The 72,089-nt window shown below is 42.7% G+C and overlaps 1 protein-coding gene across 1 annotated transcript; it reads right to left on the reverse strand.

The window, feature by feature from the left end:
- Positions 1-5,635: 5,635 nt before the first annotated feature.
- Positions 5,636-37,238, reverse strand: ENTPD3 (ectonucleoside triphosphate diphosphohydrolase 3). Its single transcript, XM_052647450.1, has 10 exons — positions 37,199-37,238; positions 33,418-33,545; positions 25,391-25,508; positions 17,415-17,565; positions 14,911-15,070; positions 13,501-13,734; positions 8,888-9,160; positions 8,615-8,725; positions 7,629-7,766; positions 5,636-5,872 (listed from the first exon to the last, which is right to left on the reverse strand). The coding sequence occupies exons 1-10, from the start codon at positions 37,236-37,238 to the stop codon at positions 5,636-5,638; spliced, it is 1,590 nt and encodes a 529-aa protein (XP_052503410.1).
- Positions 37,239-72,089: the final 34,851 nt, after the last annotated feature.

Below are 72,089 nucleotides of genomic sequence, written 5' to 3' on the forward strand. Positions count from 1 at the left end.
AGAAAGCAAAGAAGAACTAAAGAGCCTCTTGATGAAAGTGAAAGAGGAGAGTGAAAAAGTTGGCTTAAAACTCAACATTCAGAAAACTAACATCATGGCATCTGGTCCCATCACTTCATGACAAATAGATGGGGGAGCAATGGAAACAGTGAGAGACTTTATTTTTGGGGGCTCAAAAATCACTGTAGATGGTGACTGCAGCCATGAAATTAAAAAACACTTGCACCTTGGAAGAAAAGCTATGACCAACCTAGATAGCATATTAAAAGCAGAAACATTACTTTGCCAACAAAGGCCCGTCTAGTCAAACATATGGTTTTTCCAGTAGTCATATATGGATGTGAGAGTTGAACTATAAAGAAAGCACCGAAGAATTGATGCTTTTGAACTGTGGTGTTGGAGAAGACTCTTGAGAGTCCCTTGAACTGCAAGGAGATCCAACCAGTCCATTCTAAAGGAGATCAGTCTTGAATATTCATTGGAAGGACTGATGTTGAAGCTGAAACTCCAATACTTTGGCCACGGGATGCGAAGAACTGACTCATTTGAAAAGACCCTCATGCCGAGCAAGATAGAAGGTGGAGATGGTTGGGTGGCATCACTGACTAGATGGACATGAGTTTGAGCAGATGCTGGGAGTCACTGATGGACAGGGAAGCCTGGGATGCTGCAGTCCATGGCGTCGTAAAGAGTCAAACACGACTGAGTGACTGAACTGAACTGAACTGTCACTCCATAAGTCCTGTTTTTATGGACTGTCTGCTTGTATGCCCCCAATAGTCATATGTTGAAACCATAACCCCCAATGTGGTAGTGTTTGGGTATGGAACCTTTGGGAGGTAATTAGGGTTGGATGAGATTATGAGGGGGGTTCACTAATCATGATGAGATGATTATAAAAACAGACAGCTCACTCTCCCTTTCTGCATAAGCACAGAGGAAAGGTCAGTGAGAGGGTAGCCATATACAAAGCAGAGAGCTCTCACGAGGCACTGAACTGACCAGCACCTTAATCTCAGACTTCTTAGCTTCCAGAAGAGTGAGAAAATAAACTTCTGTTGTTTAAGCCACCCAGTCTGTGGTAGTTTATTATGGCAGCCCTGCTGCTGCTGCTGCTAAGTCGTTTCAGTCGTGTGACTCTGCTACCCCATAGAGGGCAGCCCACCAGGCTCCGCCGTCCCTGGGATTCTCCAGGCAAGAACACTGGAGTGAGTTGCCATTTCCTTCTCCAATGCATGGAAGTGAAAAGTGAAAGTGAAGTCGCTCAGTCGTGTCCAACTCTTTGCGACCCCATAGACTGCAGCCTACCAGGCTCCTCTGTCCATGGGATTTTCCAGGCAACAGTACTAGAGTGGGGTGCCGTTGCCTTCTCCAGTGGCAGCCCTAGCAGACTGAAATACCTGTTTATCTCTTTCCATACAAAAAGTACCAATTTTACCTTCTTTGTTTAGTTTTACCTGTTTTTGAGCTTTATATTAATGGAATTATTCTACCTACCTACCTAATGACTTGTTTTTTAACCTCAACATTAGGTTTGTAAGTTTGTAAGATCCATCCATATTGAGTATATATTTGTAGTTCTTTTGTTTTAATGCTGTAAGGTATTTTCTAGTACCAACATGTTACTATTTATTCTTCCGTTTTATGAGATGGGAGTCTTGGTTGCTGGTAAGAACATTCCTAAGCATGTACCCTGATATACATTAGAACACATATCTCAAAGATACATACCTTGGCCTGGAATTTTCTGGCCATCTGATATGCATGACTTCAGCATTATTAGATAATAGCACAGGTTCCCAGAGTGGTTGCACTAACTTTCATTCCCACCAGCAGTGAATGAGAATTCCATTTTTCTATACTTTCATTAACACTTGGTATTGTCAGACTTTTAAATTTGCCAGAATAATGGGTATATTGTGCTATCTTGTAGTTTTAATTTGTATTGCCCTGACCTGTTTAATGAAATTGAGCACCTTTTTATATTTATTGGACATTTAGATTTCTTCTTTTGTAAAACTTCTTTTCAAACCTTTTGCCCACTGAGAAAAACTGGGTCATCTGCCTGCTCACTGATTTGTGGTTCTTCATACAATTAATCAGCTATACACTTTGCAGATACCTCTTCCCATGCTAAGCCTTGTTTTTTCATTCTTAATGCTTTTGACAAGTAGATTAATTAATCACAGTAATCTAATGTGATCCATCATATCCAGTATTCCTTTATGGTTAATGCTTTTTGTGTAGTGTTTAAGAAACCCTTTCCTTATTCAAGATCTTACATTTTGCACCCTACATTCTATTCTAAAACCTTTGTAGGTTTATCTTTCACACTTACTACCTGGGGATGATATTTTTTAAATCCTTATTTGTTTCTTTGGCTGCATCAGATCTCAGTTTTGGCACACAGGATCTTCGTTGTATGATGCAGGATCTTTTGTTGAGGCTCACAGGCCCACTAGTTGTGGTGCGTCGGCTGACTTGCTCTGCAGCGTGTGGCATCTCAGTTCCCCACCCAGGGATTGAACCCATGTTCCCTGCTTTGCAAGGCAGAGTCTTACCCCCTGGACCACGAGGAAAGTCCCTGGGAATGATTTTTGAAAATGTTAGAGGAAGGGTTGAATTTCCCTTATTTCTCCATGTGGAAATCCAATTGTCCCACATTTTTCACTACTGCTCTGATGAGATACCTCTGTCATAAATCACACAACTATATATGAATGGGTATGTTGGACTACAAAATTCTACAGTCAGATGCCTAACTGTCATGATATTGACTTTGTGAAGGGAAATATGATGGACATAATATAGTTTCCTTATAGTCAAAGTGTGGAGTCCTAACCACTGGGCATCCAGGGACTGCCCCATTTTTTTTTTTAATTTGTTTTTTCCAAATGTATTTTAGACTTAACCAGACTCTCAACTCACAATCTCCATCTCCAAAACTGCTTACTAGCTGGTAATGCTGCTGCTGCTGCTGCTAAGTCGCTTCAGTCGTGTCTGACTCTGTGCGACCCCAGAGACGGCAGCCCACTAGGCTCCCCCGTCCCTGGGATTCTCCAGGCAAGAACACTTGCTGGTGTGGTATTTTACCTTTGAGCCCATGTTTTTCTTGCATGGTTATTAAAAGGAGTAGGCATAATTTGTGACACCTAATCATAGTTAGTGACTTATCATCAGTACATATTTCACATGTAAGCACTTGCCCTGTTCGGAGCTTACGGGCTTGGAGTTCTGTAGTCATGTTAATTTTTTATGGCTGTGTAACAGGTGGCCACAAATTCAGTGCCCTATAACAACACCCATTTCTGACCTCACAATTCTGGAGGTCAGAAGTCTGGGTGGGTTCTCTGCTTAGAGACTCACAAGGCTGAAATGATTGGAGGCTCTGAGGAGATCTGCCTGCAAGGTCACTTAGGTTGGTGGCTGAATTCAACTCCTTGCAGTTGTAGGACTGAGGTCCTTCTTCCATGCTGACTGTCAGCCAGGGGCCACTCTTAGTTCCTAGGGGCTGCCCTAGGGCCCTTTCTGCCCTAAGGAGGATTTCTACCCAAATCTTCCTAATGCTTTGAATATGACTTTCTTTCCTGGAGAAAATGAAAATGAAAGTGAAAGTTGCTCACTTGTGTCCAACTCTCTGTGACCTCATGGACTATGCAGTCCATGGAATTCTCCAGGCTAGAATACTGGAGTGGGTAGCCTTTCCCTTCTCTAGGGGATCTTCCCAATCCAAGGATTGAACCCAGATCTCCTGCATTGCAGGAGGATTCTTTACCATTAGAGTCACCAGGAAAGCCCAGGAATAGTGGAGTGGGTAGCCTATCCCTTCTCCAGTGGGTCTTCCCAACCCAGGAACTGAAGTGGGGTCTCCTGCATTGCAGGTGGATTCTTTGCTAACTAAACTATCAGGGAAGCCTGGAGAGAACACTCTACCTTTAAAGAAGTCATGGAAATTGTGAGTTGAGATTAGATTAGAATTTTGTAGTCCAGTTGCATGATTAGCAACAATATGAGAATTTATGTAGTTTTTAAAAAGTAATCCAAGAGAGAGATCATGATGTGTGTGTGCACACGTGCATGAGTGTGTGCAAGGAATGCTCTGTGAAAGAAGTAGAGCTGGGATTGCACCTTGAGAAATACGGTGGTTTGGATGAGTGGGAGGATAACCCACAGTCTAGGCAGGGAAAACTGTGAACAGTGGTGCACTTTGGGATGGGAGCAGCCTTTCTGGTTGGGAATCAAGATATGAGTGGCAGGTTGTAGCCTCACAGAAGCTTTGCAGTGTCAGATAAGGTAAGGAAATGTTGGACTCAGTTATCTCAAGGAACTGAAGGTTTATTAAAGTAAAACACTTTGAGCTCTCCAGAATAAAAGTGATATTGATGTATGACTTTCTTAATACACTAGGAGAGTTTGCTCAATAAACTTTTTTTAGTTGTTTAGCTTCTTTTCATAGATGCCACCTTGGGTCCTTAAGAGAAAGAGTACCATATGCACAGTAACACACACACACTGCAAGTCACAATAAAATAAGTCTCCTTTATTCTGTACTCAGTGAACAAGCTATAATCTGAGAGAATGTTGATTTTTACTTTGTAGCCATTGGACTTGCTATAGTCCCCTCCCACTTTGGAGTTAAATATCCCTGCAGCTTCCTTTCCCCCCTCAAAGTCAGGAACTTTGGCTACTGCACAAAGGCCTACCATCTAGGAAAGTGATTGGTAAGCAAATCAGAGAAGAGGATGTCCTGTGACAGCATCAGGTGGACCTGTGGGAATGGTGGGTGAAATATACACAGGGTGCTAATGATGGAAAGACAACCCTAAGCAAAAGCCTAGCAAAGGCAAAATGATCTGGAGCATGATAGCCTTGCTAGGAATAAACATTTGACAAGGGCACACAGCAATGGGAAGGGGAGGCGACGAGGATGATACACACACGGGGCGATCTAATGACCAGAGCCCTGAGAGGGAATCCTACTTCAGGAATGGCCTGTAGTGTTCTGGTAGATGTTCTGTGTGGCTGTGCCCTTCAGGTTCTGCCTGCATGACAGAAGCTTTGCTGTGGCCACTGTCTTTGGGGGTGAAGGAGGATTTTCCCCCAGATACAATATTCTACCAAGCTAAGGGAGCTCAATGTTACTAATGGTTGTTAAGGAAATTCTTAGTTAAGGACCAATGAGAGGAAGCCATAAAATGAGATATTTAATTGGACCAGATGCTTACTAGACACCTGCCAATTTCCAACCCTACTGGGAGGACTATGGCATTTTTGAAGGAGGAAAAATGCAAACTGAGCCCTGAGGTCAACTCTTCCACATTCATCTGTCATCTTCTCAACTTACTCTTCCTGTGGGACACTTGGAATAAGGAGGCTGACCTTGATGGCCTGTCTCTCCTCTGTTCCCCAATAGGTCAGCTAGTGGGTGGCGGGGCCTCTGGCAGAGGAATGTGCACTGAACAGTTGAGGGACTTCGCAAGAGGTGCTTTGACATAAATCAGTATCTGAGAGGCACAGGACCTAGGCATTGGACTTCAACTGTGTTTCCCGAAGATGGACATTTTGCTTGCATTGTCTGGTGCCCCCCAAGCTGGTTACGGGCAGCTCTCAGGCTCTAGGAACCACTCTGTGAGGCTCACTCAGAGTCCACCATGTTGTCCAAGGCATGCTGGGAGCGCCTCTGATTCCTGGACAACACGCACAAGTATATGAGATATGTCAGACACAGCAAGGCCACTGCTGCAAAGAAGGCGAGGGTGCCCATGAAGGCAGATGGCTTGATGGGCAGGCGGATGAGCGGGCTTTCGGCTGGGATCTGGTTGGTCAGGCTGAGCATGTAGCCGAGAGACCAGGCTATGCTGCTGTTCCCCACCTGTGGAGTAGAGGAGATGGCTCAGTTCTCAGGGCTGGGCTTGAGGCACAGATTATATCCCCAGGACACACCATGGTCACCCCCCTGAGATACCCCCAGGAACTGTGGCCTAAGGAGGTCAATGGACTTGCCTATGTTCAAAAACTGCAGAGGCTGGGCTAGAACCCTGGTCATCATGACCACAAAGGCTTGAGTGCCCAACCTCCCACACTGCAGAGAATGAATCCTCACAGCCTCATCACAGCCAGCGTGAAGAGGGCACAGTTAACAGCAGTGGAAGTTTTTCGATCACTGGATACAGAAGAGTCTATAGCTAAAGAAACAGGTGATGCATGTTTTACCAAACCCAGGACCAGTTTCTAGGAAATGAAGGTCAGTCTAAGTGGGAAGCAGACTGTGTCAGTTCCATCTGGTAGTTCCATCAATTTTTGTTTGCATGGTTTTAGGTCATTTTGGAAATATGTAAATGTTTCACATTTGTAATCTTCCATCCTCTCTCTCTCACTGCGGTGTCTTCTCTTGTTGCGGAGCACAGACTCGAAGGTGCACAGGCTTAGTAGTTGTGGTGCATGGACTTAGTGGTCCCTGGCATGTGGAATCTTCCCAGACCAGGGATTGAACCCATGTCCCCTGCAGTGGCAGGTGGATTCTCATCTACTGAGCCACCAAGGAAATCCCGCACATATTTTGGATATAAATCTTTGGCAGATTTCCTGAAGTCTTTTTACATCCTCACATTTGAATACTGATTTGACTGATACTAAATTCTTTATAAATAAAATAAAGGAACTTGAAACCTAGAATTAATGTATCCCCCCCAAATTGGTATTTAATGGAAAATCATAATGTGCTTTCCTGGTAATTAGATTAATTAGAAACAAAGCTTGGAGAGTACATGCCACCAGCAGTCCTTATCTGTCTCCAGACATCCTTATTTTTTTACAGCTGACTCAATTTTATCTATGTAAAACAGTCACAAGCCTAATACTGGATATTGCTTGCTTTAATCTAATTACTGCTGAAGCTCATATTGAACAGACTGACTCCAGACATACTTCAGGCTTTACATCTGCTATTCCTGAAATGAGAAAACCCTCCAAGAACCTGGGGAACAGAGTGCTGGATCAACACAACAGCAAGGCTGAGTCCTGAAAACAAAGTACAGAGGCGCCTCACCAGTCAGCTGTCATTCCAGCGTCAGACCATTCTGGACACTTGAAAGTGAATACAGTGACCTCAGACTCATTCCAAGATCAAATTCTTACTTAATGCTGCTGACTTAATCCCTGTGCTCTAAAGAATAGATCTCCCTCTGACATCTGTGTAAAATGGAGATCAGTTAGTTACTATCCTCTTAACAAAATTATTATATTTGAAGCTTCTTGTCAGGATAAAAAGCCTCAGTTCTTTAACATATTTATGGATGTACGCAACAATATTTACCAAGAGCCTTCTATGTTCTCAGCCTTGTGTGAGTGCTAGGAGTGTGAAGATGATCAAGCAAGTCCTGCCCCCACAGAGCTTAGAGTCCACAGTTCTTGGCTTCCTCAGCTCACATAGAAGGTTTCTGATGACCACTTCCTCTAAATTCTCCATTATCTCTTATAAGCTCACCAGGGATCAAGCCGCACTGGCTCCCATTCAGCAAGTTTAAATCCCCAGTTCCCACTTATCTCCTACATTTCTTTCACACACATACAAACAAACATCTATTTTTGAGAGGAAGAAGAGGAAAACAATTTGTGCTTTGACTTACTTCCTTTTTAAAATGTATTTGGGGCCAGCTCTCCTCGGTGAATTTGTATCCACTTACAAGCAAATGGTAGATATAGTGGGCTGAGAAGCAGTAGGAGCGTGCATACTGCTCATCAAACTGGGGCAGCAGCAGTGGGAGCTGAAGGCAAGTTCAAAACAGGGAGGAGGCAGGTTTTAAAATGCGCATTTCAGAACAGCTTAGGTCAGCAGTCATATTTTAAAGAATCTTAGCACCCAGAGAATTTAATCATTAAAATTACTATAAAATAATACAATGACAAAAAATCTATGTTTTATGTTCATTTGTTTCATTTTTTAGACTCCACATATATGTGATAAAATACAGTATCTGTCTTCCTCCATCTGACTTATTTCACTAAGCATAATAGGTCCACTCATGTTGCCGCAGATGGCACAATTTCATTCTTCTTAATGGCTGAGTGATATTCCATTGTATGTACACACCACATCTCCTATATTTAAAAAAAATCCCTTTACAACATAACCGAGTGGTAAAGAACCCGCCTGCCAATGCAGGAGACATAACAGATGCAGGTTCGATCCCTGGGTTGGGAAGATCCCCTGGAGAAGGAAATGGCATCCCACTCCAGTATTCTTGCCTGGAGAATCTCATGGACAGAGGAGCCTGGTAGGCTACAGTTCATAGGGTCGCAAAGAGTTGGACTGATGCGACTTAGCACACATGCAATATCATGGAAGAGCAATCTTAAGTTTATAGAGTGCTTGTTACATGCCAGACACCGTTATAAACATTGTGCCCATGAATAGAACATTTAATCCACAACACAGCTGTGAGGTAGGGTTCCTTATTACTCCCATCTTACAGATGTGGTGAAGGAGAACAGCATAAAAGTCAAATTCAGAACATACATACACACACGTACACACACACACACAGGCGCAAATGAAATCTACTCTGCTCTACTGTTTTGTACCAATATGGATCCTTCTTCTTTAAATACTGACCTGATTCCAATTCTTTGAGCAGAAATTCCAGGTGCTCAAGTTGAAGGTGTGCAGAGAAAAGCTACCTGAAAGGTTGAAAGCATTGGCTGTGTAGTAGAATCCTGCAAAAGCCTGTAAGGAAGTCGTACAGAAGGAAATCATTTCTCAGAATGCGATATAATGGAGGTTTCAGGGCAGGGAATAACAAAGTGGGAAACACCTCAGCAGAGGAAAAACAGGAAGGTGAGAAATAATCAGTAGGGGGAAAAGGAATCTCTGTTGTTTTGCTCTTACCACGAATGACCCTTTAACTCTTGGCTGATACACCCCATCAAAGGAACAAGCTTCGTGATCATGGCAAGCACTGAAGTTAAATAGGGAAGCCACCTTTTCTCTACACAGTGATGGGTCCCCAGTTCCTTCAAAAGTGATGATGTTGTTGGGATTATATCTTTCAGGTCTCAGGTCCTCTGTACACAGGCTGCCAAACACCTGTGCCTCAGTGAAGGTAGTGATGTAATTCTGAGGGTAACAAGGGTTGGTGAACGTGGTTTCAGTGGTATAATCCTATAGGTACAAGAGTAAGGTGTTAGCAATCACTCTTGTGGAGGTCCAAGTACTTTCCTTTTGCAAGTCCTCACTGTTGTTCCCCTCCAATGCCAAGAGAGAAATGGAAAAAATGCGTCCGGTGGAAGGGAAGTCCCAGGTTGTCTAGATAACTCTACTTGGGGAGGGGGGATTGTCACCCTGCACCAGGCACAATACCAGGCTCTGCTCCAGCACTTAGCACAGCTCCATGAAGCAGGGTTTATGAACTCCGTTTTGATGAGAAAGCAAGATATGTTTAGGTTAATTGACCATTTTGAAGAGCATGTTATCTATCCATCTAAAAATAACAATTAAAAAGGCACAAATAAACGTATTGTGAAAATCAAGGCTCATTCCCACCCACTTTATCCACCCAGGTTCCCTCCCTGGAAGTAACCACTATTGCCAGTTACAGTGTATTCTGACAGATTCTGTGTATACTTCTTCTATGCATGCGCAATTACATTTTCTTTTCCCCTCTTTTTCTTTCTTTAAATTTTAAATCATAAATGGTAGTGCTCTATACACACTGTTCTGTCCCTTGCATTTCTTACTTGAGAATTTATCTTTGAGAAATTCCTTTCATTGTCCATGTAAGAGTGACCTCTTCTTTTTACACTAGCTTCTTTCATGCTAGCTACATAGAACTCCACTGTACAAATAAACTGTACTTTATTTAGGGAATCCCATCTAGAGGAAAATTTAGCTGGTTTCCAATCATGTGCCATTACAAAACAATGATGTAATAAATACCCTGTTACATAGAAATCTTCGATCTGTTTGTAATTTATTTGGTATTAAGATTGTGGTAGGGATTTGATTTTTACTTTCTCCAGATGATTATCCAGTCTTCTATCTATGGTGAAAAATGTTCCCTTTATTTAATGCTAAATTCCAAAATGTGTTTGGTTCAATTTATGGACTCTCTTTTCCAAGGAACTGGATTTGAACTCTGTGTAATTTTGAAGCTACTAAAGTGTATTTTATCCTCTACAGTAAAATCTTGGCCCAGAAAACACTTAGCTCAGCTCTCTTATTTTACTGCTGAGGAACCTGAGGTACACATCCAAATAATGTAATCTTTTAATGAAAGGATTCTATGCAGAATCCTACAGAAGTCCAACACTCAGCTGATATGAGTGTCCTACAGAAAGATCTTACTATGACTGTGGAGGCAGCAAATGGGCCCCTTCTGCTTCAGTGGCATGAAAAAGTCTATGGTGTTCAAAAGTTGTTATGTCTAATTTGTAACATATTACGTCATGGTCACCCTATGGCTGAAATAATCACTGAAAGAAAAAAAAAAATCAACAACTAATCATTTAGTTTTCCCCTCCAAATCTGACTTAGACTTTTTTAAATAATTAAAATAAGTCATTTCTGGCCTGGCTTGGAGAAGAAGCAAAATAATATAAATTATTTTTGGCCAGAAGAAGCTTGGTAAAGATTAATTCAGTTCTCTTTTTGGATCATGAATTATTTGTTACAGCATTCCTGAAATAAAACTTGCCAATGTGCCAAGTTACTTAGTCCCTCAACATTTAATAAATCTTCCCTGAAGTTAGTCTTTGCAGGGCATTAGCATGAAAGGGTCATGTACTTTCCTTTGTAACTACATGACCAACATAGTTTTTCTTGTTAAATAATGTATTTGGAATACTGCCCGTGCTTGTGCTCAGTCGCTCGGTTGTGTTCGCCCCTTTGGAACCCCCATGGACTGTAGCTGGCCTGGCTCCTCCACTCATGGGATTTTCCAGGCAAGAATACTGGAATGGGTTGTCATTTCCTCCTCCAGGGGATCTTCCCAACCCAGAGATCAAACCTGTGTCTCTTAAGTCTCTTGCATTGGCAGGCAGGTTCTTTACCACTAGCACCGCTTGGCAAGCCCATATATATACCATATGAAGCCAAATTTGTAAATACACATATTCTTGCATTAAAAAAACTGCAATAAAATGCAATAATATGTTGATGATGGTAATTCCAAGTTTTTTTATTATTTATATTCTTTATGTCTGTATTTTCTTTTTTTTTCCCCCTCCACTGAATATGTGTTACTTTAAAACCAGAAGAAAAAAATCTTACTTAACAAGGGAGAGAAAGTGAATGCATGTCCCTAATGTCTAACATGCTATCAGAGTGAGACTTGAGTCTTGGGGTCACTGGAGACCCCTTAATTAAGAAAATAATTTGCAAAGTATATATTGGTAGCTCAGATGGTAAAGAATCTGCCTGCAATGCATGAGACCTGAGTTCGATCCCTGGATCAGAAAGACCCCCTGGAGTAGGAAATGGCAACCTACTCCAATATACTTGCCTGGAGAATTCCATGGATGGAGGAGTCTGGCAGGCTACAGTCCATGGGGTTGCAAAGAGTTGGACACAACTGACTAACACTTTGACTTTTTCATATATCTAGGTGTCACTCTCACCACACTCTGTAGCCATTTATATTTCAGTCCAGGAACTGAGACCTGGACTGGAAGCAATTACTCAGGCAGCATTCATAATGCAATAAGCTTTGGGAAGCTTTAAGTTGGGGCTTGGCAACACATCTTTGGAACATGAAAGTATTGGCTAGGCAGGTCAGGACATGCATTTGTGGGTGATCCTCATCACCAGGATCCTTCCCCACATATGAGTCAGAAGGCTCAGAGGGCAAAGCCACTCTCTCAGGCATCCACATGTTATCAGGCAAGTTGAAGATGCCCTCTGTCCCTGTGAGTTGACTATATACAGTGAGAGGCAGGGGTGTCCCACCTCTGCCCCCAGACCTGGGCTTACACCTTGAGACCTGCATTCTCAAGTTCAAATGAAACCTCACCCAGGTGGAATATTCACTTCTCTACTGTAGACTGTTGGATACATAGACAGTCATTCTTTAATAAATCCTGTAGGAGTGTGTGCACAAATATACATACACACGCCCTCATGGCCAGCCAAATTTAAGAGGTTAGCTTCTCAAACTTGGATTCACCCTGGGAAAAGGGTGATTTCCTCTGCCTCCCTTCTCCCATCTGAAGTTAAGAGGAGCCCTGCCCTCCCTGCCCTACCCTGCACCCCTTCTAGGGCCAGAGCTGGAGGAAGGGGCCTTAACTATTGCTAGAAATAAAAGGAGAGAGAAAAGAGGAGCCCAGTTAGAGAGGGTTGACTAAGCTCCCTGCAGGGTTTGGTTTGGCCTGGGCACTGAGTCTCCTGAGCCATGGAGAAGTAGCTCAGGGCTGCCTGCAGGGCCCCTGCTCTGTCTTTCCCAGGAGTGCCCAGCCCCTCCCCAAAATACGTGTGGCATACATGTGTGCTGGGGCTCCAGCCTTTCCTGTGAGGCTGAAAGAGGGCCAGACCTGGAGGGTGAATTCTCACAATCCACCCTGCATCAATACTCAGTAAATGCAGGGATCTGAAGATGTGAGTTCTACTGATGACTCTTAGTAAACCAACCCAATTTTTCTACAGCTAGTAGCTGAGAAATACTGCCTCCTTCCTTAAGACCAGAGTAAGCTGCTACTGATGCTGTGTCCACTACATTCAGAGGCTGACTCAGCCCCTGTGCCCTGCCCTGGGTCCCCTCGGATCTGTGGCCTCCGGTTGGCCTCATGCCCCTACAGGAGGTCAAGATTCCTTCCCTTCATTCTCCTTTCATCTTCATCTTCCCTTTTCAGCCATGGACGAGATGGATGTCCCCTGACCACTGGAGTTTGGGGCCCAGGGGCACATCCATGGTGCTAGTGCTCTCGCTGCCACAAACAGTACTCATGTCAACTTTATATTAGTGACAGCCTAACTGATGTCTGAAGTAGCCATCATATTCAGTTACCGTAAAAATTACTGATCAATGTGATGGAATTCGGTTGCTCTAAGATCCCACCATATAAAGTGCATTAAATCTGCCTAATACAGGCTCATCTAAAAGAAGCCTGAGCCTGGGGAGGTCCTCTACCCTCTCTGTTGTCAGCAAGTATTTCTCCTGTGACCAGGTTTATTATTTTGTCTGCACTCAGGGGAGTCTCTGCAATCTCTGGCTTCTTTAGCTACTAGTTTAAAGCAGTTTGTGTCCATAAAGGGATTCTAAGTCCTGAATCATTTATAAAACCTCTGGGGCTCTGGAATTACCCTGGACTTCTGACTCAAATACACTGGAAATGGTCAACGTATCAGAGAGAGAGAGAGAGAGTGCTTGGACCCCTACAAGTTAACAGGAAAATGCTGCTGTTTCCATCCACCTTCTAACTGGAATGGAAAGGACAGACCCCAGAAGGCAAGGCATCTTCCCCTCAGCCGAGACCCCCAAGGGAACACCTGTTGCCCCCTGGCTCAGGTACCTGAAGGAGGGTTGCCAGAAACCTCTTCTCAGCCTCGTTCCGCCCATAGCACTGGAAGCTGTGTGTGTAGAGCGTGTATTCATAGCCATACAGGGTCACCTTCATGATGTCACTGGTGTTCAGCCCCACCTTCTCTTCTGCTGCGAAGGATATTTGGGTGGAGGCACCACCCAAATCCAGGGCACCTGTGGTCTCCTTTCCACTCGGATGCACCCACATATGCCATAGGCTCTTCTGTACAGTTGGAAAAAGAAGCAAGAAAAAAGACCAAAGGTGCCATCTCTGATTGGCCAGGGTTCATCACCCAGGATCCATCTCTTATTGCTAAGAAGTATGACATGGGGTGCATTCAGGGCCAGATCTCTCCTTTGTTTCACGGGTGGTGAACTCAGATGCTTTCAGGGACTGGACAGGCAACATAAATGAGTGAGTAGATTAGGTGTGCACAACAGGGAATGGTGAGGACTGTGGCCATCTGGGGAATGCATGAGAGATAGACTCTGTTCCAGTTGGTTGTTGGCATGCAGGAATGTGAGTCTGCTGTGACTGGCTCTTCCAACTTTTAGGGACTGAGCGAGTCCAGAAGAAGCTAGAATCATGGATTTCTATGTGAATTTTCCAAAATATTAACTAAATTAATTAACTTCTAAAAATATATTCAAGGGAGAAGAAAACAGGTCTTGGGCTGGACAGGGTAGGCATCTTCAGTTTACACCCTCTGTGACACGGTGATTATTTTTCCGCGTCAGCTTTCCTCTGCCCCAAAGGAACAGGGAGTGTGGAGAGCGGAGTGTGAGGAGACCTGAGGACACAGAGTGAGTGGGAAGAAGGCTGCCTGAGGGCTCTATAAATTCCTGACAGCTACAGGACTTCTTGGAAGGGTCATTCTCTAGTTGTATTTCAAAAGACTCATGGCCGAATGGCATTCTATCATGTATACTATCATGTAAGAATTGAATCGCCAGTCTATGTCTGACGCAGGATACAGCATGCTTGGGGCTGGTGCATGGGGATGACCCACAGAGATGTTATGGGGAGGGAGGTGGGAGGGGGGTTCATGTTTGGGAACACATGTAAGAATTAAAGATTTTAAAATTAAAAAAATAAAAAACTAAAAAACTAAAAAAAAAAAAAAAGACTCATGGCCTACTGCAAGATTTAGATCCTCCCTCCCCCCTCACATTTCTTGTTGCTTGGTAAAATGATATTCCCCCTCCCCCATGCATTTGTCTTATTTAGGGTCCAAGGCTTTGTCGCAGCTATACATGTCTTTTCTTGTATCACTGCTGTTTCCCTAAAGAAATGATGCAGGACAGATGGCCCTGTCAGCATGCACCTCTGCTTAAGCTATCAACCCCAGGGGATAGAATAAACAGCGAGATTAAAAACCATGCATTTGTTTTCACACACCTGCAGGAAATTTCCCATTAAATAGTTGGCTGTAATCCATCCATATATCCCTTCCTCTTGCCCAGAAATGATTTGAGCATCCCTAAAATCAAAGGGCTGAGACTCGAAGTAGTTTTCAATGCTCTCAAGGATTTCATTAGCTGCTGTTTCGTTTTGCAACCTATGCAAGGCACAGAACACAAAAGGCTGAGTGCCCAGACAACAGTCTTAAAATAACCTCCCCACTCCCTCAGGCAGGGACCGTTTTCCAGATGTAGGTACAACACAGGAACCCCCCTCTGCAAACTGAAGCTTCCCAGGCAACCATGAAGTCAGGCTGCACTTGTTACCTGTCAAACTGCCAAGCAGGGAAATAGCTACCAGTAAAAATATCACTTGTTCTCTCCTCCCTTACCTGTTCCTATTCTGCTGTCTAGCAACCAGCTGAAGAGCCTCCTACTCAATCACTGTTGCACTGTCTCAGATCAGCAGAGGAAAGGAGATTAGTGAAGGCATAGGAGTAGCATAAGTATTCGCTTGGGGCACTATACAAAGAAACCCTCATCAGGCCAGAAGGATGGGGAGCTTAGGAGGGAGGTGGAAAGGAAGAGGGGTTTTTCGCTGTCCCTGCTTTGCTCTTTGGGAGGGCTTTGGCATGAGGGGATATGATAGCCATCATGGCTGCCCCTGAATTGAAATCCTTTAGTGTGCTGACCCACAGAGGAGTGGTGACATAGCATTCATGTCACTCATGACATAGTGTATTTGTATCATTCATCTGTGCCATTTTATGGAAGAAGGCTCACTTGGGACACTCTTTTCCCTTTCATCAGTGGGTTAAAGAAAGTCAGGGTACACTGGCTCACTCTTGGCTGAAAAAGAAAGAGCAGTGCCACAAGCTGAAGTTCATTCCAGTTCAGTAGCAATTTATCACTGCTTGGAAAATAATGAATAATTTTCCTAGTTTTATTAGTTCTCATCCCAGAGACTCAAATTATTGTTTTTTCTATATTTGACTTTTCTAGCAAGTAAAATATCAACTAGTTCCTCAGAAGAAATGGATCACCATCAGGAAGTTGTGAAAGAGTTCACAAAGAAGCGTCAGTATTTAATTTATTCAAGCGTAACATTCACCTTCTCGCTAAGTGGCAAACTTTCTATTCCATGTTTTTTTTTTCATGGCTATAAATTACAGAGCCTTTGAATGATTTCTCACTGAGAGGACTGGGAGAAAAAAGCAACCAAGACAAAGTTGACAAAGTTGAGTTCTTTGCTTCCATTAGAAAGAAAAGACAGAAGGAAGGGATTTTTATATCATTTCAATTTCAGGTAAACACAGTAATCTTGAAAACATACTGCAGAATCCAAGAGTAAGGAAAGAAACCTGACTTCTTTCCACATTCTACTTGGTCAACCAGGACATAGGAATAGAAAAAAAAAATGAGAGGAAAAAACTACAAGAAAAAGGCTCAATCCAACTGAAAGTGCTTCATGATCTTTTTGATTGTCATCTGAAAGTGACTCTGTTTGTTCCTTTGAAGTTTCTGCATGTGGTGAAGAAAATACATGTAATTTTACATTCCTAGGATCATAGACAAAGTGACTTTGCAACCAAATGAGTGTCATCTTTTGGGGAGAAAGCCTTATTTTCAAAGTTTAGGGCAGCATCTGCCCTTTAATTTTCAGTAGTTTTAAGTTTGATGGGTTTTTTAAAAACTGTTTTTCTTTTATTTCAAGGTCAAGGAAATATTCTCATGGAGAAAAAAAATGAGAAAGAACATTCAAAAACAATACAATGGGGCTAAAAGTCATGGCTGAAAATTTAGAAGGAACTGCTTAATTGAATGAAATGAGATGTTTACTTTTTATAGTAACTCCAAAGGCTCTGGGGCAAGGAGCAGAATTCCCATTATTTGAAAGCAGATATTTTGGTGACATTGTGTATGTGGATAGAAACTAAATAGCTTAGTAGTATAGTGGCTTACATTTAGTGGAACTAAATGTACGGGTATTAAAATTGTTATTTAGTCACTCAGTTGTGTTCAACTCCTTTATGACCCAATGGACTGTAGCCTGCCATGCTTCTCTGTCCATGGAATTTCCCAGGCAGGAATACTGGAGGGGGTTGCTATGTCCTTCTCCAGGGGACCTCCCCAGATCAGGGATCAAACCTGGGTCTCCTGCACTGGCAGGCCGATTCTTTACCACTGAGCCACCAGGGAAATCCCTGGTGGTCAGAAACAGTTTCTACTTTTCAAGAAAACTAGAGGTACATCCCATGACTAGATTTCATGTTACTTTCCTTTTTTTTCAGAGTTCTGAATAAAATCACCATGGGGAAGGGAATCAAATATAGAACTGTTTCTTTCTGAGTATTAAAACTAAAAGTTTCCCAACTTTTAAAGCCTAAATTTATGCAGAATATGGGATTCTTTCCCAGAAATACAGTTATATTCTTGGAAAGACTCAACACATTCCTGGCTGTGTTGGTCCAATGGGCTCCTCTGTGCCATTCCAGCTCTTACCTCAGTAATCGCATCCCAGCTGTGGCCCCCAGGTAAACGCAGGTGGATCCATGGAGACGGACTGGAATGTGCCCCTTGACTTTTTGCATGCAATCCTCAAAGGCTTTGGGGGTATCTTGGGGGTTTTCCGCATAGTTGGAGATCCCAGAGCCTGAAGAGCAAGCATTCATCACTTCTTAGCATTCCCAGGAACCAACAAGAGCCATACAACTTTTAAATAAAGCAAATCAGCTCTGGAAATTAATGGGTTTTTGTAGGGGATTGAAAACAGTGTATGTGCTAAGTTCCATGTGGCCACACAGATGAGTCAATTCCCAAAATGTAGAAGGAAAGAATTGCAAAAGTGAAAAAAAATGAGCTGAGACCTGCTTTGAAAAAAGGTTGTCCTTACAGAAATTTCAAATATAAATAAAAGTAGAGAGAAGAGTACAACAAACCCATGCACCCATCTTGCAGTTTTAACAGTGATCAATCTTGCCCCATCTGCATGCTCCCAGTCTCTCCTCAGGAAGCAAACTGCAGACATGGTATTATTTCATTCTATAAATATTTCAGATCTTTTAAAGAAACATAACCATAGTCTCATTAGTCTATCTAAAAGTTTAAAAAATAATCACTTAATATAATTAAATATCTAATTAAGATGAACATTTCCTCCATATTCATATTTTTTCTCTCCCTCTACCTCTAATTTGTTTGAACTAGGGCCCAAATAAATCCCATCGATTATAATTGGTTGCCATGTCTTTTAAGTCTCCTTTAATATATAGATTCTGCCCTCTCTTTCAAATTTTTCTTTGTAATTAAACACTTTTTCCCTTGCAATTTCATTTGTCCTATAGTTTCCTAAAGTCTAGAATTTGCTGACTGCATCTCCATGGTTCATTTAATATGTTATTTGGTTTCAGTGTTTTCTATAAATTGGTAACTGAACACAGAGGCTTAATCAGATTCAGGTCTGAACTTTTCAGAAAGAGTAATTTGTAGGGATGTGCATTTCTAGTAAGAGGCACAAGCATCTTTTTGCTTTCTCTCTTTGTGCTGTTAATAGGCATCAATGATCATTGCTTAGATCCATTAGCCTATTAGGGTTTGTGAAATGGTGATATTTTATTTCCGTCATTCTTGTTTCACTTTTCATCTAAAATGCTTTTAAAAGAAGAAAACTTCCCCATCATTAACTACTTGGTTATCCTATAATACAGTTTGTACAGGGAAGGCTGGATAGATATGTGCTTGATTCTTTCCCTTTATTTACCAGCTTAAAAAATATTGATTGTAGACTCCCCTGGCAGTCCGGTGGTTGACTCCACGCTTCCAATGTAGGGGGCGGAAGTTCAATCCCTGGTTGGGGAACTAATATCCCACATGCCATGTGACCAAATAAATTTTTAAAATTTATATATGTGCTATATATATATATATATATATATATATATATATATATATATATAATAGCATCTCCAGTATATTCTTAACTTAACCAATGAGGGATTTTATTTGTTTGTTTAATATCTTTAAGGGCTTATGAATCTACAGATATGTTTGATATGTAATATTGCAGTTATTATTCTTATTGATGGTCCGTTTTTATCCAGTGGTGCTTTCTTCAGTTTGGCAGCTGAGTCCTTTTGACATGATCCCAGAAACCTTTAAGAACTTTTCTGCTTTCTGATATGATGAGATGTATCAGTGAACTATATACTTCCTGCCCCAGATCTGGAATCTGCCATTTCTCCAAGAAATCCTGATTTCTTTTATTGAGTAATAGTATCTAGTATCCAAAATTTAGAAGTCAAGTTGCTCATTGCAAGCCTTTCCAGAAGACAGACCTAGAGAAAACTTTATTTCAGGAGAAAACGTCATGAATTCTTAGTGGTATTTCTAATTCAGAACTTCAATTTTTCCCTTGAATTCACTGATCTTGTATCTTTATCTTCCTTTTCCTATGCTAAAAATCCTGTTCCCCAGCCCCTCCAACTTAATAACTCATTTGCTTTATTTCACAATCCACATGCAACAGTCTCCGTATGACAGTGACAATACCAGCACTACCACCAGTTGTAGGATTATTAAAAACAATTTAAATTTTTTGAAGTTCTCTTTGTCCTTAGGGTATATCCTGTTAGGCATATACAAGTGTCCATACATCAAGTCTTCCTGAAACACATACATGCTAATTTGTCTCCAGATGGTCTATGGCTGCTAAAGTAGGAGAGTTAAATGGTTACAACAGAGATCACGTGGCCAACAAATGAAAAATATTTATCCTCTAGCTCTTTACAGAAAAAGTTTGCTGTCCCCTGACTTCGATGATTTATTGGCACCTCCAGCTTAATATATTCAAAACCAGATTCCTTAATCCATGCCACAGCCCCAACCCCCAGTGTTGCCCTCTCTCAGGAGGCAGTACCTTCATGAACACAGTCACTCAGGTCAGAACTGACGCTCAGGTGCCATCAGCCAGGATGCCATACATTAAAACGATTGTAAAATGTTGTTGGCTCTACTTCCAAAATACCACTCAAATCTCAGCACTTCTCACTCCTTCCCCAGAACCATTCTCAATCAGTGTTTCTTAGCTTCCGCACTGCTGACCTTTTGGACTGGATCGTTCTTTGTTGTGGGGACTGTTCTGCAAGTCGTGTGATGGTTAGCAGCATCCTTGTTCTCTACCACTAGATGCCAGCAGCACCACAAACTCCAGTTGTGGAAACCAAAAATGTCCCCAGAGGGACTTCCCTGGTGGTCCAGTTGCTAAGACTCCATGCTCCCAATGCAGGGGGCCTGGGTTCGATCCCTAGTCAGGGAACTAAGATTTCCATGTGCCACAACTAAGACCTGGTGCAGCCAAATAAATTCATTAAATAAATAAAAATAATTAAAAAAATAATGTCCCCAGATAGCAACAAATGTTCCCTGGGGGGCAAAACTGCCCTGCATTGAGAAGCACGCGTCTAGGCTAGACCACCCAAACATCATCTCCCACCTGCACTGCTCTAGTAACCCTGGTTTCCCTGCCTCTAATCTTGATCTCTTGACTACATGTTCTACATTGACAGAGTGATCTGTTAAAATGATGTCATCTCATGTTAGCTCCCTGGTCAGAATCTCCTAATGGCTTCCCAATATACTTTGAACAAAATTCATTTGAGTAGAAGTCAAACCCCTTACTGCATCTCAAGGTCCTCCCTGAGCTGGTCTCTGCGACAGCTCTGGCCTCATTTCTCACTTGAACCTCTTACTCGTTCTGCTCCAGTCACACTGGCCCCTTTGCTTTTCCTAGAAAATGCTGAGCCGCTGCCACCCGTGGTCTTTTCTCTTGCCATGCCCTCTGCTAGCACATTCTTCCCTCAAACATATGCATGGCTCACCTCCTCATCTCACTTTGCTCTCTGCTTAGCTGTCACCTTCTTTGCTCTCCCATGAAATCGTGTGATTACTCTCTATCCACCTAGCTGGCTTACTTTCTCTTCACAGCATTTCTGACTGACATCATATACCCACTTATTTGCTGTCTCTCCTTCATTAGACTGTAAGTTCTGTAACAGTAGAGACTTTGTACATTTTGGTTATTTTAGAATTCCCAGTGTCACGAACAGTTATTGGCAAATAGCAAGTATCCAAATAAATATTTGTTAAATATATGAATTAATCAATCAAGCCCACCACACTATAGGAAGGGGATTGTGTAGTTCAGTCTAGAGCAAACAAAATATATTTCTGCAAGAGCTGATCTCTGGACAGGAACTGGTTAGGAGCCTTGCTAGCATGTTGAAATGTGGGGTATTTGAGCATGTCCCTCAGGGACCTATTTTCATAAGGTTCCCTTAAGCCTCCCAGAGGGAAAAGGAGATTGGGTTCACAGGCTCATGGAATACTGGGGCGCTCCAACAAAAGAGCTAAAACTGCGATTCCAATCTGAGAGGAGAGGGCTAGACAGCTGGCATAAGACTTACTTGAGGTGGGACAGGAGCAAAAGACATGTTCTGAACAAAAGATGGTTCTCAACACTGTAGCGACCTGGTCCCTAGAGCAACTTTTTTTTTGTTGTTTTTTTTAATTTTTTTTTAAAATTTTTATTTTTACTTTATTTTACTTTACAGTACTGTATTGGTTTTGCCATACATTGACATGAATACACCACAGGTGTACATGTGATCCCCAAAAGTTCCTAGAGCAACTTTTTAAGGTATTTCAATGGAGATGGTTAAGTCTAGTCTCAGTGGAGTTGAAAAACATTTTTAACTGCTGGCGTAAAGGGAAAACATGACTGTCACCTCTGAGAGAAGGCAGCAGGAAGCCTGAGCAGTGCATCCTGCACAGAGATGAGGGACAGGCAAGGAGCCAGTGACCCTCAGAGGATGGCTTAAAAGTAAGCAGCCAGAGTAACAGACACTGGCATGGCGCGCAGGAGCTAAGGCAGCACCCACTGAGCTCACAGAAAACAGCAGCACCTGAGGACGGACGCCCACCATGAATGCCCTGAGAACGGTATTTCTAAGGCCCTGGGTGTTCAGGAAACACTGTTAGGCAAGCACACATTCACCACTCCCTCACACTGGCCAAGGCAGGGGGTCCTGGGGAAATCTGCAGCCGAGAAACTGGAAACCCAGAGCATGCTTGGCGAAGCTACTTGTCTTCCAGTGGATGACACTTGCCAAACTTCAGCTCTGTTATTTGAGCTGTAGTTTGTGGTCTTCTGGTCATTACAAGTATATATATGGATCCCTGAGGCTACTGTGATCAAAGAGAGAAGATCCATTTATGGATGTGGTGTGGGCTCCATGACCCTGCCCCTCCCCTAAATCACATCCAGGGTGGGCCAAGGGCCCCTGCCCCTGAGAGACTGCCTGGGTCTCTCCCCACAAAAGTGCCACCTCTTCCTACAGTTTGAGGCCGTCACGACTGACTTCGCTGAACTGTCCTCCCAGGGCTAGAGGCAGATCTGACAGCTATGTTAGAACAGCCTTTTAGCAAGAATATCCACCGAGAATTCTCAAGTGTGGTGCCACATAGTTAATAGCTAACAATTATTGAGTGCCTGCTGTATGCCAGGGCTTTGCTACCTGCTTTATATGTGCTGGTGCTCAGTTGCTAAGTTGTGTCTGACTCTTTGTGACCTCATCGACTGTAGCCCGCCAGGCTCTCGGGAAGATCCACTGAAGGAAGAAATGGCAACCCACTCCAGTATTCTTGCCTGAAAAATCCCATGGACCTGCTTTATACATATTATGTCATTTAATCCAAATCATTCCTGTGGGGTGGGTATTACTGTTATGCTTTTTATTTTAGAGATAAGGGAGTCAAGATGCAGAGAGCTCAGATAAGTTTCCAGAGCTTTCGTAGTAGTGATGAGGGTGATGTTTTAATCACTATCCTACATTATCATCTCTGCTTGGAGTGGCTGGTCTGTCTTTCCTAAAAAAGCATCCTGTTTCATGCTTCAGAGTAAAGAAGTAGCTCAGAAGTTAGGAGAACAGAGATGGGATCTCTGGCTGAATTTCAGAAAGGCTGCTGCTGCTGGTGAACTGCAGGTAACAATGCAAGCAGTGCTCAGACGACATGGAAGTTCCCTGTTGTGAGGAGCCGAGAGAAGTGCTGCACAGATGCCCCTTCAAATAAGGCTTAGTGTCTAGAGGTTAGTTCCCTCGGGGTTTTCTTTAGCTGCAGAAAACTGTCTCGGTCAATACTTTCTTCCCAAGCTGGCAACATCCAATAACTGACAGTGACAGGATGTCACCATCCAGTCATTTCTGACCATTTATAGCCAGTGCAGGACACCTCTAATTGGCCGGAGTTCTGCTATGCCTGAGTTGCAATCTGACTTCTCTTTCTATGCAGTCCTCCTCTTTCTGCCTCCTTTCCATGGGTGTGGATCACTCATCACTTGCTTGCACCCCAGCCTCTGTCTGCGCATCTGCTTCTTAAGACCCTAACTGTGACACCTATGTCCCAGGGTCAGCAAGCTCCTGGCTGCCCTACGTGGAAGGGCAGATGATCAGAATGCACCCTGGTTATCCAGTGACAACTCCTGTTCTCTCTACGGGAAAGGCTAATTCTGCTTCCCAACATTTTCTATACCACAATCTGCAAGAGAGTATTCTATTTGAGCAGCTTATTGAGGGAAATGAAGGAAGTTGCTTGGGATGACTGGCCCAGAGTCTAACTCATCCTCTGGGCTGAAGGTATCCCTGTAACCTATCCTGTACACTCATTGGGAAGATCCAGACCAAGTCCAAAGTCATAGTGCTCTAAAGAGGGTGGTACATACATATACACTCACTAACTGGGCTTGATTCTGTGGCCTAAAGACTTAATTGTAAAAGGCAAATTTATTATGACACCTTTTTGTTTTGATTGTGCCACAGGGCCTGAACCTGTGACCCCTGCAGTGGAAGCGTGGAGACTTGACCACTGGACTGCCAGGGAAGTCCAAAACTTTCGACAGAAAAATATCTTTATGACTTCAAGTTAGGGAAGGATTTGTTAAATAAAACATACAAAAGAGCAAACGAAAAGGGAGAAGACTGATAGCTGTACCTTTGTAAAAACTGAGAACTTTTATTCGTCAAAAGACATCATGAAAAACTAAAAAGACAAACTGTAAACTGTGAGAGATATTAGCAACAATATAATAATAATATAGCAGAGCATTCATATTTGGAACAAAGACAAAGAATTCCACAACTCAACAGGAAAATGTCAAGCAATTCAGTAGAAAAATGAGCAAAAGACATGAACAGGCATTTCACAGAAACAGAAATAGTCATAAATATATAAAAAGATACTTAACCTTATTAGTAATCAGGGAAATACAAATATCCCTCAACAGGGATAAATGAACCAGGTACTCATACAAACAGAGATGGATTTTAAAAACCAAGTGGTAGTGAACAAAGCAAATTACAGAATAAATGTTTGCTTCCGATTGTATAAATATGCGCTTGATTCCATTTCCAAAACCAGGAAAAACTAAATGCATAAGGACAAAACTATAAAAAAGAACAAGTAAATAGTCAACATAACATTCAGGATATATTGTGGAGGAAGCAGGAAGCACATGGAGGGTCATTAAAGACATTGATAATCTGTTTCAGAGTTGGCAGCTCCCTAGCCATATACAGTTCACCATGTTCTTTTATACAGCCTATGAACTGAGATATTCGTGCATTATTTTTAGATGGTGTTGAACATTTTTTTAATAATATTTTGTGACATTTGAGAATTATTGGAAATTCAGAATTTCAGGGTCCATAAAGAAAGCTTTACTGGAACAGAGCCACACAAGCCTGTTTCTTTACAGATGGTCCATCTCTCTCTCTTTTTACCCTCCCCTCCCACTATACACAGCCAACTAGAGTATAATTTTCCTATTGGAGTATAATTTTCCATGAGTTTCTCACATTTCTGCATGTCTTATGAGCAGAGGCACTCCCTGCTGTTGTTCTGGACTATCTGTTCAGGGATATTTGCATAATGAACAGGCTAAGAAGATATGGATAGTGTTTCCCTCCCATTATAAATCTTTCAGGTTCTCTAATCTCAGGGTTCCTTTTTGGTAATACAACCCACTGTACAAGCAGGTACCATCTGGTGCTCTCTACACATCACCCTGTGCAAATTGGGGCTCAGAGAACCAGGACAAGAAAACGCTGATCCTTGGGCATTTGTGTGAGCAATAAATTCTCCTGTGTTTCTGACAGGAGTTTTGTGTCTTTCACCAGCATCCGTACCACACCATTCACAGTTCTTGACACCCCTGCCTCCCCTTTTACAGATGAGAAATCTGAAATCCAGAGAAGGGAAGGGGCTAGCCTAAGGTCACTGTACTGAAGAGTAGCAGCGCTAACAAGAGGTCTCATATTTCCCTGACACCCAGCCCAGTGCTCACTCCTCGCCTCCAGGCAGTATTTCAGGACTTCTGCAGGCCTCCAAAGGACATTAGGACTCTCCCTTCTTCCCTTGGGCCTTACCTTTCACGTTGCATTTGAAGGTCTGACTGACCACTCCAGTATTATTCGCCTTCTCTGCTGGCCATTGATACACGTAGATTGTGGTTCTAGAAGACCCGGCATCAAGTACAATTCCATACTGAATAAAAGGGGGGACAGAGAGTTAATTACAGGCTCAGCCTCTCTGAGGACCCCTTTTCCCAGAGAACCACTGAGAACCCTGAGTCGTCCCAAGAGTTTAACCCACACCGCTTCCTTTATATAGAACCTGACCAAGAAGACAAAACTATTTTCTCCAAACCAACTTTGTTTCTGTAGACTGGAGAGAGGGGTGGGGCGGAGGTGGGTCAGGTGTTCTAGGCCACAGTTCTTAGCCTTGGTTCACAGTGGAATCACTTAGGGAGCTTTTGAAGCTCCCAATGCCAAGGCTATACCCGAGACTCATTAAATCAGAATCTCTGTCAATCGACCCAGGCACAAACAGTTCTTAAAGCTCCCGTGGTGACTCCGATATGCATCCAAGATTAAAGATGAGTACCCCAAGGATTGTGCATGCAAAGACAATCTCCTGATTTCTGTTCATCCAGCTTCTGCAGGGTGGAGGTGAGGGAGGTCAGAAGCTACCTGGGTGTCAGGAGGAAAATGAATCGTCAGTCACCTGCTACCATTTCTTCTCCAAACTTCCAGGACTATCCGCCTGGGAATAAGCAACCAATAGGAAACCATGGTAGGAAGTACTTAAGGAGGAAAAAAACAAAATACGAAAGATTGTTGATATATCATCTCACTTTGGTGACTCATGTGTGGAGGAATGGACAGGAGGGTATTGCCAGCCATCTCACCCAGCTTGAGGCAGTTACCAGAGAGCTCTGCTTGAAGGCGTGGCCCAGCCCAGGCCCTGGACCAGACCTGCCCAGGACAGAGCATGCAGTAGCAGCCAAGGGGCACAGGAATGAGTTATGCGGACCTAGGTCAGTACCTGGCTGGGGGGGAGTCAGCCCAGGGCATCAGAGGCTTCTGGGTGGCAGCTTTTCCCCAATTCCTCTGCCACTGAGTTAGCCTAGCTTGTCTCAGAGAGGAAGATGACGTTGGGTTCTGGAGGCAGGTCAAATCGGATGGATTCTTACTTTTCCAATATTGTGTAAGAGACCTAACCTCTCTGGATTCCATCATTTTCAGACAACTTCCTTTCGGAAGTAAATAGGAGACCATCTGCCTGATGCTTACTGGCTGTTCAATAAATACAGGCTCATAGAAAAACCAGTAAGAAAAATAAATAAAATTACAAAGCAAGAAAAAGAGGAAAGAAAAGTGAATAACACTCTTCAAACCCAACTACTGTTTTAACACCTTGTTATGTATCTTTTCCAATGGTCTTCTGTGCATACAACTACATATACACTTATGTTTCATATGTTTTTAAATCAACACAGGATTATACTACACAGAAGCTTCTCCAATGCTCTTTTCTTACTAAAACAGTATATCAAGAACATCTCTCCCTATCGGTAAAAATACTGACATCATGATTTTTAAGACATTCATCACATTGACTGTGAGATGTACAGTAATTCATTTAACCAATCCCCTGATTCTAAACTCTGCCATGAGCACCTGCTTCATTTGAAATAGGAGCAAATAAAAAGTGTTACTCCAGCTCCTCCATTCTATTAAGACTTAGAACACCCTGTGTACACTGGTATTTGAACTTGAACAGCCTCTTCAACTTGGCTCTTCAGTCTGATAACGCGTATTGCTTGGGATCCTGACATGACACCTCTCTATGGCAAACAAGGGAGGCATTGTTCACAATCTGTTCCAGGCAGAGGCTCCCCATGAGATTAAAGCACAGGTTGAAACTGAAGGAAATCAGGCACTCCAGAGGTCTGAGCCTCCGTGTCAGTGCTTGCTTTCCTTCCCTCTGCTGCCAGCCTGCTCACTACCCCTCCACCGGCCCCTCCAGGCCAGGTACTGATAGGAGAGTGAGCGTAAGAAGGCAACCACTCCAGAGAATACCACACTGTCTACCCCCAAATCTTCTTTATTCCAACCCTTCATGAAGAACGCTTAGGGTTCCTGGGCCAAGATCAGAAAGAAAGAAGAATGTCCATTTTCATCTGTAACTGCAGAAAAATGGGATTTAGCTTTCACCACAGTGGGTGCCTCCAGCGACTTTGCTCTGAGATTTGCAGGAGAGATGGCGGCCCCTTGCGTACCTGCTGATGTACTGACAGCAGCCGTGAGGCCCAGGGCTTCTTCTCACTAACACAATCTACTCCCACCCCACCATCTTTCACTGTCATTTTCAAAAGTGGAAAAATTGGTCTTTAACCAGTTTTCAGAGTTCATTTGCCTAGATCAGTGAAACTCAATATGGTTCCATGGAGGAAGATGTAAGAGGAGAATGAATTTCATTCAGTTCAATAAAGTGGGTGATGTTTGGGTGAAAAGCAGCAAGTCACCCTCTATTTAGTGCACTGTCAGAAAAAAAAAAAAAAAGGCCTGATACAGAACTGAAGACACACTCAGTGGGTCAACCAAAAAGACAGTCTTCCATATTAACCATGGTCATGGACTGTGTGAGCTTCTAGGAAAAGCAAAAGCAAAGATCACATGATCAGCTTTCTTAGATGTGTTTATCATCATCATCATCATTACTCTTACTATAATAGAATAGGGATAGTAACAAACATTTGCTAAATCCTTATAATACATCAGGCAGTGCAGAAAGGGCCTTAGTGTCGCATTTATAAGGCAGGTGTTATCATCATCCCCACTTGACAGATGGGAAAACTGAGGCTCACAGAGGTAAATAATTAGTCAAGGTCACAGACTTGGGATCAAGCTGGGGTCTGACTCTCAAACCTGTACCCATAGCCCCTATACTTTCCCTGAGTTCCAAGATAAGTCTTTTTAAAAATGTATTTTTAATTGAAGGATAATTGCTTTACAATATTGTATTGGTTTCTGCCATACGTCAGCATGAATCACCCATACGTATATATATGCCCTATCCCTCTTGAACCTCCTTCCCACCTCCCACCCCATCCCACCTCTCTAGGTTGTCACAGAGCCCCAGTTTGAGTTCCCTGAGTTCTACGGCCAATTCCCACTGGCTCTCTACTTTACCTATGGTAATGTATATGTTTCCTTGGTACTCTCTCCATTCGTCCCACCGTCTCCTTCCCACTCTGTGCTCACAAATCTGTTCTCTGTGTCCATGTCTCCACTGCTGCCTTGCAGATAGGTTCAGCAGTACCATCTTTCTAGGTTCCATAGAGATGCATTAATATATGATATTTGTTGAAGAAAAACAAGTCTTAACAGGGTGACTGATTAGTAAGAAGGTGCCTGGTATGGTATGGTAGACTTTGTTCAGACAAAAGACCCTTGAAAGCAAACTCTTAGTTAAGTGGTGTGCAGATCTGGGTGGAGAGGAGAATGACCAATGTGTATAAGGAGCCAGGGCTTTCTAGAAAGGAAGAAACCAATTACCCAACTCTTGTTTTCCAAGAGGTAAACCAGGGTGGGCCACAGGGCACCGGATACCCAGGCTGATGACTGAGAATGGATGAGGGTTAGAAAGAGATGGTTTTAACACAGCCCAGTCCAGTTGTTGTGCTTTGGAGAGTTGTGTGACCCAACCTGGGCTCTAATGTGACCTGAGCAGGTCATGGCAGAAAAGCAGTGTCCCTGAAACCTGGGACTCTGCATGCCCTTCTTCAACAGTGACACCATGTGGGTGCAAGCGGCAGTGGCAGTGGCACTGGGATATTGATCAGATGGGATTGAGAGGCTTCAGGGCTTCTCAGCAACTGTGACGGCGTTGGGAGGGTAAAGCCTCAAGAGGCGGATATCAGACTTAATGATAATAAATCGCCAGGGTAGATGGAAAACAAAGGCAACGTTGTCATGTTTACTCTTCAAGCTGATAGAGCAGGTCAAACCAGTAACAATGATAAAGGGACTGGGGATATTTCCTTCACCGCCTAAATTTTAATAGTTCCACTGTATGAGATCAGTCCTGAGTGTTCATTGGAAGGACTGATATTGAAGCTGAAACTCCAATACTTTGGCCACCTGATGCAAAGAGATGACTCATTTGAAAAGACCCTGATGCTGGGAAAGATTGAAGGCAGGAGGAGAAGGGGACGACAGAGGAGGAGATGGTTGGATGGCATCACTGACTCAATGGACATGAGTTTGGGTGAACTCTGGGAGTTGGTGATGGACAGGGAGGGCTGGCGTGCTGCAGTCCATGGGGTCACAAAGAGTTGGACATGACTGAGCAACTGAACTGAACTGAATGGAACACTTAGATAAAACAAGGTCAGGTGGGCCAACATTGGATTTAATAGCCAGATATCTTGACCTCTCATATGGGTCTTGAGGAACATTCCAGGGCCCCCTATATAGCAGACCACCATGGAGCTGGCCCCTCAGAACCACCAGCTGCACGCAAAGGCAAGATGAGGCAAGGTATGAAAACACAGACAATGAAAAATTTATATATTTTTTCATTTTTTTTAATATTCACTGCCTCCACCTCCACACTGCCCTTCCCACCCCCAGCACACATTGCACAACAGAAGGACAGGTCTCTGGACAGCCTGAGAAAAGCTGCATGTGAAGGGCCCCCTTCCAAGCTGTCATTCCACTCCACTTCAGCTGGCCACAACATCTGTCTTTTCTCACACCTAACTCTCTCAGGGAAACAGGATGAGCCCCTGAGCCAATATTCCGATGTCACACAACTCATTCTCCTACAGCGGGGGCTGAAGAAATTAAAAATCCCCTCTCTGAACTGTGTCTGCTAATGAGGATATACATACCGATCCTTCCAAACTCTTGCCTAAGGCCTTTGTTCTCTGCTTTTTTTCTTTCTTCTATGCCAATTATGTTATTTCTAATCTGTATAATCGCAGGAAGCTATTTGCCCTTTCGGTTTCTCCTTTTCAAAGTTGGAATGAAAATAGTCTACCTACGGGGTGACAGTCACAGGGTTCCCTCACCCCTGTGATGTCCACTTATGTATGCACTTTCTACCTGCCTGAAGGCCGTCTCCATTGGCCCAGCCAACCTAAGCGCACAGTATGCCAGAAATACTAAAGGGCTTATGTCCCCCAGGGAGCAGCCCTCAACCGATGACTAATGGAAGCTGGTGTGTAAATACGCCCTGGACTCGGATGACCGAGCCAGGTGTTCTGTATGCCCGTGACAGATGTCATCCCTGAGGTGAGTCCTGCACTGGCTCCCAGGGCAGTCCCAGCTGCCCACAGTGGTAACCTGCTGGGTATCAGCCCCTCCATTGGGACAGAAGCCCCTTCCCTTCTGTCTCACTTCCACGCTGCACAGTGCTTCCTGGGGTCACCCCCAGATGACTATCTCGCACAGGCACCTTTGACTAGGGAAACCCCTCTGAACAGTGGAACTAAACATGGTCTCCTTCAGTAGCACCCTCCACACTGCTTGGGGACCCACTTTTCTCTACTCAATTTACTCTTCAGGTCTTCTAATTTCTCCATGTCCCTCCAGTTTGAACTTACCTCTCATCTTCCCAAACAACTGTCTTAACCAGCCTATCCCTCACATTTGAAGGGCCCAAGGGACACTTCTTTATAAGAGAAGACTTCTGCCCTGTCCTGCCCCCTCCCCTACCCCGCCACCTGTCTTCTCATCCACAGGCAAATCCACAGTGTGAACAGCCTCATGCACCTGTACATTGACTGTAGAAGGTGGGCTAGCTCAGACTGTAGACCATGCCCACGCTCTGTCTAGTCTCCCTGCAAGCAGCTGCCCCTTTGCCACCCCTCAGATCCGTGGCGAGGTCTGCTGTCAGGGGAAGGCCCACACAGACCCTGGGTTCTGGGGTCCTAAGCATGTTCTAGAAGGGGAAGCATGGCTCTTGGTGGGCACATTCCCTTGTCCCGTGGAGAGGTGTACCCAGAGTGCAGCTAGAGCTGGTTCCTTTGATTTATGGGGTCTAAGGGTGGTACTGGGCTTCCCAGGTGGCGTTAGTGGTAAAGAACCTGCCTGCCAGTGCAGGAGATGTAAGAGACATGGGTTGAATCTCTGGGTTGGGAAGATCCCCTGAAGGAGGAAATGGAACCCCTCTCCAGTATTCTTGCCTGGGAAATCCCATGGACAGAGGAGCCTGGTGGGGTATGGCCCCTAGGGTTGCAGAGTCAGACACTACTGAAGCAACTAATCATGCACGCACAGGGTGGCACTAGGGTCTGAGAATGGTTACTTGCCCCCCAAGTTGCTCCTGTAATTCAGCACCTTCCTGTCTCTGTGCCCGTCCTCTGCTCCTTCCCTCCTGTGCAAAGGAGGACATGTTTTCCTATCAGAGGACAGTATCTTCTTCTGGGCTCCCTGTTCAGAACTTAGGATCAAGGAACAGTCGGAAGTAAATGAAGAGAGCCCTGGTGGTGGGCAAAGAAATGTTGCTCATCCACTGAGCAAACCTATGTTTCCTCACTTGCAAAATGGTGGTGACAGGGCTTGACCATCTTCCATAGTTGGCACAAGATTTCAGTGAGATAATTCAGGGAAAAATGCTCACTCAACTGACTAGCAATTTACAAAGAGTAAGGAGATGGTATTTCCTCTAGTTGCACTCCTGGTTTTATACAGTTTATAGAAGAAGGCAGTGCCTGGAGCTTGGGAAAACAGCTTCTCTAGGCCTTAGCTAATGTCTTTGGACAGCCAGATAATTTGTTTTCCTCTCACCACAGGACAGCTGCATAAGGCTTTTCTTTTTCTTTTTTATTCATGTTATTCATGGGAGGATGAGATTCTTAAGTAAAATATAAAAGAACAAAGTTCTATTATCTAGGAAAGATTTTAGGAAATTCTCTGGCAGTCCAGTGGTTAGGACTCAGCATTCTTACTGCTGGGGCCCTGGGTTGGATCCCTAGTTGGGGAATTAAGATCCCACAAGCTTCTTTTTGCAGCCAGAAAAAATTTAATTAATTAATTTAAAGGCAGACAGACAGACAGAAAGAAACAGATTTTCCTCTAATCCTTTAGCAAAGTGGACTCTGGATGGTAGATCAAACTCAACCACAGGGTCAAGGCAAAAATGGTTCTTTTTATCTTTTAAAAACCTCTATATCAAATATAGCCTATGAACAATCCCTAACAGCAGGAAGATATAGAAAAGACCCAAGGTCAAAGATAAATTCTAAATGAGATTCAAATAACATGGTTCCTATGGCCCTCCATCTAAGAGTGATTTTCATAGCTTTAAAGAGTCATAAGAAGAGAAAAAGAAAAGAAGATATGCAATAGAGACTATAAATGGTTCTCAAAACCTAAAATATGTACTGTCTGGCTCTTTATGGAGGAAGTTTGCTGACTTATACTCAGAATAATTGAAGGGCTCACTGATTCTCTTCACCTTTCACTTGACAGTCCCTCAGGGGATCACCTCCTGTCACCCTTACAGCCAAGGGAGAGGCTGTGTACAGTTCTGTCTCCCAGAGTCCATCCATTCGGGGATGGTTTTATCGAGGGCTGACAGAGGTCTCTGGAACTTAGCATAAGGTCCTGAGTACTTTCAGTGGGGGGAGGAGTCAGAGGGATCGTGGCATACTTCTAGACTCAAGAGAGGTGGCACAGCACAGATCAAGGAGACTTTTCAGGTCCTTGGCTTTGTTTACCCAGGCTAGGCCAGAAGAAGAGCCTGAGTCTCCTGGTCTCCGCTCATGAGCAGGGCCGGGTCATCTGGGGAGACTGACAAGCTGGTAAATCTTTGGTAGCCATCCATAATTCTTGGCAACAAAGTCTGGCTTTGGTTCCAACAGTCAGGAGTCAAAGCAAGACCACATCATCCTAGGAGAAGGTGTCACCACTATCAATCTGTCATCTCAAACACCACAAACCTAGCATGTCCAGTCTTTCTCCCTGGGCCTTACCCCGCCTTTCCCTGGCTCCAGCTGGAGGTGAGGAAGGGCAAGAATTTTCTTCTCTTCTAACTCATAGCTTGAGAGTCATTGATGCCAGAGCCCATTTCTTCCTTTCAGTGCCAACCCCTTCACACCTACCTTTGGTCCTGGAAAGAGGACCTCTTTCTGGTGTGTCTGGATGAGTGTGATAGCCATAAGCACCACAATGCTCAAAAACAAGACCACCAAGGCGATGATGGCTGGAGTTCGGGAGAGGACCTTGAGGCCTAAAATGAGGAAACCCAGAAGACATGTGAGGGGGAATCAGGAGCAGGGCCCTGCCCTTCTCCGTAGAATCTGTGAATGGAGTGCTTAGCTGCATGCATAAGTCACTTCCTCTGGCTTTTCTGAGACCCAAACATTTAGAACTACAACTGGGCTCAAATACCCATTTGAGTATCTTTCCTCCAAAGAGTGCACTAAAACAGCGTTTGCAAGGAGGGTGTGCATAGTCTAGCTCGCTGGTATTTCCCAAAGTGTGTTATGCATATTACTGGTTGTCCCTGAGATGATTTCCAGCAACATTTATTTCAATGTACATTTGAAAATTATGAGTTTTCTATTAAAGCAGGTGATATAATATTCCATTTAAAAATAACCTCAGATAAATAAGAAATTCCTATTGTATTTCAGATATAATCAATGATTATAAAGTTTAGTACGTGGTGACATTGTCCAACAAATGGTAATGTGTCTGAATTCTGAAGATGTGTGGGTGCCCAGTAAGAATTCAATCTCAGTCATTTTCCCTGTGTCTATAGTAAAGACGTAGACATCTTTACAAATGAAGAGTAAGTAAACCCCAATCCACATGTTCCCTCCCAAAGGGGTCATGTAATCTCTGGGGTTTATATTTTATATTTTAATCATAACATGTAAATGCAAAAGAAAAAAATGTAGCATATGAGTTGTCAACTAAATATATAGCCTCTAAGTAAAGATAATTATATGCAATATATGATAATATGTAATATATCATAATGGACTATTTCTACTTATTAAATTTAAGCTAATATTTCCTCACCAGATGATTATGAGCAAATATTTACTTGGGTCTTAACATACCAGTGCGGGCTAATGAAAATTTCATAAATAAAGTAGCAAATATGTTTATTTTTAAAAAAAGAAAAGAAGGAAAGAAACTTTCTGAAATGATTCCATTTATGTTAAGCTCTAAAACAGGCAGGTGATAGAAGTCAGAACAGTGGTTGCACAGGGGTTTGGGGCAGGCACTTTCTAGGGAAATGAAAATGCTCTTATATCTAAATAGGATTGTAGGGTATATGAGTTTATGCATTTTTCAAAATTTATCAAACTTTCCAAGGTCCTTTGGAAAAAAACTGAAAACCACAGCAAACCAGCTCCTTTAGATACAATTTCCCTTAAAAAATATTCATATAAATTGTCCATTTGCTAAAAACATAATCCTTCCAGAAGGCGAGAATACCAAATTTAGGAACACAACTTAAGATCTATCCATTTCACTATATATGAAAGAAGTGAAAGTCGCTCAGTCGTGTCAGACCCAGGTCTCCCACATTGCAGGCAGATTCTTTACCATCTGAGCCACAAGGGAAGCCCAGGAATACTGGTGTGGGTAACCTATCCCTTTTCCAGGGGATCTTCCTGACCCAGGAATCAAACGTGGGTCTCCTGCATTTACCAGCATAAAGAATCCACCTGCAATGTGGAGACCCGAGTTCGGTCCCTGGGTCCCAAGATCCCCTGGAGGAGGGCATGGCAACCCACCCCAGTATTCTTGCCTGGGAAATCCCATGGACAGAGGAGCCTGGTGGGCTACAGTCCATGTGGTTGCAAAGAGTCGGACACGACTGAGCGACTAAACCACCACCACTACCTATCACTATATATATAACTTATACCTAATTTTTTAAAGATAAAAAGACATTAAAGTAGAATATTGACTAAATAATAGTCTTGGTAGAACTATTATAGCATAAACGTAAGTGGTGAGGCTCAAATGGCTGAACTATGATAAACACTAGCATAAAAGGAAGATCAATGAATTCAGAGAATCCAAATATGTCTCACCAATTGAGTATCTAAATTAATTAAAAGTAAATAAAATTTAAAAATTCAGTTTTCTGTTGCACTAGCCACTTTCTAAGTGTTCAATAATCAAAAGTGGCTACCATATTGGACAGTGTAATTACAGAACATTTCTACCATCACAGAAAGTTCTGTTGAACAGCAATGGGGTAGAACCTGTCCTATTCTGGAACATCTACTTTAGATCATCATAAGCTATTGTTTATATTATTTCTAGGAGATATTTTCTTGGAAGAAAAAAAAGAGCATGTATTTACTACCATATAGAGTTAGATTCAGCCTCAATATCCAGTCACATCACAGTGCTCATTACTTGGGGAGGTCAGTCATGCAGTGGGTCTCAATATCTCAGCAGAGCCAACTCTTAACTACCTCACCTGATTCCCCTGCAGTATCAATACTGCCACAGACACATCCTGATGTTCAAGTTGCCTTAATTTTCCTACCTTGTCACTGAGAGTGAACTGGAGGGGAATTTGTCAGCATGTATCAAAATTGCAAGTGTGTATACCATCTGCCTCACAATCCCACTTCTGGGAATTTATTCTACAGAACTGGTCCCAAGTGTGTTAAATGACTTTGTACACCAAGTTACTCACTGCGGAATCGTTTGTCATAGCACCTGGAGGGAGGCCAGCTACTGTGGAGTTAACCTTCAGAGCCTCTGAAGGGGTCTTGGCTCACTTTTCTGTGATTCCAGATCAAAGGATATGACCCAGACAGAAACCGTTTTATCCACAGAGGCAAATTTTTACATCAACTGTTAAACAGTGTGTATGCCAGGTCAGTTGTATACAAGACAAGGTAGAAGTTTAATCTGCCAAGTTAAACTTGTCCTCTGGAAGGAATGTAACAAGTTAGTCTGCATGTGTGATGTTACAGTATATGTGTTAAACTATCAAAGTGTTTTGAATACCAATTTAGGGGCACCACTAAAGAACATCTGTCCATGGGGCCGAACTGGGGGTGATACGTAAGCAGTCTCCTGACCACAGCCACGAGCCTAGCCTCCTCAGTCTTCTGCTCTTCAGCAGTTTTCAGGTAAAAAGCTGTGATTACTTTAAGCAAACCCTTGCTCCAGCAGAAAAGCCTATCATAGACCAAAGTGGACTAGACCAGGTCTCATTCATTTAGGGAACTGCAGCCTAGAGCTGTGCTGTCATTAGGGCTGGACAAACACTGTAATTACCAGGTGCCTCCCAAGAGTGGAGAGGCCAGAGCCTTCTAGGCTTCCACACAGAGCAACTGCAAAATGTGCTCCAGAGGCAGGCAGGACAAGCTCAGAAGTGTGTGTGTATGTGTGTGTGCGTGTGTGTGCAAATTCTACCCATGTGCCTGCAGTAAAAGGTGGTAACAACGCTGACCACGGGGGCGGGGGCGGGGCGGGGGGCGGGAGGCCTGCGGAGGGGGAAGGGATGCTGTAGGCGCCAGGCCAGCAGTAACTTGGATGGAAAGAGAAGCAAGCTCCAAGTACTTTACAGTTCATCACAAAATCAACAATATTCTAAAGCAGACCTTACACACAGCTGGGTAAGGGAAACCACAAGGGCCAAATTAATGGATTATGCAAACCGGAAAAACCATTTAAGCGAAACAAGCATGCTAGTCCTGGTTTTGTGTCGCTTTGACGAAAAGAATTACTTTTATCTGTGGAATGCCGGTGGTAAAAGCCCGGTGGAGACTAAGTCTTCCACCAAAGAAGTTAAACCGTCATTTGCCGGGGACGTGGATGAAAGAGCCTGTGGGCTGAGGCTGGGATTCTTGCGTGATGCGACAAAATCATACTCGCTGCCTGCTGAGTGATACTGACCTGCTTGTTCACAAGGTTGGCGGGTCAGCACCGTGAACATCTCTCCTTCCAGCTGCAGGTGAGAGAACATAGAATGACTGCGCGAACTTGGTCCCTGACTTAAGAAGTTCCGAAAACTTGCACCGCGTTAAAGCACAAACCCACTTCACTTTTTCCAAAGGAAAGCCTTCTGGGGGCCAGATGAACCTAGAACTTCCCAGGCAGACCCAAGGCTGGGCTTATATTCTAGAGTCATCTCTCGCCAGCCCCCACCTCCCCCCATGCAAAAAGGAAGAACGGACTTGCTGAAAATTTAAATTCAAAAAATTTTCGAAGAAGTCGAGCTTCTTCTGCAGATTTTCCCACCTGTACACACCTCCTGGGGCAGAACAAATCTTCAACCTATTATCAACATTCACAGTCTGAGGCAGGGCTGTTTTTCAAAGCACGCCAGCAAGGGAGGTTTCTTTGTGTGTTCGCGGCTTGCGAGCCCGAGGTCGCCCTTTCAAGATCCAGGACGAGTATCTGTCGCTGCTGCCTGGCGACCATTGCAAGAGGATGTCGGGTCCCCGGCATCCAGCGCCCCAGGATCTAGGAGGCCCCACTCTGGACTGAATCCCCACAACAGTCAAGGCATACAAGCTCCCGGCTCTCCTTTGGACCCGAAGAAGCGCTCTCTCCGGGGGCCGCATGGATCACCTCCCCACGGCCCGAGGACGTGGGGCACGCGTACTTCTGTCCCTCCCTCCGGCCCCCTGAGGATTTCGATTCCGTTTCCTTCCCTTCCAGATTTCAGCCCCACGAAGCTTCCCACTCCTGCAGCGGCTCAGACGCGGGGTCCTCTCCTCACCTGTGCGTAGACGACCGGAGGAAGGCGACTGGCGCTGCTGCAGTGCTAGCAGGCAGCCAGAGCGCCAGGGGCTCCTGCGGAGGCGGGGCGAGGGCGGGGCGGGGCGGGGCTTCCGTGTCCTAGGCCCGCCCCCTGGTCCTGGCCAAGCACCTCTTCACCTTCCCTCTTCTAGTTCACTATCATGCGGAGTGGGGGCGGGGAGGTTTGGGAACCGCAGCGGGGCCTTGGCTCTTCTCTAGCGATCCCGCCCGGGCCTACCTGGGAAAAGTGGGGCGGGGGTGATGTCTTCTACGTGCTGCCCTCTTTTATGTCAAGGCCAAGAGCCTTTTGACTTATCTGTTAGTTTCTTTCACTATTACCCCAAGCCTCAGTAGAGGGGAAGTGGGGTCAGGGCAGGGCAGAGACTAGGCACTCTGTGGCTGTGCGTCATCTTTCCGCGACGTCGAGGACACCTGTAAACACCTGTAATGGTGGGGGTGAGACAGATAAGCAGACTGGCCCCTGGGTCACTTGGACCAGGAGAGCAAAGTAATCAGAGTCCTTCCCTCTTAGTTTAGCAGAACTGCCTTCACTATGCCCAGGGACATTCTCACTACTTACTGAGCAATGCTCTCCCTCACTGCATTTTATAGGTCAAAATTCAGTCCAAGCACTTCTTAGAAGAGGCCAAATAGGAAAAGTGACGAAGATGCAGCCATTCACATGCCCCAGGAGTCTGTTTCTAATGCACCAGCAGGTAGCCTTGTGGCCCCTCTGAGTGACCCCCAAGGACTCTTGGAATGATCCCAGCAAGATGCATAATAAGCAGGCTTCTGTTGAATCATCCCTCTTTGTGGCTCCTGAATTTTTGAAAGGAATTGCTGAGACCTCGACAGTGTCCTTGGGAGTTAGGTCCTGTGCGCCACTAGTTTTCTGTCCTGTGCAGGTAGGGCCAAACCCTTCATGAGACAAAAGGGCCTTCAGAGAACAATACCCCTGTTTTCTGAGACTTTTGAGCCCAAAGACTAGGGTCCCAAGCTGGGTGTGTGTATGTGGGTGCACACACACACAGAGCATGCAAGGGCACCAGTCATTCACCTAAGTCTGATGGACATGGACTGTTGAACAGGATTTGAACAGAGTCTAGAGTGGGGCATTCAGTAAATACTTGCTGAATTGCAAGGCTTCTTTTCATTGAAAGCTGTGTGTCAATGAAACACAAGGCTTAGGACTGAAAGATGAAGGACTCTCTGCACCCAGGGGGTCATAAACCCGCAAACAGCTACTGACGCTGCCCCTAGACCTGAGGTCAACACTGGCTCGAAGGGATGAGTAACTGACCTTAGCATCCCCTAGGGTTTCCCAGCAGCTGAGAAGAGTTTCCTGGGCCTAAAACTTTGACATCTTTAAATTAGACTTTTTAAGCCAAGTAATAGCAAAGCTAAAACTATCTGTGGATGACTTTCATCAACAAGAGCACAAAAACAAATGTTGGTGAGGATGTGCAGAAAGGGGAACCCTCATACATGGTTGATAGGAATGTAAACTGGTGCAGCTACTGTGGAAAACAGTATGGAGGTTCTTCAAAAAAGCTAAAAATAAAGCTACCATAAGATCCAGCAGTTTCCCTAAGTTGGAAAGGATACATGCACCCCAATGTTCATAGCAGCACTACTTATAATAACCAAAATATGGAAGCTACCTCAGTGTCCATCGGCAGATAAATGGTTAAGGAAATGGTGATGTGTATGGGTGTGTGTATAGTATTACCCATAAAAACAACAAAATTTTGCCATTTGCAGCAAATGGATGGACTTGGAGAGCATTGTGGTTAGTGAAATAAGTCCGAGAGAAACAAAGTACTGTTGATATCACTTATATATAAAATCTAAAAATACAACAAACTAATGAATATAACACCACCACCAAAAAAGATCAGTGATACTCCATGTTGGAGAAGCTGTGGGGAAAACAGGCCTTTTTGAAGCTTCTGGGATGTGACATGCCCTGGTTTTGTTCCCACCTCCTCGAAGCTTTTTGCTAGTTTGTGCTCTTCTCCCAAGAGTTTCTCAACAAGTAGTCCTGGGCCCTCTTTCCTCCTCGCTTTGTACTCCCTTCTTAGGTAATCTCATCCATGCCCACACCTTCTCTTCTATTCACAAAAGCCCCTCCAATACATGTCTCCTGCTCAGAATTCCCACCTTGAGCTGTAGACTTAGAGAACTGGCTGTTTGACTTCTTTGGATGTCTTTTAAAGGCATCTCAGTTTATGAGGCTTCAAGCTGAATTCCTTATCTTCTCCTACCAGATTATCACCACCTCCAAAATTTTCTTATTTCAGTGGATGCCACTCCTGCTCATCCACTTGGGCAAGCCAGCAACCTGAGGGTTATCTTTGATAATCTTTCCCTCATTCCTCATAATCAGCCACTAATTACTGTGGATATTAACCTGCAATATGTGGATATTATCTCTGCAGTATGTACTCTATCTTCACCACCACCACAGTCTGAGCAAGGGTTTCCCGGTCTTTGGCACTATTTGTATTTCAGGCCAGATAATCCTTTGTTGTGGAGTCAGTTCTGTGTATCATAATTTAGTAACATCCCTGATCTTCACCCACTAAATGCCAGTGACATCGCTCCACACATAGTGGAACAACCAAAAATGTCTCCAGACATTGCCAAGTGTTTTCTAAGGGGTAAAATTTCTCAGTTTGAGAACCACTGGCCTAAGCTACCCTTGTCTCTCTCCTGGACATGGGCAGTGGTCTCACTTTCTTCCTTTCCAATCCATTTTCCCATCACTGCCACCCTCCTCTTTTCAAAAGACAAATCTCACTGTGTCAGCCCCGTCCTTAACAGACACTTCTGTGCCAGCCATTTCTCAACCGATACAGACTCAAATCCTCAATATAACCTAAAAGGTCCTGCTCTGTCTGGTCCCAACCTTCCTTTCTCTACCTCTTTTAGTCTCATCCTCTTCTTATTTTATGCCCCGAGGGCACACCAGCTTTCTTTATTTTTTTTTTATTTTTTTAATTTTAAAATCTTTAATTCTTACATGTGTTCCCAAACATGAACCCCCCTCCCACCTTCCTCCCCATAACATCTCTGTGGGTCATCCCCATGCACCAGCCCCAAGCATGCTGTATCCTGCGTCAGACATAGACTAGCGATTCAATTCTTACATGATAGTATACATGATAGAATGCCATTCTCCCATATCATCCCACCCTCTCCCTCTCCCTCTGAGTCCAAAAGTCCGTTATACACAGCTGTGTCTTTTTTCCTGTCTTGCATACAGGGTCGTCATTGCCATCTTTCTAAATTCCATATATATGTGTTAGTATACTGTATTGGTGTTTTTCTTTCTGGCTTACTTCACTCTGTATAATCGGCTCCAGTTTCGTCCATCTCATCAGAACTGAGTCAAATGAATTCTTTTTAACGGCTGAGTAAATTTGTTAATTTGGCTGGACCGGGTCTTAGTTGTGGCATACGGGATCTTTAGTTGCGGTGTGCAAACGCTTTGTTGTGGCATGTGGGATCTAGTTCCCTGCCCAGGGATTGAACCTGGACCCCCTGCATTGGGAATGTGGAGTCTTAGCCATTGGTCCACCAGGGAAATCTCCAGTTTTTCAAATATATTTCCTCCTGCCATAGGCCAGTTGCACATAATTTCCTTTGCCTTTGCCTAAGGGACAGGGTAGTGTCTGCCTCTTCTTTTATTTTTCCCTAACTAGTTCTGGTTTATACTTCCATTCTCAGCTCAGTCGCATCCACCCTTCAGTTACATGCTCCCTCAGTGGGCTTTTCTTTCCTTCAGCTGTGGTTTCATTATGGCAGTTGTGGAGCAAGTGACACCTGTTGCCTTCCACCAGGAGCAGCAGTACCAGGGTGTCAACCCACTGCATGGTTTGCAGGTGTCAGGGTTGCCAAGAAAGAGAGAACTTACACAGGCTCTGGATGGAACAATGCTTTCGCCCCGTAAAGAGACAGAACAAGAGCAGCTTTAACAGCCAGCATCCATCCCCTGTGGTCAGCAGGTCTCACTCCACAGCCCAGAGTAAGACAGGGAGATGGTGCATGGACCCCTTTTCTGCTGCAGTTGAAGGACACCCTCTCCCGCACATGGGTTTGAAATTCAAAAAGGTGGGGACATGCCTGAGGGCCAATGAGCCAGATGCCCAAGCAGAACAAAAAAGTACACATCAAACCTGGAACAGGAGAAGATGTTCCAAAACAAAGAAGTATGGCTGGTTCAGGCTGTAGGGCTTTTTCTCTCTTTGTAAGGAAGTGTTCCAGGCCCAGGGCAACCCTTCCAGGCAGGAGGCAGGAAGCTGCATGTGACTGTCTTCCGCAATAATGATTTCTGATGAGTCTGTCTCTGCCTACTAGATGGTAAATCCCATGCAAGTAAAAACCATGCTATTTTTACTCACCATGATATTCTTAGTGTCTACCACAGTCAAGCAGCTAGTAAATTCTCAATAAATATAAGTCAAATGGACAGAATGCTGTCTTACAAATGGAGGATATTAACCCTTTGACTGTCTTATATGACACATACTTTTCCCCAGTTTTCCATTTAAGACTCAGCATTTTTACAAGCTACTGCTGTCTTTCTGACTGCATGTTGCAGCTTGAAGTCTTTGAGTTGAACAAAGCATATCTAATTGGAGATAGTTCATAGTTGCTCATAGACCAGAGGGACAGCCGGGTTATCCAAAGGGATGTTAAACTAATATTTAGGAAACCTGACTTCTTAGTCTCAGCTCTAATTACCAGCAGGTACATGACCCTGAACACATCTCTAGACTTCCTGGAACCTCAGGTTGTTGTTGTTGTTGTTGTTTTTAACCTGTGAAATGGAGACAGTAGTTATCATCTGTCTATGATTCCACTATTTTTGAAAGCTTAAGGCTAGAGATATACATCATTAGTGGATGGGAATGGTTGGAGTTTGGAGAGAGACTAGAGATGACCAGGAGTAAAGGTCTAATAATGGAGCCTCACGGTGGAAGCCAAATTGCCAGAGGTCATGAAGAATGGTTAAGGAGGAAGTGGAACAGGTGTGTGTGAGCATATGCCCCAGATGACCTTAATTCCTGCTCTCTTCTAAAGCAGTCCTCACCTTCACTGTTTGAACCAAACTTAAATCCCACTGCAATGCATCACCTCATGTTTCTTAATGTTCTTCTGCTGCTCTAATGAATTAAAGTAAAGCAAAAGGAGCAGTTTTTCTCTGAACTTATGGTATGTAACATTTTTATGTGGATGATTTAGAGCATATATATATATATATATATATAGTTGGAGTTATTGTGAGGAATTGGCTCATGTGGTTATGAAGGCTGAGAAGTCCCAGGATCTGCTATTTTTGACAAGCTAGAAACCAGGAGAACCAATGCTGTACTTCTAGTCTGAGGCTGAAGGCCTGAGAACCAGGAGAGCTGATGGTGTAATTTCGATGTTTCAGTTTGAGTCCGTGTCTGAAGATAGAAGACTAATGTCCCAGCTCTAAGACAGTCATGCAGAAAGTACACTGTCCCTATTCTGCCAGTATTTGTTTAACCAGCTGAGCATTTGAAGATCCAGTCAAGCTAACACACAAAATTAACCATTATGAAAGCCAATTGCCTCTTCTTAAATTTTATGATTCTGGTCCCGGATCCAAGACTTGCCTGGGTGGTATCATATAGGGCAAGTCATGCCTTGCATTAAGTGTTCTGGGCTAGAAAAACTTTGTTCCAACATGCTTTTGTGGAAGACAATCAGGAAGATTGACAAATGTGCTTTGGGACAATGGCTCTAGAGTCTCATTTATAAAGGAGAAAAGCAATTTAGAACCAGAAGGGTGAAATTAAAACTTAAGATCAGTGTGTGATTCCAGGTGATGTGGAGGCTCAGAAGATGAATAAATCCTTCCCCTGTGGTAGCTCACTGCGAGTCTCCAACCTCCTACACCTACTCCAGTGCCAGACCTCACTGAAAGCCCCAGCTTTCGTGCAACACCTTCTACGCCTTTGACCCTTCTTTCTTCTACACTCATAAGCCCACTCAGTGGACCAGCCCAGTATATTCCACCTCACAATTGCCTCCATGCCACTTCCATTTTCCATTCATTTAAAAAATTTGATTTAGTGGCCTCATGTTCCAAGCACTGTTCGAGGTGCCGGGTCTGGGCAGGAAATGAGTGACACCTGGGGGATTGAGTTCACTCCTGTCCTTCACCCTCTCATTCCAGCTCTCTTATCACTGGTGCAGACTTTTTCCCAGCCTCCAAGGATCTGCCCCACCTTCCCCTCTTAGCCATCTTACTTAGTTTTCACTTTTTTTTTTTTTTTTTTTGCAATCATGGACCCTTTTTGCAGTCTGGTGAAGCTGATGGACATTCTCAGAATCGTTTTTGTGTTTTTTTTTAATGTATAAATAAAGCACATAGATTTGCAAAGAAATCTTTATGTTGAAATGCATTTTTAAAATGTTTAAAAAATCAGACTTGTGTTGTATATACTTCTTTATTAGCTCATTAAGTCATGAGGTCCAGTAGCAGATCTAATGCCTGGTTTAATTTCAAAGTGTGATGAGGTAATGCGACATGAAAATATCTGTGATTTCTCTTGGTGACAAAATCACAGATCTTGCCAATACCATTATGCTTTGTTGACTATATTCATAACTGAAGGAAGCACTCCATTTCCTGAAGATAAAAAAGTATACCCCCCTGCCCCATGCAAGGACGTAAGCCCCCTGAGTTTTGTCTGTGGACTCCAGTTTAGAACCTTCTGGATAATTCTTATAGCACAACTGTCGGTTTCTGGCTCAAAATCTTTTGACGATTCATTCATTCAACAATCAATTCTCACTGCCTACTGAAATGTCTATCAACCTGGCATTCAAAGATCTGCTTCTGCCAATTTTTTTTCTGCCTTAAAAAATTTACTGATATTGTATATACTATTATTTTGCCACTTGCCTTTTTCATTCGAAAGATTTCCCCCTCTGAGGTTTATCCATGTTGTTATCTATTTTGTTGCTGTTGTTTATGGATAAGTCATGTCTGACTCTTTGTGACCCCATACACTGTAGCATGCCAGGCTCCTTTGTTCTCCACTATCTCCTGGGGTTTGCTCAAATTTATATCCATTGAGTCAGTGATGCTATCTAACCATGGTAGTTAAAACCCCTGAAAAATAAAACCTCTTTGGGGTCTGAGGAACTTGTGTTCTAGGCCAGTTCTACCTGAGTCATAGATTGGTACATACTAAATCTCCCTTAGACTTGGGCCCTGTCTATGCCAGGGACTGGGCAGGCATGAGCAGCCCAGTCAAAACCTTTCAGGTGGGGTAAGATTTATAAACAAGTGCTTCACTTGTCCCTTTGGGCACCAATTTTGATTGCAATCTCTTTCCATTTTTTATCACCTGATTTAGGGGAATGAAATTCTACACTCCTTGTTGGAATATGCCTAACTTCCTTCTTCACTTGACCGGCTTTAAATTATCTTTTTTCCTGCTTGATTGGCTCCTACATTATTCTCATAGTTTTCTTGTTTGGCTATAGCCACAGTTCTATTGTTATTTTATTAACAGTCTTCTCTACAAGGTGCCTTTGTTTACAATTACAGCTAATTTTTAAAAAAGAATTCCTCCTTTCTACTTAAAAATTTTTGTTGTCCTTTTTAACTTCTTGAGCAAAATAGTTAGCTTATTATTTTGTAAAATTCCTGTCTTCTATATAAATATATCTGTGATTACATTCCAAGGCTACGCTCTTTACTACAAATGCCACTTCAGCTACGTTCCACAAGTTTTCATAAAGAACATTTTTGTTATTATTCAGTGCTAAATATTTTGTGATTTATATTATGATATTCTTTGATCCATTGATTTTTTAAAAATGTCTTTTCTTAGTTTCCAAAAGTATGAGGTTTGGGAGCAAAATTTTTCTTTTTTTAAACTTTTTATTTTGTACTGGGGTATAGCAGCTTAACAATGCTGTGATAGTTCCAGGTGAACAGCAAAGGGACTCAGCCATACATATACATGTATCCATTCTCCCCCAAATTCCCTGGGAGCAAAATTTTTATAATTGCTTTAGAGTTTATATTATACTGTAGTTAGTGAATTTAGTGTGTATGATAGTTTTAATATTGCCTGCTTTAATATTGCCTTTGTGGTCACGTACTTTGTCAAAAGTGTAGATAATTTATCGGACTCCCGATGGCACTGGTGTAAAGAACCTGCCTGCCAGTGCAGGAGACATAAGAGACGCAGGTTTGATCCCTGGGTCAGGAAGATCCCCTGGAGCAGAGCATGGCAATCCACTCCAATATTCTTGCTTGGAGAGTTCCATGGACAGAGGATCCTGGCAGACTACAGTCCATAGGGTTGCAAAGAGTCAGACATGACTGAGGCAACTTAGCATGAATAGACTAATGCTTTTAGGATTCAGTTGGAAAATGTTTATATGCATAATGTTCCTGGTTTTGGAGTATAGTTTTTAAGTTTTAGCAAATGAGCAGAGTCCAGTGACTGCCTACCGCAATAGAACCAGAGCCATTCTAGCAACCTCTACTGCTCTTTTGTAGCCAACCTCTTCCCTCGTCGCCAAAGCACCTGGCAATCTCTAATCTGTCTTCTGCTCCTTTCATTTTGCTTTCTCTAAGAACTTCGCTTTCACTTTTCACTTTCATGCATTGGAGAAGGAAATGACAACCCACTCCAGTGTTCTTGCCTGGAGAATCCCAAGGACGGTGGAGCCTGGTGGGCTGCCGTCTATGGGGTCGCACAGAGTCGGACACGACTGAAGCGACTTAGCAGCAGCAGCAGCAGCAGAATGTCATGTAAATAAAATCATAAACTATGTGACTTGTTCAGTCCGACTACTTTTATGTCGCATAATGCATTTGAGGTTCATCCACATGGTTGCATGTGTCAATAATTCATGCATTTTTATTGCCGGATTGTATTTCATTGTATGGATATTCCACAGTCTGTTTATCCATTCACCAGCTGAAGGACATTTGTAAGATTTTCAGTAACACTGTATGTTTTAAATTATTGGGAGTAGAAGATGATATACATCCATTATATGAAGCTTTTTGTGTTGTTCAAATTTTCTATAGACTTAAAAAGTGTCGTCTGTTGGGTTTATCACTTTCTGGGAGAGATATTTTAAAACCTCCCACATGAGAGTATATTTGCTGTTATCTCCTTATAACCCCTGTGGTGTTTTATTTTTATATGAGAAGCCTATGCTGTTAGTTTCATACAGGTACAGGACTGTTATATCTTCCAGGTGACTTGTTCCTGTTACCATTAAGCAAAATTCCTCTTTATCCCTAATAATGTTTACTGTCTTAAAGTCCTTCCTATCCAGTATGAAGATTGCCGTGCCATTTGCCCCAACCCCAGATACATTCCCCGCCTTCTCTTCCCTGCTCTGGCCCACAGACTGCATCAGCCAAGCTCTCTTGCCAGCTGCCTTGTGGTTAGGTCACCAGTGGGAGGCAGGAGTTGTAGAATGGAGAAGAAAGAGGTCAAGTATTTCTTGGTCCGCCCTCCTCCATCTAAGCTCCATTATCTGGTGGAAGCCATGTTCCTCCATGGCTGATGGAGATCTCTCCTCGGGGTTCAAGCATACTCTGGGGTCTGACAAAACTTATTCCTCCTGTCATTTCCAGCCTGAGAGTAGCAACAGCTTCTCTCTGTTTTTCTTGCCTGTTTATTTCCTGAATTCCACCTCCCTACGTGGTTTGTCCCTAAGCCATCTTATCTGGATTCTGCTGGGATGCAGGTTTTATGTGCTTTTTAAAACCACTCCATGTTTAAGGTAAATTTGTAACTGCTGATTCATGTTTGTTTATTTTCTATCATCTTATTTACTGATCTTCATTTTCTGTGCTTTATCTCTTTGTCTTTGCTTCTTTTTCCCCTCTTTCCTGCCTTTCCAAATTGAGTTTTCTTTATTCCCTTGTTTTCCATTCACCAGTTTTGAATATATACATTCTATTTTTATTCTTCTGTTGGTTACTGTGACATAGTAAGAAATATATCTTTGGTCCCTGCTCTTGGTTCCTGACACAGAGTTCCTAAATCCCTTGGAAGTTCCTAGGTGATAGAAACATCTTTTGTGCTAATGAGACAAGTCTTGCTAGACTCATGGGTGGCTGGTCACCAGGAAGGTCAAACTTGACTAGAAGCTTGGAACTTTCAGCCCCTGCCATCCTCCTGGGAGGAGAGGGACTGCAGATTGATTAATCATCAATCATAGGGACTTCTCTGGTGGCTCATTGGTAAAGAATCCACCTGCCACTGTAGGAGACACAGGTTTGACCCCTGGTCCAGGATCCACACATCGCAACTAGAGTAGCCCCAACTTGCCATAACTAGAGAAAGGCCCACACAGCAGCCAAGACCCAGCACAGCCAAAATTAATTAAAAAGGAGTGAGTTGGGAAACATATCCTTGTGCCAAGAGGGTGACTCATCCCAATTCCACTGCCCCTGGAACATTTCTGGTTCTCACCTTATGTACTTACTTATCTGACTGTTCATCTGTATCCATTATTATATCCTTCATAATAAATTGATAAATGTGTTTCCCTATAGCAAGTTATTAAGCCTGAGGAGAAGGTTGTGGGAACCCCCATTAGTAGCCAAGTAAATCAGAGAGCTCTGGGTGTCAACCTGAGACCGTGACTGGCATCTGAAGCAGAGGCAGTCTTGTAGAACTGAGCCCTTAACCTATATAGTCTGCGCGAACTCCAGGCAGTTAGTATCATCACTGAATTCTGGGACATCCAGACAACACGAAGAATTAGTGTTGAGAAAAAACCTGCACACATTTGGGGTCAGAAGTGTTGAGATCAGAGGAAAAATATTCTTTCCTTCCTTTTAGTTACTCTTTTGTCTTTAACATGTATGCTCTGCTATGTAAAGTATGTGCTTGATGACGATACTCTGTATCTTTATTTTACTCCCAAAGAGTACACGTTCTGTAAAATGCAGTCACTCTGATGCCCTCTCCCATCTCCCGCTTTTGCTGCGATTTATCCATTGTATTAGTTTACTCAGGTTGCCGTAACAAAATATGACACACTGGATGGCTTGTTGTCATGTTTAATCACTCAGTTGTGTCTGACTCTTTGCGACTCCATGGACTGTGGTCTGCCATCCTCCTCTGTCCATGGGATCCTCCAGGCAAGAATACCAGAGTGGGTAGCCATGTCCTTCTACAGGGGATCCTCCTGAACCATGGATCAAACCTAAGCACATTCTTTTTTTTTTTTGGCTACATGGCATGTGGAATCTTAGTTCCCCAACCAGGGAATGAACTTGTGACTCTTGCAATGGAAGCATGGAGTCTTAACCACTGGACCACCAGGAAAGCCCCGAGTTGGGTGGTTTAAACAACAGGAATTTATTTTCTCACAGTTTTGGAGACAAGAAGTCCAAGATCAAGGTGCTGTCAGAGTTAGTTTCTGGTGAGAACCCTCTTCCTGGCCTACAGACGGGCACCTTCTCTCTGTGTCCTCTCATGGCCTTCCCTGCAAGGATGAGAGAGAGAGAGCTAGGAAGGGGGGGTCTGGTGTTTCTTTCTCTTCTTATAATATATGTTTGGATAGTTTATCACTTGGTAAATGAATTTTTGAAGGCAACTGAAAGGTGACTGAAATGAACATTTCTACGGAGAGATCTGGTCTCACTTGATTTCATGAAATAGTCCCCAAAATAATAATAACCATGAAATGTATACACACGTATACTCTAGCACATGCACTTTAAAAATACAAAAGCAGAACCTGTCAAGTAAGAATTTTCCCCGTTAGCCCCATATCCACATATTCCCGAGAAACTATTAGTCCAGTTCCCAGGGTGAGTCTGGGATCCATGTGGAGGTTTATGAAAATTTGAGTACATTATGTGAAATGCCGGGCTGGATGAAGCACAAGCTGGAATCAAGATTGCTTGGGAGAAATATCAATAACCTCAGATACGCAGATGACACCACCCTTATGGCAAAAAGCAAAGAAGAACTAAAGAGCCTCTTGATGAAAGTGAAAGAGGAGAGTGAAAAAGTTGGCTTTAAAACTCAACATTCAGAAAACTAAGATCATGGCATCCAGTCCCATCACTTCATGGTAAATAGATGGGGAAACAATGGAAACAGTGAGAGACTTTATTTTTGGGTTGCCAAAATCACTGCAGATGGTGACTGCAGCCATGAAATTAAAAGACACTTGCTCCTTGGAAGAAAAGCTATGACAAACCTAGACCATATATTAAAAAGCAGAGAAACTACCAACATAGGTCCATCTAGTCAAGGCTATTGTTTTTCCAGCAGTCATGTATGGATGCGAGAGTTGGACTATAAAGAAAGCTGAGCACCGAAGAATTGATGCTTTTGAACTGGTGTTGGAGAAGACCTTGAGAGTCCCTTGGACTGCAAGGAGATCTAACCGTCCATCCTAAAGGAAATCAGTCCCGAATATTCATTGGACGGACTGATGCTGAAGCTGAAACTCCAATACATCGGCCACCTGATTAGAAGAACTGACTCATTGGAAAAGACCCTGATGCTGGGAAAGATTGAAGGCAGGAGGAGAAGGGGACGACAGAGGATGAGATGGTTAGATGGCATCACCGACTCAATGGACATGAGTTTGAGTACATTCAGGGAGTTGGTGACAGACAGGGAAGCCTGGTGTGCTGCAATCCATGGGGTTGCAAAGAGTTGGACATGACTGAGCGAATGAACTGAACTGAATAAAGGAAAGGAAAAATAAAAGAATAAGAGAAATTGGGAATTCCATGATGGTTCCGTGGTTAGGACTCGACACTTTCATCCTTGTGGCCCAGATTCAGTCCCTGTTTGGGGAACTAAGATCCTCCAAGCTGAATGACATGGCCAGAAAACAAAAACTAAAGGACCAAAAAAAAAAGAGTGGAATGGATGAATTGCTCCATTGAATTCATTTCTGTCAACGATTGTTTTCTCTCTTTCTAAAATGAACATATTTCTGTAAGGAAGAAAACAGATTTTAATGGAAGAATAAAGTAATCTCTTCTGCTTGCTCCTCAAGGCCTGGCTTCCTCATCTTGCACCCCCCAGAGTAACTCTCCAGGGGGTGCTCTAAGCCGTTGAATGTACTCAAGGGCTGTAACATTAAGGGGAGATAGTAAAACTCATTATTGCCCTTTTGGAGAAAATAGTTTTGTTTTTTAGTTTTGGTTCACCATTTTTTAACATCTTTCTAGCCTCTTTGGGTAGTGAGGGAATGGGGAAATTTGCAAAAATGTTCTGCAAAAGATTTTCTTTCCCTGAGGTTTTACAAATTTGAAGAATGCAAATGATTGATTAATTCTTATATGCTAAGTCTGCAGCCCTGTGTCCCTGACCTTTCTGGGCACTCTCAGAGTATTTTGCTATATCAGAGGCCCAAATAAGCACAGCTAAAAGTTTTATCAGTGTTACTGGTACTATAGATATGATGGGGATGTGTGTCGCTAACATGACTCAGCTCAGGAGTTCCCACCTCCTCAGGTACAATCATAGGGTTTCTACCACTGTGGGTGTCCAGGATCTCAGCCAGGTTTATGTTTTCCTGGGCTATTCCTGGATGGAGTTGAATGGGACAGGGCACTCAGATAGGGACAGAACCAAGTCCCATTGGGGTGAAGGGTTTTGCTTCTTTGAGAAATCACCAGGTGAAGAGCTGAGGCATTCGAAGTGAGATTCTGCTGCAAAAATAGAAAAACTGGAGAAGGTGGAATGTTCAGCTGGTGAGACCTCAGGCTTCTGATGGTGCCTTTCACAATGGTCCTGCCCAACACAGCTGCATGGGATGGCATTCACATGGACGTCAGCCTTGGCGTCATGCAGCATGCAACCTACCCAACCAAACACACTCACCTGGGCTTGACTGGACACACAGGCTTCCCCTTAGTCCCTACTTCTTTCACGCTTATCTCCATAACTTCTACAGGGTCAACTTCCAAGCCTGGAAATCCACGTGTCTACCTTCTTGAGCTGCTCAAACAGTCCTTGTGGGATTGTTGGAAGACACAATCCTTCATGCCTTTAGGAACTGTGAACGGGTTATGGATGCTAATGATTCTGTCTCCCATAATGATGGGCTGTCAAGATTGTTGCTTAGGGGCTTCCCTGGTGACTCAGTGGTAAAGAATCCCCCTTGCAATACAGGAGACACGGGTTCGATTCCTGGTCCAAGAGGATCCCACGTGCTGTGGAGCAGCTGAGCCCATTTGCCACAACTATTGCACTTGTGCTCTAGAGCCCAGGGACTGCAACTACCGAGCCCGTGTGCCACAACTGCTGACGCCCCTGCACCTCGAACCTGTGCTGTACAAGGGAAGCCACTGCGCTAAGAAGCCCATGCACCACAATGAGAAGGTAGCCCTTGTTCATCGCAACTCAAGAAAACACCTGCACGGCAATGAAGAGCCAGCATAGCCAAAAATAAATAAAATTATAAGAAAGGATGGAGGAAATCGTTTAAAAAATTATTGTATAAATATGTATATTTAAACACATATATTGGTGTTTTTCTTTCTGGCTTACTTCATTCTGTATAATCGGCTCCAGTTTCATCCACCTCATTAGAACTGATTCAAATGTATTCTTTTTAATGGCTGAGTAATACTCCATAGTGTATATGTACCACAGCTTTCTTATCCATTCATCTGCTGATGGACATCTAGGTTGCTTCCATGTCCTGGCTATTATAAACAGTGCTGCGATGAACATTGGGGTACACGTGTCTCTTTCAATTCTGGTTTCCTCGGTGTATATGCCCAGCAGTGGGATTGCTGAGTCATAAGGCAGTTCTATTTGTAGTTTTTTAAGGAATCTCCACACTGTTCTCCATAGTGGCTGTACTAGTTTGCATTCCCACCAACAGTGTAACAGGGTTCCCTTTTCTCCACACCCTCTATATATATGGAATTTAGAAAGATGGTAATGATAACCCTGTATGCGAGACAGCAAAAGAGACACAGATGTAAAGAACAGACTTTTGGACTCTGTGGGAGAGGGAGAGGGTGGGATGATTTGGGAGAATGGCATTGAAACATGTATACTATCATGTAAGAAACGAATCGCTAGTCTAGGTTCGATACAGGATACAGGATGCTTGGGGCTGGTGCACTGGAATGACCCAGAGAGATGATATGGGGAGAGTGGTGGGAGGGGGGTTCAGGGTTGGGAACTCATGTACACCTGTGGTGGATTCATGTCAATGTATGGCAAAACCAATACAATATTGTAAAGTAAAAAAATAAAATTTAAATTAAAAAAAATGAAGACATGTTCAGTTCAAAAAAAATAAACACATATATAAATATAGAAAATATCTATGGGTGGCTCAGATGGTAAAGAATCTGCCTGCAATGCAGGAGACCTGGGTTCAATCTCTGGGTTGGGAAGATCCCCTGGAGGAGGGCATGGCAACCCACTCCAGTATTCTTGCCTAGAGAATCCCCATGGACAGAGGAGCCTGGCGAGCTACAGTCCCTGGGATTGCAAAGAGTTGGATATGACTGAGTGACTGAGAACAGCACAGTAATATTATAATGTATTATAATACACATATAATGTATGAATTGATGAATATAAATCTAGAGTTTGTGTCTAGGGCTAAGAGAGGCATAGGTAGGAACACCCAAGGGTAGGTACTACGACTAGTCTCTTTTTTTTTGACTAGTCTCTTTTTATAAACATTACAGCTTAGAGAGATATAATGATTTGGCCAAGAACCCCCTAATGTGTGATAAAGGTAATTCCTAGTTTGTCTGACCCCATTATGGTGAAACTGTTCTGCCTGATTAGTGATTTCTAGTGAGGGAGGAGAGTAAAATGAGCTTACTGAAGTACACTTCATATACAGTAAAATGCACAAGTCTTAAATGTTTAGTTCAATGAATTTGGAATGTGTAAACACCACACAGTTCAAGATATAGAACATAGTCATCACTCCAGAATGTTTCATCATACCTCCTCCCAGGGGTCATCACTGTTCCGATGTCTGTCATCATGAATACGTTTTGCATGGTTTTGAACTTCATATAAAAGAAATGGCACGGTACGTACAGGCTCCCAAGCGTGGCTTCTTACTCTGGGTGACGGGCGTGTGTGCTAGCGCATGCTCATGGGCTGCTGGGTCTTGTTTGCCCTTCTTGGTGACACATTAAATATAAAGCCAGAAATGAACAACACACACTATGAATGGAGGAGCTGAGTCACGGATGTTCTGTAGATTTTTAATAGCTGAGTTTGGCGTGAGGCAACATCTCAAGTGAATTGGCTACGTTTATATTTGTTTCAAGCACAATAATGAAAATCATTGCCTGGGTAAGGTTTATCTGTGTTTAATAACTTCCATTCTTTAATCGCATTAGATGTTCATTTGGAAGCAAAATGAATTCCATTGGAAAAGCACTTCTTGAGAAAATGCTTTATCCCACTTGATCACAATGCACACAGTAATGAGTATTGAAATCTCAAGTTTTTAAAGGCTAGGGGCCATCCTCTGTTTCTTCCGTTTCTTTATAGCACTGTGCTGGGTAGAAACGCACCTGAAGGATAAAGAGAACTGCTAGCTACTGGCCTTGAAGTGGGCAGGGAGAGTCTTGCTTTTCCCCTTTCTTTTCTCTCCTCTTTCATTAGTGTTACCATAAGTGTTGGTACAGGCAGAAAAGAGAAAGGCTTCATGTCCTGCAAATCATCTTCTCTTTTGTCTCTTAAAGGCAGAGGAACTAGGTGATACTGATTCAGGCATTGCTGTTTCCTACCTGTGTGACTTTGGGCAGGTGACACCCTTTCCGTGCCTCCAGTTCCTCAGCTAGGAACTGTGATGAACATTGGGGTGCAGATATCTTTTTAAATTAGAGTTTTCACCTTTTCCGGACATATGCCCATGGCCCAGAAGTGTAATTACTGGATCGGATGGTAGCTGTATTCTTAGTTTTAAAAGGAACCTCCTTACTGTTCTCCATAGTGGCTGTTACCAGTTTACATTGCCACCAACAAGTGTATGAGGGTACCCTTTCCTCCAAATGCTCTCCAGAATTTAATAAAGTTTTCTTTTCTCCAGTTTACTTTATTGTAAGAATATAGTATATAATACATATAATACACAAAATATGTGTTAATCAACTGTTTTTGTTATTGGTAAGGCTTGTGGTCAACAGTAGGCTATTAGAAGTTAAGTTTTGGGGGTCAAAAGTTATACGCAGATTTTTGACTGTGTGGGGGTTGGCGTCCTTAACCCCCATGTTATTCAGGAGTCAACTGTATATAAATACTGTAGGATATAGGCTCTCCAAAGGAGGAATTTTAGTTTTGTTCACTAACGTAAATCAAGAGTAATGCCTAGGACAAGGTATATATTCAATAAATATTTAAGATATGGGTGCAGTTTAAAAGATTTGATAAGAATACAGATGGGGCTTTCAAAAGTAAAAATGTTCAAGACCTAAAAAGGTCTTAGAATAGCTCAGATGAGTTTTTGGATATGATCGAGGTGCTGGTTATGTTACATGTTGATGAGAGAACTTTGATAGATTCTTTGGGCTCCAGCTGATGGCATGAAGGAGACAAAATTCAGAGGTGAATGAACCACATTTCATCAAAGCCTTTCTCAGGTTCTTCTATTTTAAAATTCTTCTGCCTCCTATTGTTATTTTTAGACAAGAGAGCTAAATGCATTCATTTGAATAATGTAATTTAAAAATGATTCTGGAGCAAAGTCAGGAAGTAGTAGTCTGCTAAGCTATACTCTTAACTTAAAATTTTAATTTTGATGTTAAAATTTAGTTAATTAAACTAAATTTAATTCTTAGTTTTAATTGTGAAGTTTTATGTTGTTTTTAAATATACAAATGTCAAGCTCTAAAGCCATCACAGTTTACATGGCATCAGTAATTATAGTGACAGCCACAGATATTAGCATGAACTCAATACCAAAATAAATCAGACTATGGATAATGGGAATCAAAGAAGACAAGCAGTAGGACTAAATAAAGGAATATGTTTTGGCTCTTTTTTCTTTAAGTTAGTTTTTATTTTGAAATTGTAAAGGCAGAAATTGCTCTTCTGATATAAGAAAAAATATGATGAGCCAAGCAAAGGTATTTCCTGGCTTTTGCAAAATGGATGAAAACATGAGATATGGGGAAATTAAAAGTTTTCTACCCTTTATTTTTAAAGCAAAGATAAAATGTTGTAACCATATCCAAACATTGGTAGTATTTTTAGTATCTTTTCATATTTTATCAACCATTGCAATTTTAGTTTTGGCGAACTGGGCATACATATAATTTATTCATTTTTTTCTATTAGGTTGCTCACATTTTAAATAATTTTTTTTTAAAGGTAGAAGATTAAAAATAAATTTTGTATCCAGAGACCCTCTACCTGCTGGGGTTTTAGAGGACTTGACAACATCATGTTACTGGTTGCAGGATCCAGGGATAGACAGCCTGGCACTGGCAACACGGCTATTAACTCCTTTTAGTCTTGCTGTCTGTGACGTGGGGCACTCAGCTACAGACTTTACAGGCAAGGGCTGACCTTCTCAGTGTCTGCGTGTGTTACAGAACCAAACTTGGGCCAGTTCACGTGACGTACAGCAAAGCCAGTCTACTGATGTGGGGTTGTGGGGAAACTTATTGCAAAGTACCTGACAGGGGGCCAAGCAAGGAGAATGTGCAGCTCTTGCTCAAAAGATCTGAACTCCCTAGTGGCTTTCGGGCAAGGTTTTTTAAAGACAAAGTGAGTTGCAAGGTGCATGATCAGCTTGGGCACATCCTTCTGATTGGTTGGTAGTGAGATAATGGCATGATGTTTTCGGAATCTCAGTTATCAACCTGGTTCCAACTAGTCTGGTGTCTACCTACTGATAGTCAGCATGCAGTTAGCTTCTTCAACCTGGCAGGGGTTTTAATATCTGCAAAACAATGGAAGGATATAGGTCAGAATATTATCTAAAGGCCTTGAGGAGGAATAAAAAGTCCTTGAGTTTGTTTTATGGCTAAACTACTATTATTTTGCTTGATTGACTGTTTTCCTTTATTTCTGCATTTTCTAACTTCTCTGAGAAATTAATTTTAATTTAAAATTAAAATTGCTCTTTGGAATTCGAGGTCAAAGCCTCTACAAATAAGAGGCAGGGGACATGGTTGGGGGAGTGTGTCCCCAGGAAAGGCCCTGCAGGGTCCTGCTGGGATTCCTATGGAAGACAACGCACCAGAAGGAAGGTCCAGGCTCTGAGGACAAGCTGCATGGACACTGCCATTCATGGAAGATGAGTTCTGGCTGCTCCAGGAAGCCCACAAGGACATGTCCTGCCCTGACAGAGTCACTTGAGCCACCATGGAGAGATGGCAAGCGCCCCCTCATACAGGACACTTACCTCTATGATGCTTCCTCAACCTGGGGCCTGGATCCAGCAGCTGGACCAGAGTGGGCACAGAGGGCTGCCTTGGACCTGCCTCTCTGCAAAGACAACTGTCAGCCCTCATGGGAAAATTGCTGCACCTGCTTCCCCTGGGAGCGTGCTGCACGCACAATGTAACCAGTGTCCCGTGGGGCTTCCTGTCACCCCTTCGATTTCTACTTCCCACGCCTTCCATTCTACAATGAAATCAAAAGTGGCTCCTACACTGTAAGCCAACTGCAGCCAAGGGAGAGGTCGCTGGACCCAGATGTGGTTTGTTCTGGCCCAGGGAGCCCCACGGAGGAGGTTCTATGCTATGACATTGCACTGGGGCTGTGCCCTGTGGGGCTGGCATCTCCTGCTCACTCTGCCCCTGATGGTGCTCAGATGAGCTATTTCTACCTTCTGCTACGTGGACATCCCAACTTGTTCAGCCCCACAGCACCCATACCCTCAGTTTTTGCTCAGTTGTGGGGTCTCTGGCAGTCAATTTAAATAAATAGACACCCTTGTCACTCACACAGAAGTCTTGCAAAAGGATATATGATGGAAAGTAATCCTCCCTCCAGTGACAACTGCATTTAATCATTTCTTATAAAAATGGGATGAGAAAACCATAATTGAAAAATACACATGTACCCCAAGGTTCATTGCAGCACTATTTATAATAGCCAGGACATGGACAGAACCTAGATGTCCATCAACAGATGAATGGATAAAGAAGTTGTGGTTCAAATATACAGTGGAATATTAGCCATAAAAACGAATGGAACTGAATCAGTTGTAGTGAGGTGAATGGACCTAGACTCTGTCATACAGAGTGAAATAAGTCAGAAAGAGAAAAAGAAATATCATACATTTATGCATATGTATGGAATCTAGAAAAATGGTATGATGAACCTATTTGCAGGGCAGGAATAGAGACACAGATGTGGAGAATGGACCTATGGATACAGTGAGGGAATGAGATGGTGGGATGAATTGGGAGAGTAGTATTACATATTTAGACTACCATATGTAAGATAGATAACTAGTAGGAAGCTGCTGTGTAATAGGGGGAGCTCAGCTCAGTGCTCTGTGATGAACTAGAGGGGTGGGAGGGAGGCTCCAGGGGGAGGGGTATATGTTTACTTATAGCTGATTCATGTTGTTGTATCAGTTCAGTTCAGTTCAGTTCAGTCACTCAGTCATGTCTGACTCTTTGTGACCCCATGAATCGCAGCACGCCAGGCCTCCCTGTTGTATAGCAGAAACCAACACAACATTGTAAAGCAATTGTCCTCCAATTAAAAATAAATTAAAAATAAAAAATAAATTTAAAAAATGGAATATGGGAAATTCCCTGGCAGTCCCGTGGTTAGGACTCTGCGTGTTCTCTGTAGAGGGCATAGGTTCAATTCCTGGTCAGGGCGCTAAGATCCTGCAAGGTGCATGATGCAGTTAAAAAAAAAACAACCCACAAAAGACAAAAAAATCAGAATGTAGTTTTGAAAAAATTTCGGATTTTGCCAAGAATTTACTATTTCTGTCTTTTTTTTTTTTACTTAGTATTTAAAGTCTTTTTCTCTGCAGAAAGCATGTCTTCACTTGCTTTACTATTTTTGAGTTTAGTGAACCGTAATTTTTTAAACGAAAAATTGGAGTAAATTGTGATGTCTATTTAGGAAGGAAAACTGCACTAGGATGTAGAGAAGTTCAAGAAAAAGATGGCCAGTGGTGATCATATTTCTCCTCGGGGCTTTGACATGGACTTTACTTGGAGGTCATAAAGGAGTGTTTGGGGATGTTTTGTAGAAAGAGCCTTATCTGGAGGAGCCATCTGAAAAGGTTCAGGCCGGTTCATTTTTCTTATGGCCAGAGCATTTTACAGCTTCATCACAGGTTATAGCTGGGTGTTTTGAGGTTCTTCTAGAAACTGTCTGGATTCTAGGAGACTGGCTTAGATGACTTATTTGGTGCCTGGTGGTGACTGAAGATCTCTGCTCTGGGCTGAATGGTGAATCTTAAGTATGAACCAATAGCCAAGACAGAACAAAGCTGCCAACATGCATGATAGAGGGAGAGAAAACAAAACAACAGCAATAACAAAAACAGGGCAGAAAAAGGAACTCAGAGAACAAATAAGACAGTGGACCTAGAGTAGCAAAAGAAAAGATAAACAGCAAACCCCAGAATCATGAAACTTCTGAGAGACTTGAAGATACTGTACCAGTAAGAAGAAAGGAAATGCAATGAAACAGGAACATTTAGAGTGCATGGGACGCTCTGTTGGGCATTTAAAATATGACCGAAGATGAAGGGAAGAGTCCAGTTGACTGTTTGGAAAATAAACATGAGGAAATATATTAGGATTAATATATACATGTATTATAAAAAGATAAAATGGGAGACAAATTATAAGAAAAAGAGGATCAATTCTGGAAGTACAGCATTCACTAAAAGTTCCAGAAGTAGAGCAGAGAAAATGGAGGGGGAGAGATTATTAAAGAAGTAATACAAGAAAACCCTCAGAATTGGAGAAAAATAATGCCCAGATTGAAATGCTAAATTAAGTGCCCAGCACAATGGATGAAAAAACAGGCAAAGAAGTCATGTTAATTTCAAAACATTGATGATGACAAGAAGATTGGAGAGAGAGAAAGGGAGAAAGAGAACAGTTCACTTACAAAGGAATGAAAATCAGATAGAGATATTAGGCTTCTTAATAATAACACTCAGTACTAGAAGATGGTGAAATTATGCTTCAAGATTCCCTGCTATGATCAAATAAAATGGTGATGATGGTAAAAATCATTTCCAATATACAAACAATAGCTAATTTCTATTGACTCTTTACAAAGTGTTAGGAAATAAGCTAAATTTTTCACATTGACCTTCATGTTTAATGCTCCCAACAAAGTTATGTTTTATTATTATTCCCATTTTACATATGAAGAAGCTGAAGCACAACATGGTTAACTAACTTGTTAAAGGTCAAGCAGAGAGTAAACTTTGGAGGCAAAATGAATATCCAAAAAATTATGAAAATACTTGGATCAGGCAGTAAGATGTTAATGTTATATCTGTCACATAGGGTAAGAGAGTAAAAAGAAGAAAATAATAAAAAGAATTTGACAAAGATTCCTCCATTTTAGGTGCAAAAGGATTATCAATCAAGAAGGAAAAGGGAAAAAAGTTTTGTACCACTAACTGTTTTACCCCTGTGCTAATGAGTCTTGTGGCAAAGTTTTTGCCACTGGTGAATGTGTGATCCTTTGCATTCGCCATGATACTGGGCACCAAAAGAAATACTCAACTACTGATGAAGCCAGCTTATATCCAGATGTGTTCTGCTGTGAATGAAGCCTATTTGCACCTTGAGCCCCACTCACCTTGTGAAGCAGGAGTGGCAGTTCAAGGTGAAAGCATCCAGGGTGTTTTGGCAGCCCCTGGAGAGGCGGGGTGTGTCCCTTGAGGAAACAATTTAATTTACCTTTTTCCAAGTAAGACTGTGTTGGTTAACAGAGTCTTGGTGAAAAGTCACTATGAGCAAAGAAGGCTTTCAGGAAGAGAGTGAATCACCTTGGTTACTGTAGCTGATAACCATCTTTGATAATCTTCAAGATAGGCAGAATAAAAAAAAAATTTAGGGGAAATCTGATGCATTTGGGCATTTGGGAAAATTATTGTTAGACTTGTGATCTTTTAGATCGCTTGAAAAAAATACCATAGAAAATGAAACAAACAAAAACTGGGGGAAAATAAAAAACTGTAAAGAGAAGGAAGCAAATCATAAAGCCACTTGGCTCACCAGTGAATAATACTTACATTGGCTATTTGTTCCACCAAAAAAGTTGTGATTTAACCGTATTGCAAAGATGAAGAAGAGGAAGCAGGTGGTCATGACATGTAACAGCATGAAACTCTCAAATACCATAACTGGAAATTAACTGACATGCTCTAAAACAGATAGACCTAGAAGAGGCAACAAGAACCTCCTTCTTAGAAATGTGAGACCAAGTATGAGAAGAAGCAGCTGAAAGAGTGGAAAAGTAGACGCTTCTGAGGAAGGACAGAGCAAGGGTGGGGGTGGAGATCAGTGGGGCAGAGAACTTTCTTTTAACGCTATTTATTTTTGAATTATGTGTCTGTATTATTCTTTTAATCATTTTTTTTTACAATAGAAAGTGTTTTCACATATTTCAAAATTCAAATGGTACAGTAAAAAGTCTGCCTTTTCTCTCACTCTTTCCTACCTGGCTCCCCCCTGCAAAAACATCCAATATTTTTCCCTTGTGTATTGTTCCAAAAATAATTTAATTGTATTTAATCTTCATTTTATTAAAGTGAATATTAGTTTAAAAGGAGCTAAGGCAAAAAGAAAATCTACTGAGGTATGTAGTTGACATGGTCCAATAAAATAAATTTTATCTTAGTGCAGTGAAGTGACTTTTGCAGAAAATTAATAGAATGTCCTAATTCATTGACATCATCAATAGTAATTCATACCATTGCTTTAATAACATTTTTTAAAGAAGTAATTCTGTCATTACATTAAAAATCAACAAATTTGCAGTAATGACAACTTCTCTTTCCTTTCTAGAGGCATGGGCCTCAGATTTTAAGTGTCTTATATTTGCTGCCACTTTTAGAAGGGAAAGATGCTGACTTCAAGCCAAATGTTCTGTATCTTACACTTGATAATAGATCCCTCTCCCAGAGCTAATGGTATGTTTAGCTGCAGGTTTACCTAAAAGTCAATTACAAATATTGGTAAAGACAAGATGCAATTTGCGGGCAGCCTACCTTGCTATTAAGTACAAGGTGTTTTATCCAGTCTTGTTAAACACTTTCCACAGGGCTCTAAGGATTCATTCCCAAGCATGAAGTCTAGCAGGTAGAGGAGGCTGAGGTGGAGATGGGGTGGGGAAACATCTCAAAGGCTGCCTTGTTTAACTGTAGAGGAGGTGAGAGAAGCCCAGTCCTTATAACTCTGTGACCATCGCATCGTTTACCACATCCACAACAAAGCAAGCTCCAGATAGTCTGTTAAAATCCTGTGTGTTCTTTTATTAATTCATTCAAACATCACCTTGTATTGATTGCCTCAGTTCAGTTCAGTTCAGTCCCTCAGTCGTGTCCAACTCTTTGCGACCCCACGAACCGCAGCACGCCAGGCCTCCCTGTCCAACACCAACTGCCGGAGTTTACCCAAACCCATGTCCATTGAGTGGGTGATGCCATCCAACCATCTCATCCTCTGTTGTCCTCTCTCTTCCTGCCCTGAGTCTTCCCCAGCATCAGGGTCTTTTCAGATGAGTCAGCTCTTTGCATCAGGTGTTCAAAGTATTCGAGTTTCAGCTTCAACATCAGTCCTTCCAATGAACACCCAGGACTGATCTTCTTTAGGATGAACTGGTTGGATCTACATGTAGTCCAAGGGACTCTCAAGACTCTTCTCCAACACCACAGTTCAAAAGCATCAATTCCTCGGCACTCAGCTTTCTTTATAGTCCAACTCTCACCATCCATACATGACTACTGGAAAAACCTTAGCCTTGACTAGACAGACGTTTGTTGACAAAGTGATGTCTCTGCTTTTTAATATGCTGTCTAGGTTGGTCATAACTTTCCTTCCAAGGAGTAAATGTCTTTTAATTTCACAGCTGCAATCACCATCAGCAGTGATTTTGGAGCCCAAGAAAATAGCCACTGTTTTCACTGTTTCCCATGAAGTGATGGGACCAGATGCCGCGATCTTAGTTTTCTGAATGTTGAGCTTTAAGCCAACTTTTTCACTCTCCTCTTTCACTTTCATCAAGAGGCTTTTTAGTTCTTCTTCACTTTCTGCCATAAGGGTGGTGTCATCTGCATATCTGAGGTTATTGATATTTCTCCCAGCAGTCTTGATTCCAGCTTGTGCTTCTTCCAGCCCAGTGTTTCTCATGATGTACTCTGCATAGCAGTTAAATAAGCAGGGTGACAATATACAGCCTTGATGTACTCCTTTTCCTATTTGGAACCAGTCTGTTGTTCCATGTCCAGTTCTAACTGTTACTTCCTGATCTGCATATAGGTTTCTCAAGAGGCAAGTCAGGTGGTCTGGTATTCCCATCTCCTTCAGAATTTTCCAGTTTATTGTGATCCACACAGTCAAAGGCTTTGGCATAGTCAATAAAGCAAAAGTAGATGTTTTTTTGGAACTCTCTTGCTTTTTTGATGATCAAGCAGATGTTGGCAAGTTGATCTCTGATTCCCCTGCCTTTTCTAAAACCAGCTTGAACATCTGGAAGTTCACAGTTCATGTATTGCTGAAGTCTGGCTTGGAGAATTTTGAGCATTAGTTTACTAGTGTGTGAGATGAGTGCAATTGTGCTGTAGTTTGAGCATTCCTTGGCATTGCCTTTCTTTAGGATTGGAATGAAAACTGACCTTTTCCAGTCCTGTGGCCGCTGCTGAGTTTTCCAAATTTGCTGGCATATTGAGTGCAGCACTTTCACAGCATCATCTTTCAGGATTTGAAATAGCTCAACTGGAATTCCATCACTTCCATTAGCTTTGTTCGTAGTGATCCTTCCTAAGGCCCAGTTGACTTCACACTCCAAGATGTCTGGCTCTAGGTGAGTGATCACACCATTGTGATTATCTGGGTTGTGAAGATCTTTTTTGTACAGTTCTTCTGTGTATTCTTGCCACCTCTTCTTAATATGTTCTGCTTCTGTTAGGTCTATACCATTTCTGTCCTTTATCGAGCCCATCTTTGCATGAAATGTTCCCTTGATATCTCTAATTCTCTTGAAGTGATCTCTAGTCTTTCCCATTCTGTTGTTTTCCTCTATTTCTTTGCACTGATCACTGAGGAAGGCTTTCTTATCTCTCCTTGCTCTTCTTTGGAACTCTGCATTCAGATGCTTATATCTTTCCTTCTCTCCTTTGCTTTTCGCTTCTCTTCTTTTCACAACTATTTGTAAGCCCTCCCCAGACAGCCATTTTGCTTTTCTGCATTTCTTTTCCACGGGGATGGTCTTGATCCCTGTCTCCTGTACAATGTCATGAACCTCCATCCATAGTTCATCAGGCACTCTATCTATCAGATCTAGTCCCTTAAATCTTTTTCTCACTTCTACTGTATAATCATAAGGGATTTGATTTAGGTTATACCTGAATGGTCTAGCGGTTTTCCCTACTTTCTTCAATTTAAGTCTGAATTTGGCAATAAGGAGTTCATGATCTGAGCCACAGTCAGCTCCCGGTCTTGTTTTGCTGGCTGTGTAGAGCTTCTCCATCTTTGGCTGCAAAAAATATAATCAATCTGATTTCGGTGTTGACCATCTGGTGATGTCCATGTGTAGAGTCTTCTCTTGTGTTGTTGGAAGAGGGTGTTTGCTATGACCAGTGCATTCTTTTGGCAGAACTCTATTAGTCTTTGCCCTGCTTCATTCCGCATTCCAAGGCCAAATTTGCCTGTTACTCCAGGTGTTTCTTGACTTCCTCCTTTTGCATTCCAGTCCCCTATAATGAAAAGGACATCTTTTGGGGGTGTTAGTTCTAGAAGGTCTTGTAGGTCTTCATAGAACTGTTCAACTTCAGTTTCTTCAGCATTACTGGTCAGGGCATAGACTTGGATTACTGTGATATTGAATTGTTAGCCTTGGAAATGAACGGAAATTATTTTGTCGTTTTTGAGATTGCATCCAAGTACTGCATTTTGGACTCTTTTGTTGACTATGATGGCTACTCCATTTCTTCTAAGGGATTCTTGCCCACAGTAATAGATATAATGGTCATCTGAGTTAAATTCACCCATTCCAGTCCATCTTAGTTTGCTGATTCCTAGAATGTCGATGTTCACTCTTGCCATCTCCTGTTTGACCACTTACAATTTGCCTTGATTCATGGACCTAACATTCCAGGTTCCTATGCAATATTCCTCTTTACAGCATCAGACCTTGCTTCTATCACCAGTCCCATCCACAAGTGAGTGTTGTTTTTTTTTTTTTTTTGCTTTGGCTCCATCCCTTCATTCTTTCTGGAGTTATTTCTCTACTGATCTCCAGTAGCATATTGGGCACCTAGCGACCTGGGGAGTTCCTACCTTGTGCCAGTGCTGGGTTACATTTAGGAACTAGACAGAGGAGGAGAGGCAGACAAGGGCTGGTTGGCAAGATATTCTTTATTTTTTGTGATGCCAGCTAACCAAAGTACTTCATGAAGTCATAAATTCTGGAACAGGAAGCTTCTTCAGACATTATCTTTCCAGCTGGGGCCCAGTAAAATTAAACAACTAGCCCAGAGGCTCACTGGTATTTGCTGAACTGAGATGAAAACCGCCTTCTAACCTGGTTGGCTCCATGTGATAGATTATCAAAGTTGCGAAAGATTTGTAGACAATGACATTCTATAGGTCTCTTCACAGTAAGTTTCTGGAAACATGACTGCATGGGCTTCTTGACTTTTTCAGACTGAACAACTCACTGAACATCTATGTCAAGGGGAAGGGAATTACCCTCAGGGATCAGGAACCTCCCTGACCCTCTAGGCCAGCTGCAGAGCCGTGGCAGTAAGAGCCCCAGAAAGTGGTGGCTGGACAGCAGAAACTGTGAAGGGAGAATCTGAAAGTGCAAAAACTGGAGATAAAAAGTCTCTAGTAACATCCATGGAATGTGGAGGAAAGAAGGAAAAGCAGCGGAAAGAAGGGACGGGAGCCCTTAAGTTTGTCACACACTAAGGAGGAACTCTATTGGAACTACTGTGTTCACAGGTCCATGAGAAAGGAAGACATTGTCCCCAAAGGAAAAGCGTATCGTTTTATATACTGTAGATGAGGATGAGAAGCTTTCTCCTACCTCCTCAAGAGCTTCTGATCCACAGGGAATAAAGCAAGCGTGCCCCTTTCAGAAGTAAATGGTAGACAGATTACATTTTTGAAAGAGAGAGAAAGTACATCTCACTCAATTTTCAGAAGTAAAAATTAGGAACCTGAAACTCTAGCATGTGCGGTTGACAGCAGAACATAGTCATTTGTTGACAGTTGACAGTAGACAGTAATTTGTTTGGCACTATTGCTAGTTCAGTCGCTGGAATGAACAAGCGTGGGAGTAGTGTGAGGGGGGTCAAAAGGAAGAGAAGCAAATCTGAAGGGAGAAGGATAGGGTTAAGACATAAAGAAATGGGAAGAACAAGGGTGGCGGATGGAGACCCAAAGAGAAAGAGAAGGAAGGAAAGGAACACACTCTCAAGTGAGATTTCAAAGGAAGAGCATGAAGATTCCTCATCTGCTGCTAAACCTCCCTGCCCCATCCCCAGTAGCTGGCGAGTCCAAGAATTCTGGTTCTGCCATTTCCCACTTAGATGAATCAAGCTCTCCAACCTAGCATCCACCCTACCACCACCTCCACCCCCACGAAATCATTAAAATCTCTATTTTCTTTAGCTGGTGTCCACATTACCAGACTTCTGCTGAAGCTTTCCTTTAGCTCTTGTGCCTAAAGAATATTGTAAAACTGTCTACCCTTCACACATTTCTAAGTTAACACCTATTCTTTTTCATCTTAAGATTAAATAACTGCAAAGGATAAAGTCTTCCAACATACATGTGTGAGCCTTAAATATATTTTTATCAAAGTGTTCTTGTTGCAGACTTATATTTTTTTAAAAAAAATTTATGTATTTATTTTGGCTGCCCTGGGTCTTTGCTGTTGCGTACATGCTTTCTCTAGTTGCAGTGAGTGGGAGCTACTCTCTAGAAGCGGCATGTGGCCTTCTCACTGTGGTGGTTTCTCTTGTTGCGGAGCGTGGGCTCTAGGCATGTGGGCTTCAGTAGTAGGAATGTCTTTGTTCAGAGTGGAGGCTGGCCACATCCAACAGTCCTAGGGTAGGGCTGGCCACGCCAGAAAGACTAATCTTATGGGTCTTGCATTATCAGTTGACCTGGGGACTAAGTTCAACCATACAGGCTATGACACAATCAAGCATGCCTGTGTAAACTTACAAGAACTTTGAACAGCGGGCTTCCCTAGTTGATGATACTTGAAGTGTATTGTCACACAGCGATGTTCGGAGGGGAGCATGCCCTAACTCCATGCGGGATAGGATGGTGGAAGCTCATGTCTGTAGCCCTCCTGGGCTCTGCCCTATGCTTCTCTTCCTTTGGCTCGTCTTAATCCGCATCCTTTCACTGCAGTAAACTGTAACCATGTGTGTAATGACTTTCAATGAATTCTGTGAGTCTTTCTAGTCAATTATCAAGCTCCCTGGTGGTTTGGGAAACCTCTGAACTTGCAGTTGGTGTCAGAACAGAGGATGGTCTTTGTGGAGACTATATCCTGTAAGCTTGTAGTTGGCCCTAAACTCCTCACAAATATAAAACCCTGTAAGTAGAATTTCTGGGTCTTTTGTGCATTTGCAAATTTGGTCAAGATGAATAAGATGGCCCCATAGAGATTGTCCCACATTATATTCCCACCAACAACAGAGCAGAATTTTTTTGTTAGAGGGTGGGGAGAAAAAAATAACCCAAGCATGGACTGTGAGAGAATAAAAAGTCATGGTGGGGCGCACCCTGGTAGACACCAGGGGGTTAAAGGCAAGGAAGTGGGGAGAGTATTCTCAGAGGTGTTTGAGGCAAGAGATGCGCAGGGGTTGAGGAAGTGGAGACAAACGGTGGCCGCATCAAGAGCAAAGCGGAACAGGACGTGATAGAGTCATGGGGCAGTAGAGTGCCATCTTCAGAACCGGGCACTCATGCTTCTGGGCGGAACCAGGGATTCCTGAGAGAAGAAAGCATTCAAGATCTTCCACTTCTTTATGTGTTGCTTCCTGATGTAAATTTGTCTGAAGAGGAAGCTTGCGATCTTCCACTTCTCCTTCTCCTAACTTACCATGAAAAGTCTCACCTCTCAGACATCCCAAACCCTCCAGAAGCTGAAGGCAAAAGCCACACCATCTCTGGACAGAGGTAAATTTTTTAGTACACAGTCCTACACACACATTCACACCTGTACAAAATGACACACATACAAAGCTTATTAACCACAGCATGTTTGTCATAGCAAAGGTTTGGAACAACCTAACTATTTCTCAGCAGAGTGCTAGTTGAACACATTTAAGATATATTTACCCAAGGTACAGGATGCTTGGGGCTGGTGCACGGGGATGATCCAGAGATATAATGTGGGGTGGGAGGTGGGAGGGGGGTTCAGGATTGGGAACTCATGTACACCCGTGGCTGATTCATGTCAATGTATGGCAAAACCAATACAGTATTGTAAAGCAAAATAAAGTAAAAATAAAAATTAAAAAAAAAAGAATTTTTAGTCAGAAAAAAAGCGTGAAGAAGCATTTTATGTATTTATATGAAACCATCTATATACTGCTAAAGAGAACTGGTGTTTTCTGTCAATGTATAAAAAGTACTTACACTTTTTTTTTGCAAATGCACAGAAAGATATCTCTGGAAAGATAACCAAGAATGTAATAATAGAGAGGGTAAATGGGTGACTGGAGAATGGGCTGGGAGAGAGGTTTTGACTCTATACCCTCTAATGTCTTTTGAATTTTAAGCATGAGACATTATCTACTAATAAATAATTTAACTTAACATTTAAAAATAAAAACCAAAAATCCTTCTTCTTTGCATTCAGCTGTGGCTGACTCCTCCTCCCTTTTTTTGCTGGCTGCAAATTTCTGGAAGATATCCATCATCAAGTTAAGGAAGTTTCCTTTAATATCTGTTTTGCTAGGAGATGCTTTTTAAAAAATTAATGTAAGAATAGTATTGAATTTTGTCAGCATATAGTGAGATAATGATATTTTCCCCCTTTAATCTCTGTACTGAATTGCAGTAATAGATATCTTAATGTTCAATCATCTATTTCTAGAATAAACCCACAATATATTATCCTTTCCATCCACTGCTGAGTTTAATTTGCTACTATTTTATTAGGATACTTTTTCATCCATATTCCTAAGTAAAATCAACCAATCTCCTTCTTCTAATTCACTGATTTGGTATCAGATTTATGCAAGGTTCATAAATGCAGAGATGTCCATCTTTTTCTGTGTTGTAGAATAATTTATGTAATATGAAAATTTGCTGGTTCTATTTAGTTATTTAGCCCCAGTTGCCTTGTTTAGGGTAGATCTTTGACTGCTTTTCCTTTTCAGGTTGTTTTATTTTTTCTTAAATCACTTTTATCATCTATATTGTTGTTGTTTAGTTGTTAAGTCATGTCTGACACTTTTGTGACCCCTTGGGCTGTAGCCCTGCAGGCTTTTCTGTCCATGGGATTTTCCAGGCAAGGATACTGGAGTGAGTTGCCATTTCCTTCTCTAGGGGATCTTTCCAACCCAGGGATCAAACCCTGGTCTCCTGTACTGGCAGGTTCTTTACTACTGAACCACCGGGGTGGAGGGGAGCCCTTTTCTCATCCATACTGCCCTATAAATATTCATGTGCTCTAGTTTTCCTTATTTATTCACATGAAGTTTCACATCATTGATGCATCCTTTAGGAAACTCTTCAAAAGGGTTTCCTTGGTGGCTCGGTGATAAAGAATCTGCCTGCCTATACAGGAGACACAGGTTCAATCTCTGATCTGGGAAGATCCCATAGGCCACAGAGCAGCTAAGCTGTGAGCCATAACTATTGAGCCTGTGCTCCAGAGCCTGGAAACTGCAACTCCTGAGTCCATGTGAAACCCACATGCCCTAGAGCCCTTGCTCTACAAGCAGGGAAGCCACCCAGATGAAAGGCCCGCTCTCTGCAGCTAGGGAAAAGCCCTCGCAGAAACGCGGACCCAGCACAGACAATAAATAAATAAATAAAATTATAAAGAAGAATACATTAAAAAAGAAAACTCTTCCATGTTTATAATTGTTTCTCTGTTGCTAATCCTAATGTGTGTGTGTGCGCTTTTCTTTCTAATATAATAATTTATAGTTTCCCTTTTTTTTTTTTTGGTACTTAGAGTAGGAATTATTTAGAAAAATGGACTTTAATCCCTATATGGTTCTGTTTATTTAAAAACCCCAAATAGGCAAAACTGATCTATGATGTTAGACATTAGTATATTGGCTAACTTTTGGAAGGAAGAGGATTGGGAGGGGAGATAATGAAGGCTTCTGGATCCTTGCTTGCATGCGTGCTGAGTTGCTTCAGTCGTGTCCGACTGTTTGTGAGTCTATGGATGGTAGCCCACCAGGTTCCTCAGTCCATGGGATTCTCCAGGCAAGTATACTGGAGTGGGTTGTCATGCCCTCCTCCAGGAGATCTTCCCAACCAAGGGATCAAACCTACATCTCTTATGTCTCCTACATCGGTGGGTTCTTTACCACTAGCGCCGCGTGGGAAGCCCTTCTGTGTCCTTATTAGTTATCTATTTTATGTCTAGTAGTGTGTATATGTCAGTGCCAATCTCCCAGTTTATTCCTTCCCCCTGTACTCCCTGGTAACCAAAAGTTTGTTTTCTACATCTGTGACTCAATTTCTGTTTTGTAAATAATTTCATTGGTACCATTTTTTAAGATTCCACATACAAGTAATATCATATATTTGTCTTTCTCTGTCTGACTTACTTCACTTAGTATGATAACCTCTGGGTCCATCCATGTTGCTGCAGATGGGATTCCATTCTTGCTTATGGCTGAGTAATATTTCATTGTATATGTGTACCACATCTTCTTTATCCGTACCTCCTGTCAACGGACATTTAGGTTGCTTCCCTGTCTTGACTATTGTAAACAGTGCTTCAGTGACCACTGGGGTGTATGTATCCTTTTAGATTATGGTTTTCTCTGGATACATGCCCAGGGCTTCCCTGGAAGCTCAATTGGTAAAGAATCCACCTACAATGTGGGAAACCTAGGTTCAATCCCTGGGTTTGGAAGATCCCCTGGAGAAGGGAACGGCTACCCACTCCAGTATTCTGGCCTAGAGAATTCCATGGACTGTGTAGTTCATGAGGTCACCAAGAGTCAGACAGAGTTGAGCAACTTTCACTCACTCCCTCTGGACAGATGCCCAGGTCTTCCCCTTCTTATAAGGATGCCAGTCCTATAGGATTAGGGCCCCACCCTTATGACTTCATTGAACCTTTATCATCTCCTCATAGGCCCTATGTCCAAATACAGTCACATTGGAAATTAGGGCTTCAAGATATGAATTTTCTGTGAGGAGAATACAACTTGGTCCATGGCAGAGCTATCTGTTTTATGATTCGTACATTTCTCTTAATGTATGTTATACTTTAATTTTAAAAGTGTATTCAGTAAAGTGAAATGAATGAGAACATGATGAGGATTGGAAGTCCCATGCTCACAGCTGCTCTTGGAGACACAGGGACCACATAACCATCTTACACAGAGATGGGCCAGTGCTCATGGGCCATTGTGAAAAGCCCAGTCCAGTCTCCAGGTGTGGGCTCTTTGCCTGACTCCCTGCTGCAGGAAACATCACATCTTCAGTTCAGTTCAGTTCAGTCTCTCAATCGTGTCCGACTCTTTGAGACCCCATGAATCACAGCACACCAGGCCTCCTTGTCCATCACCAGCTCCCAGAGTTCACTCAGACTCATGTGCATTGAGTCAGTGATGCCATCCAGCCATCTCATCCTTTGTCGTCCCCTTCTCCTCCTGCCCCCAA

The sequence above is a fragment of the Budorcas taxicolor genome, chromosome 1 (assembly GCF_023091745.1).
Source record: "Budorcas taxicolor isolate Tak-1 chromosome 1, Takin1.1, whole genome shotgun sequence".
Lineage (NCBI taxonomy): Eukaryota > Metazoa > Chordata > Mammalia > Artiodactyla > Bovidae > Budorcas > Budorcas taxicolor.

Coding starts and splice junctions, on each gene's coding strand:
- ENTPD3 (XM_052647450.1), bottom strand. CDS start 37,238: ATGTTCACGGTGCTGACCCGCCAACCTTGTGAACAAGCAG. Junction 25,509..33,417: donor TCCTCTTTCCAGGACCAAAG/GTAGGTGTGAAG, acceptor CCTTTTATTCAG/TATGGAATTGTACTTGATGC. Junction 9,161..13,500: donor TTCTGGCAACCCTCCTTCAG/GTACCTGAGCCA, acceptor TTGTACCTATAG/GATTATACCACTGAAACCAC.